General features: G+C 41.5%; 11 protein-coding genes across 11 annotated transcripts; 9 read left to right on the top strand and 2 right to left on the bottom strand.

Annotated features, from left to right (window-relative positions):
* Positions 1–7,995: 7,995 nt before the first annotated feature.
* On the top strand, positions 7,996–8,238 carry EAF02_001956 (uncharacterized protein; the record flags this gene model as incomplete). Its single annotated transcript, XM_038898004.1, has 1 exon — positions 7,996–8,238. The coding sequence occupies one exon, from the start codon at positions 7,996–7,998 to the stop codon at positions 8,236–8,238; it is 243 nt and encodes an 80-aa protein (XP_038761696.1).
* Positions 8,239–9,774: 1,536 nt separating this feature from the next.
* Positions 9,775–11,295, top strand: EAF02_001955 (uncharacterized protein; the record flags this gene model as incomplete). Its single annotated transcript, XM_038898003.1, has 2 exons — positions 9,775–10,038; positions 10,108–11,295. 2 exons carry the CDS (start codon positions 9,775–9,777, stop codon positions 11,293–11,295), a joined length of 1,452 nt encoding a protein of 483 aa, XP_038761695.1.
* A 443-nt stretch (positions 11,296–11,738) lies between these two features.
* On the bottom strand, positions 11,739–14,683 carry EAF02_001954 (uncharacterized protein; the record flags this gene model as incomplete). Its single annotated transcript, XM_038898002.1, has 5 exons — positions 14,061–14,683; positions 13,679–13,896; positions 13,016–13,552; positions 12,416–12,446; positions 11,739–12,340 (listed from the first exon to the last, which is right to left on the bottom strand). Exons 1-5 carry the CDS (start codon positions 14,518–14,520, stop codon positions 11,739–11,741), a joined length of 1,848 nt encoding a protein of 615 aa, XP_038761694.1. The 5' UTR covers positions 14,521–14,683.
* Positions 14,684–14,903: 220 nt separating this feature from the next.
* Positions 14,904–19,684, top strand: EAF02_001953 (uncharacterized protein; the record flags this gene model as incomplete). The annotated part of the gene is made up of 6 exons (XM_038898001.1): positions 14,904–14,947; positions 14,998–15,459; positions 15,513–17,490; positions 17,573–17,942; positions 17,993–18,621; positions 18,654–19,684. The coding sequence occupies exons 1-6, from the start codon at positions 14,933–14,935 to the stop codon at positions 19,682–19,684; spliced, it is 4,485 nt and encodes a 1,494-aa protein (XP_038761693.1). The 5' UTR covers positions 14,904–14,932.
* Positions 19,685–22,084: 2,400 nt separating this feature from the next.
* On the top strand, positions 22,085–23,059 carry EAF02_001952 (uncharacterized protein). The gene is made up of 3 exons (XM_038898000.1): positions 22,085–22,530; positions 22,621–22,716; positions 22,772–23,059. The coding sequence occupies exons 1-3, from the start codon at positions 22,445–22,447 to the stop codon at positions 23,013–23,015; spliced, it is 426 nt and encodes a 141-aa protein (XP_038761692.1). The 5' UTR covers positions 22,085–22,444; the 3' UTR covers positions 23,016–23,059.
* Positions 23,060–24,969: 1,910 nt separating this feature from the next.
* On the top strand, positions 24,970–26,745 carry EAF02_001951 (uncharacterized protein; the record flags this gene model as incomplete). Its single annotated transcript, XM_038897999.1, has 1 exon — positions 24,970–26,745. The coding sequence occupies one exon, from the start codon at positions 24,970–24,972 to the stop codon at positions 26,743–26,745; it is 1,776 nt and encodes a 591-aa protein (XP_038761691.1).
* An 806-nt stretch (positions 26,746–27,551) lies between these two features.
* On the bottom strand, positions 27,552–30,419 carry EAF02_001950 (uncharacterized protein; the record flags this gene model as incomplete). Its single annotated transcript, XM_038897998.1, has 3 exons — positions 27,552–29,508; positions 29,574–29,915; positions 30,226–30,419. The coding sequence occupies 3 exons, from the start codon at positions 30,417–30,419 to the stop codon at positions 27,552–27,554; spliced, it is 2,493 nt and encodes an 830-aa protein (XP_038761690.1).
* Positions 30,420–32,072: 1,653 nt separating this feature from the next.
* EAF02_001949 (uncharacterized protein) lies at positions 32,073–33,806 on the top strand (the record flags this gene model as incomplete). Its single annotated transcript, XM_038897997.1, has 1 exon — positions 32,073–33,806. One exon carries the CDS (start codon positions 32,073–32,075, stop codon positions 33,804–33,806), a length of 1,734 nt encoding a protein of 577 aa, XP_038761689.1.
* A 3,326-nt stretch (positions 33,807–37,132) lies between these two features.
* Positions 37,133–38,338, top strand: EAF02_001948 (uncharacterized protein; the record flags this gene model as incomplete). The annotated part of the gene is made up of 4 exons (XM_038897996.1): positions 37,133–37,206; positions 37,318–37,504; positions 37,666–37,804; positions 38,088–38,338. The coding sequence occupies 4 exons, from the start codon at positions 37,133–37,135 to the stop codon at positions 38,336–38,338; spliced, it is 651 nt and encodes a 216-aa protein (XP_038761688.1).
* Positions 38,339–39,327: 989 nt separating this feature from the next.
* Positions 39,328–39,921, top strand: EAF02_001947 (uncharacterized protein; the record flags this gene model as incomplete). The annotated part of the gene is made up of 1 exon (XM_038897995.1): positions 39,328–39,921. The coding sequence occupies one exon, from the start codon at positions 39,328–39,330 to the stop codon at positions 39,919–39,921; it is 594 nt and encodes a 197-aa protein (XP_038761687.1).
* A 1,058-nt stretch (positions 39,922–40,979) lies between these two features.
* Positions 40,980–42,322, top strand: EAF02_001946 (uncharacterized protein; the record flags this gene model as incomplete). The annotated part of the gene is made up of 4 exons (XM_038897994.1): positions 40,980–41,572; positions 41,675–41,937; positions 42,049–42,205; positions 42,286–42,322. 4 exons carry the CDS (start codon positions 40,980–40,982, stop codon positions 42,320–42,322), a joined length of 1,050 nt encoding a protein of 349 aa, XP_038761686.1.
* Positions 42,323–62,672: the final 20,350 nt, after the last annotated feature.

The following is a 62,672-nucleotide window of genomic DNA, read 5'->3' as shown; positions in this document are numbered from 1 at the left end:
ATTTGAGTAGTTGGTAAATTTTCTCGGTATCTTGCAAGCAATACGATTCCACGCGCGCCTCTTCGAGCTAGATCTTTCTGTCTAGTAGATATCAGCTCTCATAAAAAGAGGGATTTTTGATGTTTGAAGTGGAAGAAATGGAGAAATGGCTTGTAATCAGAAAAGTGACAATAAAATATGAGATGAGATGGGATGGAAGGGGAGTGCATGGTTATCAATGTCAACATTGTATAGAAAATTTCAATTAGGAATGCCAATTATGGTGCCGAAGGGATAATATTACAAAGACTAATAAGCTCTCCATTTTACAATTACACAATAGTGTGAGTCTTATGAGGTTGGTCAACCATGATCCTTCTTCCGCTCGGTGGATCATACTCCTGGCATTTGGGAGTATTCAAAATTGAGAGAACGGAGGTGATAGCACAGCACTTTATAGACCGTAACAAAAAGAACTGTCCTTCTTGGCTTCCACTAGGATCTACTTACTTCCAAACACTCTGCGGTATTGCTGTGGAGCATGTGAGTTCAACCACCTGATGGGACATATCTTTAAAAAAGAAGGTATGGCAATGGCTGAAGAACCTAGAGGTCTATTTATGCACTGGTTTGGTGATGCCGACATGGGTAGGGTTATGCCGCATGTAGTCGAAAACGAGGAGCGGAGTAGTTCTCGTGGTCCTGGGGATGAGGTTTCCTTCATTCACTACTCCCTAAATCACAATTATTCCACTACTCAGAAAGGAATTGCATAAACTGCTATATAAGCTGGTGATTCATCAAACTGTTTGAAGCCATTAAGCCCAACAAGTTCAACTGAAGAAGAGTTTTATGCAGACCATCGAACCAAGAAGTTGAAAACATTGTATTAAACTAGAAAGACCAAAGGTTTCGGCCAAAGGAATGAAAGACAACGGATTAAATGGTTCTATCGTGCCTCAATTTTTCTCAGATGATATCGGCATATTTGACAACAAAAGTAGGATAAAATGAGATGATGTTGATTGACTCAATCAGTTACCCCGGGCTACTCATGGATATTATGATCCTCAATACCTGCTGATAAGCCTCTTTTACCATTTCTTTTGAGTTGTGAAAGACACAACTTGATGTATGGACAGGCAATCATAGGCTTTGGAATCAGGTCGGATCTAAAGAGAGTTTGTTACCTTTTATGCCCCCTCACGCGTTGTCGACCACCTTTGCTGTTCGGTTATTTGGTGTATAATGCGGGGTACTCTTCATGACACTGTAAAATTATTTTTTGATCATTCACGACTTGATTAGTGGCGCCATACATGATTTAGTGGGGTTTCATGGAGAATAAGCGCGACAGTTTGATATATAAAGCTACTTCTCAGTCCATATGAAAAAAAGTTGTGTAGGCACTGAGGACGTCACCTAATTTTTCAGGCCCGGGGAGATGTGGCGTACAGGCCATATACTAGACTAGTAGCATATCTTACGTAACCCGCATAGCCGATACCCTTAAGTAGCATAGTCTTAGCTTCAATACAAATCAGCTTTACAACCCAATACATTGTGTCTATCATTACAGGCAATTTGCTAGAGATGGACTTATTATGGGTCCATGCGCGAGACCGGTGGCAGCATCTTGAATCTCAGAGTTAACCCTAGTTTGGCCACGTCTTCTGTGATTACGGAAGTGGAGATGACAAAAAAGAAAAGCGGCAGTGACGCTGACGGATGGCAATTGGCTATGCGATGCGAAGATAAGAGAGGATGGATGTAAGAGTTAAACCCCTTTCGATGTACCCCCCTGAGAAGTCTTTGTCGGATGAAGAAGTGAAACACAGAAATCCCATCTCATTATCTCTTCCCCAAAGATTATCTTTAGTCTGCGAGGACTTGAAGCGAGTTTTCGGTGTGCTTTATGCTCCTACCCTGCATCTCGAATGGGTATTATGGGCCATCAAGATATGGTAAGCGGGGCAGTGTTCATAGAAGAATGAAACTTCTCCGCTTTATTCACTATCAACTCAGATTAAGGCAACTGATCTGAAGCGAGTTGGAGAGAGTTAAAGGTCTTCGGTCTGACAGTTTGATAGGAACATATCATTCATTAACAGGAAGAAACATACTCGCATGGGCCTGGAATTATCAAATCTTTTCAATGCGGTCTTTTTTCTGGTATTCTGGACATATTGACCAACATGAACCTGTTGAATATAATTTGTGGGGCAATTCAAGCTAGAAGTGACAATAATGAGAGTAACAGCGATTAATGACAACAAAAGTGGGAGAAATTGGACAAAAATTGATGAGATGACATAAAAGAGTTCCTGGAAATCAATATCACGGCTCTCGCTTCTCAACCTTTGTATTCGCGCTCTAACTATTGAAGTGTAGTTGGGAGACCATGTAAGCGCTACATTCAAATCTAAATTTTGACTTGAGAGGTACCTGCGTAGAGCGTAAATCGGTAGCGCATAGCTTTGGGTGCATTGAGTAAAGAGCACATTGCGTTTGGACTGGGTGAAACAAATATAGGGAAGCCATTATCTCCACTGGACTAACAAAAAAATGCCTGAGATAATAGTTGGAGGGGTATTGGGTAATATTACAGCATTCACTTAGAACAATCCGATTCAACCATTTCTCATTGATTTACGAACCGTGAGCAATCTCTGTAATTCTCTTGTATCGAATTTCCCCTCGAATATCTCATGAATAGCAATCTCAATATGCTCTTCCAAGAATATGAGCACGTCATCTATCGAATTGTCACGCACACAGATATCTGAAACTTACAGACAATGAAGATTTTCGGGAATTAAATCATATAATTCCAGTCCATAGTCTCATAATCCAAGTTCAAGACAAGTCTGATGACCTGAAGCGAGCAGTGAACATTATCACTATCCAGAAAGTATCCATACTTCCCTCACGACTCGGAAAGATGAAAAGGCAAGATTGAAGCCTGTACGCCCAAATCTTGATTCCGTTAATCCAGATCAACCCATATCTATAAATGAATCACTAGCTCTTGATGCTTAGTGTATAATGATTCACCGCGAATCGAGCAAAGACCACTCGAAGACAGACGATCGTTTACGTCGGGGTGCATTGGTGCTAAACGGTAATGCAAGATCTAGGAAGAGCAGGTCACGGAATTTGAGATTGTGAATATGACACAGGGGCATTACTTAATGTTGAGACTGACAATTGGATGGAAATAAGGACCTTCTGATGAAATTATGAATGCACATGCGGCTTTATCAAAAGGGAGGTAGATAGCTTGAATGGCGTGATGAAATTTCAGGATTTGAACTAGCATGGTAGGTAGGATGGAGCATGAGAAAGAAGAAACGTAATTCAAACTTCGAGCTCCGACGGATGATATGGCACGAGAGGAGGATTAAAGAGTTCTGGACTCGCGTTGGTTACACAAGCATGAAGTTGAAACGTTGAAGTAGAAATATTAGGATAGAGATCAAACAGAGTCTTAGACAATATCTGTAGGTCTTTGAGACCGCCTATCATGCCTATTTCAAGCTTCATGCAGGCAACTCACTAGGGATAGTTTTTTACAAAAAGGGTTGTATCATTCATGGGCCTCTACCTCCTAAAACTAGAAATGTATACAGAAGTATCACCACATCGGAACCACGGGTGCCAGGAATAGAAATCGTGCCGAAATGCTGATCCGATAACGGAAGAGTAATGGGCAAGATAGCCCATTCAATTCGCTATCTCTTTTACCCTCAATTCTCTACACAATCTCTAATCTTGGAAAATAAAGATATTGACACGTGCGGGTCACACTACATGAGCCAAATGCGTGATATGCTTATCGTTTGTGACATTCGCGATTATCAGATGCCTAATTGTAACATAGGACGAAATCTCCGTTGCCTCGATCGGAATCGATTGCACCAAGTATACACATACAATACAATGCTGTTGTGTTTCAATGTCTATTATTGGTGATGATCATCAACTGAATGATTCAAAACGGCTAATAATATCACTACCGCTCGGTATATTGCAAGCCAGTATTGACGTTGAAGAAAAGCTGGAGAAAACAATGCAGATTATTAGATGTGTAATACGAAGATATGCGGACAAGGGGAATTCAATCAATACTTAAGTTGGTGGTACATCGAGAGGTTGTATTTCGCCAAGAATCTGTATTGTTTGGCGAATGCGAATTTGAGCGGGGGGAGAGGGGTCATATGTAAGTATGGCGTGAAATATACGACGATGATGTTCTCGCCAGCCTTCATAACTGTACCGTTATCTGGATTTGATCTGAGAGGATATGATAGATTGATCGGGAGGTCGGGAGATGGATACTATGCATATATAAAAACCGTCCCGTCTGCAAATACGACAACCTGACCGTTGGCTTCCGTGGCGCGGGATAATATTGATGACAACGGAGTTAGGATTGTGATTAGTGGTTGGTAGAGCTGATGCTGTAGCTTATGAAGGAGCTGACGGATGGTTCAAAAATCGATATAGATCTGCAGTAAATAATAGGGGGCACACATTCTCATCAATTAGGTGACATTTCTTAATTTGTGGAAGCGGAGGATGAATGACGGATAGGTAGGGTCAGGGGAAGGTATCTTGGTTGTAGATTTACGGTATCACTCCGCATTACTAATCAACAACCAATCGCTAGATAATGTCACACCACATATCAGCTACCTATGCTATGCAACTGTGATCTCTGTGTTGATTCCAATCTCATACTCTGTACCTGTACTTAAGAAAACTTGTTGGATTTGTTTGGGAATGAAAGGGGGAAAGTACCAATGTCGTTCAAATATGTGGATCTTCGAATTTTCAAGCGCCCACAGTGGAGCTCAGCGGCGCGGGTTTACCATGGTATCAGGGGCAGCCTATCGGTAATTGCCTTCTAGAAGTTTCATCCTTCCGGTTGGAGAGTATATCTCCGAATCTTACTCAGATGTAGGATCTGGAATTCACGAGTAACTGAATTATAGTACATGAGAGAGAAAAGAATTCATTCCATCAAACAAAGCCGAATATCTCGCTCTCGCAAAGGCAATGAACCGATTCTATTTTGTGTGGTGAAGCAAACACTGGACTGTACGATGAAAAGATCCGGTTCCCCGGATTTACCATTCTGTACATTGAACTGTAAATGGTATCGCGGGTCCCCGCATTGACACACGAGATCTTTTACCTAATATAATACTTTCGAGCTACAGAAGATATCAATGTGAGGCTTTCAAACGGCAAATGCCATGTGTTTGGCGTATCGCTACTGAATGTATCAATTTTGTTAAGTTTTGGTATAGTATAAAGTTCTCGCCTCATCCATCCGTGACCATTACAAGGGCCATGGCTGTGTGTTCCTTTGCTTTGCCAGCGTCAGGCATGGAAGCTGTAACCTGAGATATCATAGTCACTGTAGCGTTGAGTGTAAACGTATCATTGATTTGGTATGAAGATTGAGCTGGCGATTTCTATGACTCCTTTTGCTCACCTCATCCCGTACCCGAGATGAGCGGAAGGTAAGGCCCGTTCCTGTTTCTAATGGTTGGATGAGATGTTGGTATGAGTCGACGAATCTCTCAAAAAGCTGCAAACAAGAATAAAAAAGGTCTTTCCACTGAAACATACCATAATTTACGTACCGACGTCTTGTTTGCACGGTGTAATAGAATATTGGAGATGGATAGTTTGCAAGCAGGCCAAGTAACTTGGTAAGGCCAGGCCCGGAAGATTTTACGACAATAATTCCATCCTTGACGGCACATTCCAGTCTTGTCTCTCCCCATGTTTTCTGAATCAATCTGAGAGCATACTCCACATATAAGGCCGAATGCAGTAAGACTTCAATCATACCTTCATATCCCCTTCTTCAAATTTGACAAGTCACAACGTGGGGGTTTAGGTTGTGATAAATCTGGCAGCAGCCGTCGATGGCATTTCGATATCCAAGACAATCAAAAAAGCTAAAATCTACCTACTCACATAAGCCGAACCCAAATTCTGTTCTCATTAACACAAAATAGAAAGGCGACGAATGAAGAAACTAAATCAACTCATTTTTAGATTGCCAACATCATCGATCGTAACCTTTGGCTTTTTGTACAATGTTGCTTTCGCAGCTTCCCAGCTTCTGCCTAACGTAAACGCTGACGCTCTCCTTCTATATGATTCGGTCAAACATCAATCCACACCGCTATTCGAAAAAGATGAGATGAGAAAACTTTCGGAATCCATAGTGAAGCATATTAATGAACCATTCATATTATATGATAGCTGTCCTTGCACCGTACTGTATGATTACACACATCCCGGTTGGATTTATAGACGGAGATACAAATTGTACGAAGCATTTTGTATTACTACCGATAACACTTGGCGAGATGAAGGGGGTGAACGAAAGTAATCTTACCGAGGAAATTCAACCCGACGAGCCGACCTACAACTGCTGGGAATATGATGACTTCATATTAAAACAGACAACATGTTAAATCTTGGGGGGGGGGGCCGTGATCTGAATACACAATCATCATTTTCTAAAACAATGATATCAAGAGTAAAAAGCAATAAAATCTGAGCCAAGACATGGTACTTACGGGTTCGATGATCCGGAAGCAACGTTAATGAGTAGGATTAGAAAAAGAAAAAACGATCTAAACTCCACTTTCACACTTATCCGTCTTCTTCTCAGGGATCCTCCTCCAATATCCAGAAAATATGCCTGTTAACCCCACGAAATTCCATGCTTTCTCACATATGCAAGGATACAAAACTGTTACAGTAGTGAGGCTGGAAACAGCTCAGCAACACAACATAATCCGATATAGTACATATTCCAAGAAACTGGGGATTATGTTTTAGATTGGATGAGAATCAACGAGATGCAAAAACAACGAATGCAGTAGTATCTCTAGGAGCTTCCCTGTAACAGAGTGACAATTCAACAATTTAGGAGTGTCCGGGGCACTCGGGTTCGAAAGGCTATATGCTATGCTAGTAATACTAGTATGCTATTATTATGGTAGTACGCCGGAGATTTGCAATTTTTATTCTATTTCTTGTTGGTATAGTTGCAATTGTTTTTGCTTTATTGTTTATACTATTCAATTTCCTTGGATTTGTTGCAGAAACCATCGCATCGTAGGATGCCTCAGACCGGTCATTGATCAAAGCCAGTAACGCACGCACAGCATCACGACCGAAACGATCCATAACCCTGGTTTACTAAATTCGAACATTCTTAGATGAGACTGGGGTAAATACTAAATTGTGAGGCGGCTTCCCGAAGGGATGATTGTCTTGAATTATTTTCCTTTTCTTCTTCGGCTTTGCAATTAGCTGTTTCTTTGTCAACATATTTTTTTCATCTGTGCTATGTATTTGATAAGGGGGAATCATACCGGATATGATATGATTAATTTATCAAGGTTTCGTATGGTACTGTATAGCAGCAGTGGATGCAAGATAAATTCATTCGTTTGCCCCCCTCTCCGTCGTTTAGTTTTTGTTTAATTCTTCATCACAATATCGTCCTCTTCAAGATTTGTTGTTCACTCTCCCATCTCACTCAGCCTCATAATCATTACACTATTTTTGCCTCATACCTGCGAGTGCGCCTGAGCAAAGCATCTGTTCGTTGGAAAAGCGTCAAGTGTATCACCAAGTTACCAACAATCAATCCATCCTTCCAGAAGGATCGTAAGCGCTTATCAACCTTCCCCATTTCCCCATACAGAACCAACGCTTTCTGGTGCGTAGTAGCTATCTTCCCCCATTATCTCCAACCAACCCCGAACTGACCCCAAACTTGTTAGCCCACATACAATCTGGGGTAGCACTAGAAAATAATACATAAAGGTCCAAGGTCTCTCAACCTCCTCACCATATTCAAGCCGACCTTCATATCAACCTTTCGACCTTCACACACAAGCGTCCTATACATCAGACCATCATACACCAATACTTCCTCATTCGAATATTAATACAAGTTAATCACTCACATCATTAAACATGCCTTCTCAATCTTCAACCACTACAATGGCCGTACCTGTTCCCCGTCGCCGTCTATCTCCACTTCTTACCTCTTCCACCTTTGGCGAAGACGTCAGTTTCTATCTTGACACCGTCAAAGCGAACTCTAAGAACAAGACTCCATATATCTTCCACGAGAAAGAATATGCTCCACCTGCCCCACCTCCACCATCCCCAATCAACTTCCCCGCTGAAAGTTGGAGCCCCGCTTGTCGAAGATAGATCCTCTCTTCACTAGCAAATTTACATTGGTGGTTTCATCACAGGGGTGTACGTTAGCGCGCATGTAATCATGTGAGGAGGTAGATATATACATTCGATGTATCTTCTTCGTTCGTGATTACCCACCGCATTTTCATTTCGTCGTGTTTCGAATTTCGGCTTTGGTTTCATCATACATTAAGCAACATTTTCTTTAGGTTCATTCATGGAGAGAAGAATATCGCAGATGGCAGACAGTAGCCCGTTCATCAAAGGGAGTTGATTCATTCTTTTACGGTATTCTACACACCATCTCTATCTCGGCAACAACAACAACAACAACAATAGTTACAGCACTATGAATAGGACATCGCTCACGCGTGCATTGGGATTTTCATCAGGAGTTTTAAAAATGGGAGGTTATTATAATGATTCATTAAATTGATTCTTTGGATACTTCGACGGGATATGATATTTTTAGTTATTGGGCTTTGCTTCTCTGGGTTTGCTTTCTTGCTCCTGGCATGAGCGTCTGTACATTTGGAGGGGTAAGGGAATAGCATGGGATGGGATGGAATGGGATAGGATAGGATGGTATTTGGATCCATAGGGGGAAAGGGCAATGTATACTCTATAGAGGTTCTTTTTAGGCAGGCCATGAATGAAAGAGCTATCAAGTAACTCTTTTCCCCTTGACTCGTACTGTGAATGAATGGCCAATCATGATGAACAATCTCTGATCTTTCTCCTTTCTGTTTACCACATATAGAATCCTTACATAGCATATCTACATAGCTACATAAAAGCCCTCATTTACCCCAACCCATCCCGAAAATGTTCCCGTCAACAACTACCCCGAGTCTCACCCCACAAACTCACTATCTGCAAATCCGGGGAAGTAAGGAATACGAACCATGCATGCGAAGAATCCAAACTCAAATCTAGATTCCAAATCTTATTACGATACTTTTTCTGATAGTGGCTTGATAGTGGCTTGATGTTAATAATAAGTAAATATGCACGCTAGCATCATGAACCGAGAAAAGTTAAATGAGGTACCGAACCGGATTCGGCTCGGGAGAAAACTGACGAGAATGCGGATATTTCGGGTTCATTAGCTTTTTGAGAGGGGAAGTTGAGATTGTGTTCATCTAATTGTTTGAGATGAATGCGGAAGTTTCCGTTTTTAGCAAGCTTTTGACTTTGCTATCTCTTCGAGGACGATAGGGCGAAATGGTTATGTTTGTTGGAAACACGTGTTGCACTAGTACTAGCTTGGAGAGCTGGCCTTCACTCAACCTCACACATATTAGTATAGATTGTCAGCTACACAGTATCTAGGTTCTTGGTGTTAACCTCATATCGCGACTTGCTATCCTGGGCATGTACAACCTGTAGGCCCACCAATCCAGAAGGTGGGGGAGATAGTGATATGCACGTGATCGTACGTGATGGTGGGGGCACGGCATGGGAGTGTGACTCAACAAGCTTTTCACTTCTCAGTTTGTTGCTCTCCAGCATTTCAATCACTCTCTATTCACTCGGTGATATTTAATCATGACGGCTACAGATGAAATACCAGGTCAAGCAGGACTTCCATCTCCTAATCCCACCAAATCTTTCTGGCATAGTGAGCCTTCGAAGATCTTATTGGGTCATAGAACTACGGAAAATCTTCCCACGAAAGCTGATGTTGTTATTGTTGGGAGTGGTATTGCAGGGACTTCAGCTGCACATTGGTTAAGAGAGCATGACGATGGAAAGGATCTCAATGTGGTGATGTTAGAGGCGAGAGAAGCTTGTTGGGGAGCAACTGGTAGAGTGAGTTAAGCGTCGTCTCGAGTCTACAATCTATTAGTGTCTGATCACTAACGAGACTAAAAAATTCAGAATGGAGGTCATTGCCAGCCTCTTGTTTATGCTTCACCTCCAGAAGTCGGAGCTTTTGAAGTGAGAAATTATGAGGATATCAAATCTTTTGTGGCGCAAAATGATGTTCAATGTGATTGGAAATCATTATCCAGTTGTCACTCTTATATGTCAGAAGATCAGTTCGAGGCAGCCGTCAAAGCTGCGGAAGCCCTCAAAGATTTGGATCCAACACTAGGCAAATTAGTCACCATTATCACCAAAGATTCTACTAATCCCTCATTATCGGACCTTCGAATTCCCACAGCAGCTGGCGCAATTGCAACCTCCAAAGCAGCCTCGCTCTGGCCGTATAAATTGGTTGCATGGGTTCTAGAAGATTTGATCTCTAAGAACAAATCCTCAAGCCCCCCAAAATTCAATCTTCAAACTTCAACACCCGTAACTGGGCTTCAAAAGTCTTCCTCAGAATGGATAATTCACACTTCTCGCGGCCAACTTTCAGCTCCCAAAGTTTTGTTGGCAACGAATGCTTATACATCGCATCTTCTTCCCTCATTCTCTGATCTTATTACTCCTGTCCGCGGTGAAATGTCTTCTCTTCTCCCTCCATCTACCATGTCCCCGGCCATAGAATCATCAAATAAACCCTTAGAATACTCTTATAGTATTATGGGTCATTTCGATCAAAATATAAACCGAGATGATTATCTCGTTCAACGACCTTTTTCTTCCACATCCTCATCACAACAAGAGTCGGGAGGAGAATTGATGTTTGGCGGAGGTCGCCAATTTGCTGCACAAGCTGGTTTGGGCGTCTCCGATGATTCATCTATCGATCCTCCTGCCGCGAATTATCTCCGTCGAGAGCTACCACGTACACTCAACCTTCATAATAATGAAGAAGAACTTGAGGCTTCTTATGAATGGAGTGGGATTATGGGATTTAGTAGAGATAATTGGCCGTGGGTGGGAAATGTGAGTGAGAAATTGGGAGGGGGAGAAGGATTATATGTTTGTGCTGGCTTTACAGGACATGGAATGCCGACGGCGAGATTGAGTGCTAAGGCAGCTGTAGATTTGATGATGGGAGATAAGATGGAGACTATTGATTTGCCACAGAGGTATGTACTGAGTGAGGAGAGAGTTAGAAAGGCAAGAGAGCTGGATGTGGTTTGTGTTGCAGATGAGAAGGGGGAGTTTTGCTAGAGTGGTGGGTTTGTGGTTTTGGATGGGAGTACTTCATATGTGGGATTTAAGCCCAAAGTGTTGTCCCCTCACTTTCATTCATACGTTCTCTATTCTTTTTAATATGTATTTCCCTATTTTATCCTTTTGTTTAATAAATAAACATTTGAGCGCTCTAAGATTGTTTCTAAAGCCAGATACTTGTTTTCTTACAAATCATTTTCATAATTACCGCAGGGTACTTTTGGACATCATTATCATTGTGTTATTTAATAGTCACTACACCGTATCATACGGGAGATGGTAATTGCAATAAAGATCAACTCTTGCATTGACATTTGAGAAAAAAAACCTCAATCTCCACAACAAACAAGGCTTCTAGGGTTCTTAGTCCAACTTCCCTAGCTCAACATTCCGTTTTTATGAATACCTTGCCGAAGAACTCATCTTTGACGAACACCTCCTCAGAAGGGTTCCTCCTTGATGATCTCGTCCTCGACATCCTCTATCTTGACATTGTCATTGTTGATTACCACCTCTTCAATACTCTCTTCCTTGACGTCCTCCACATCGTTATCCTTCATCACACGCTTCAATTCATCATCTACCCAAACACTATATTCCCAATAGTGTCCCGTATCCTGCAACCTCTTCCGTTCCTTCTCCAACCAATCTCCATACCACAGCCCCGTTTTCCACTCGAGATAAATCAGTTTATCCCATGCAGCCTTCTTCCCTCGTTCCCAATGCTGACGTCGAATAACGCTATTAACCCGACTTCCTAAGTTATCTAGATACTCCTGCACTACCTCTTGATTATATCGCATAATCAAAGTACCGAGACTAGGAACCGCCATATCACACAAACACTCGCGCGTCTCGCAGTAAATCAACTTGCACCTGAAGTTATAAATGCATCGCGCGTTCATTTTGTCGGGGTTGCAGGCGAATTCTGGTTGTAGAGGTATCCAACGTCTGTGTCCACTGCTGTTGATAAACAGTTTCCAGGATCCGTGGGTGTAGAATTGTGAGCCATCGGGATTGAGGTAGTAGTAGTGACCGTTTTCTTAGAAATGGTCAGTTGTGGAATTTATTGGAGACAGCTAGTTGCGGAAAGTGCTAAAAAAAATGTAGAACAAACCGCCGAAATTGTAGTATTTGGCACCTGTGCGCTGCAAAGATGTTAGTCTTTAATGAGCAGTGCAGTGGAGGTGGTACTTTGGTAGCGAGTCTATGTGGAGGTATGTCCATGAAATAGGCTAGAGACATCGCGATATCAAATAGATATTGAATGTTGGTGAGTGATGTTCAGGTGACCGTCGCGAAAGTTCAGTGAGGATATTTTATGAGATTGAATCCTGCAAACTCTGATTCTAGTGGGATTAAATGCTTGAAATATTTTAATGTTTGATCTAATTGATTGTTCTTACAGCGAAAGTTCTACTTTGTTGAGTGGGTGATAGTGAATCTGATGAAAACATGGGCTGAAAGAAAAGAAGCTGTGAGGGTGTGTTTGCGAGGAAGATTTATGAAGAGAATTGGTTGCGATATTGAACCCATTGTGTGCACTTTCACATCTCTTTCAAGTTTCAAAATGCTGAATCTTTGAAATGAAATGAGACCATCAGATACATTCAAGGCTCGATTGGTTCATTATCGTATTTTGTTCTGGAAACCTGTAAGTATTTTCCACACACCACTACCCACATTTCTACAACGACTTATTAATCACTTCCTCTACTGAGATTGGCTGTTCTCCTACATTCGCCAACCTCCCCTTCAAGACACGTATCTTCTCCCGAGTCTCTTCAATTTCCTCTTCCTTACAATGCGCCTTCCCATCTCCTCTCCACCATTCTAAATTCCTCTCTTCCCACTCAATGTCATTCTCAAAATGTTTCTTCCACGCTTTAACCATTTCTGCCCTTTCTCCTTTCCAGTCTCCATGATCAGAAATAGCCCTTTTTAGCATTTCATTTAAATCATTGACTAATTTCATTTTCTTCTCAAGAATAGTGTTTAACATTATCACGTCTTCGGGCTCTTTGTCAGGATCACGATCCCACACCCCCATTCGCAAACGCCTAGAATGAGAATCTAGAGATTCTGTAGCGCTTTCCAGGTTGAGTTTTTGATTTATGATATCAGAGGCAGAGTCACACGCGTGGTTCTTTATGGTCGAAAACTCGCGCCAGCGGGAGTAGGTAGAGTCGAAGCTGGTGTGGTTGAAGTTATGGGGCCAGCCGTAGGTTCTGAAAAGGAGTCTTAGATCTTCGTACTGAATGATGTTAGAAAATAATACAGGTTAATAATTTTAAGATAGAAAGAAATAGTGAAAAGATTGCTATCGAAGTTGAGTACGTAACATTTGGGGTTGAGATAACTTTAGAAAAAAAGTGAATACATCTTCATCCCATTCTGATAACATTTTACGGTCCTCAGAGCTTGGAATCCATTGAAGTTTTAAAAGTCTGTTTGTAAAATCTTCGAAGACCTCTCTAGCGTGGCGGCTGGGAAGATGGTCATGGGAATTGCGATTACGACTTCGGAGACCCTCAGGGAAGTTATGTACACCGGGATCTTCGCTTTCACCAGAATCTTGACCTTCCATTGTTATGTGACCTGGTTTGAGTTAGTATAAATCAACGGATCTAGATTGATATTTAGGAGAGTGGAAGTGAAACATAGATGTAGGTATTCAGGTCAAGTCGAGAAAGGATCTGAGGGGTAGTACAACGAAAGTCTCAACGACGTGAGATATAATGATGACAATTTAAAGCTCTCACCATTTCTTATGTCAAGAAACATCATCGTTCCATGATTTCCACATGCATTGATACAGATTTCCCAAGGTCTCATATACTCCCCGTCTACATCATCAAATCCGCCTTCAGGACAAACAAATCCCGGATCTCGGCTCTGCGTTAACACTTCCAGATCCCTCATATCAGCAAAACTTCCACCAAGGATAAACTCATCTTCATTGTTATACCCCTCTATGTATGGCAGGGCTTGAAGAAGCTCAATGACTTGTTGTTCAAGATCAAAGCTCTTTGCGAGTTCCACGTTGATGGGAGGATCGTGGGGTGCATATTTGATGTAGGAGGCGGGAAAGTAACGCATTTTGGCGAGAAGTTCGTAGTATTGTGTTATAAGTGTTACAATCTCCTGTTGATCATAAACTCCATTCTTCTCGGGCTGACCAAGCAAGGTTATACCAGGGAGTGTTTGCATTTGATAAGACATGATATTCGAATTCGGAGGAAATTTTGGAGACGCGATTCATGAGATGAAAAGGAATGAGTAGGTAGGTATGTTATTAAATTGGTATCATAATAATGAATCAAACTAATGGGACTTTATTTATTTATATACTAGATGAACTATGGATATCACCTCGCGAAGCTTCCCCTTTTCAGGTGGCTGCCTACCACAAAAGGTGGAGCTGGTTGAAGATGAAGTTTTGTCACATGTAAAGTTAATCACATGATATAATCTCACCTCATCGAGAATTCTGCCAAATACACCGCCTAAATCTTCGACTCGAACATCAGCAAATTCAATACATGCAATTTGTTCAAACATAATTTCTTAATGATCTCACCGACTGATTGCCAAGAAGCAAAGCTTTGAGGTCATTGCTTGAATCACCTACTCAATGTTCAGGAGACTGGTTTGTAGAATTTCATTCCACATCTGATGTTCAATTATTGAAGTTTATAGAATCCCCACGGCCGGATACCCCAGCCACTCCGCCGCAATGAACTTCGTCTACCAAGACAGTGGAATAAACTTTTTTCTGAAAAGATAACTCAGTCTCCCACGAGTCATTGGTTATTTGATATTCCTTCAGAATTCAATTCACGAAGCGAACTTGGATTGCCTCTTCCGCATACAGCTGTCCTTTCAAAAGATACAATTGATTGGGACGCTATAGACAAAATCTTCATTCAACGCCCGGGATTAGCTAAAATTGTTATTGGACAAGGTGATTGTGGATTCAGTAAGGTTGTTTTACTTGCTCGTCTGGACGCGTCCATATTGAGTAAAGCACACTGTACCTTTGAGTATGGAATCCGGAGTTATTTTGCAGCGGATGGTCATAGAACCCTGTCTAAATGCAGCCTGACTTTCCAACTTCCTGGTGAAGCTCCTTTGAAATTCGTTGCGTTATCTACCAAAAAGGTAGGGTCAGTCCTTCAAGTAAATTGGAAAGCTTTACTAACCAACAGCTCTAGCGGTTAGCCAGAGGAGCTGCACTTTTGCAACTTTTCTCCATTCTTGAAGAAAAGCAACTATTGGATGACTTGTTGCTCCTCATCTCACCAAAATGGGTTGCCAAAACAGAACAGGAGAAACCCGGTCACAATGTTCAATCCAAAGATACTCAGCCAGCAGTGCCAATCGCAGCAACAGAGACAAAATCAATTCCGGATTCTCCGCTAACACCCAAAGAAGAACCACCAGGAGAACCGAAATCAAAGTCGGCAAAAAAGCCGAAGGAGCTCAGACCGAATCATCTTGTCACGCGTGAAGTGTTTAATTATGCAGCAAAATATCTACATGTCCCGGAATACACTGTCACTTCCCAGAAAGTTTCTAAAAAAGAACACCCGAGTAACCCCGTTACATCAAAAAAGCCTAAACCTCCAAAAAAAAGTTTTACTGTCACTATATCTTTGCCTGAACATAGTATTCATGCAACAGCAACCAGTTTAGATCTCCCACTCACCGAGGCTATGGCATGTACAGAGTTCAAAGTGCAAGCTGAGAAGTACCATATTGCAAATAGCATACCTTCAGATTCATCAGAAGGAGCAATCGTTTTAACCACTGCAAACGTGAGAAATTTTATGGATTTCTATAATGACTACAATGACAAATTAGTCATTCAGTTGGAACGCAAGGTCAACACTTTCAAAAGTCAAGCCTTTACCAGGGATCCTAACACTGCTGCTCTTGAAACACTTGGTCCGGCTATTGAGAGAAGCAGTTCTCGTGACCTTGAAACGTTGACTCTACTAGTTGCTGCAGTCACACTAGTCAAGCAAAGGCCTCAACTAATCTTGGATTATTCGAAAAAGCTGGATGTAAGAACTGGAAAGTACGTGGGCAAAGCTCTTCCTATGAAGCTTGAACTACACCAGACTAGTCTGGATTTAATGCAACGCACGGTAGATACCACCACAAAGCTAAAATTATCAGCACTACCTACTGGTGAATGTAAGGACCATGATGTCTCTCCCTTGGCGGATTATGACAAAATTCGCTTTGAGTATTCTTATGACTGGAAAGTTAAACAACGTTCTAGCGATTTATTCAAGTGGTTTTCTCAACGTCCGCACAAACAGAAATACTCAAAATTACTACCTTTAAACCGGAATTCGTCTGAAGTATTGAATCATATTGAAAACAATCAATTTTCTATTTTAATCGGGAAAACTGGGAGTGGAAAGACGACTCAGTTGTCTCAAATCATTCTGGATGAATACATTCGTACAAAACGTGGTGGAGAGTGCAGAGTCATTTGTACGCAACCGCGAAGGATAGCCGCAAAATCAGTGGCAGAACGTGTTGCTGAAGAACGTGGTCAAATGCTTGGTGATCAAGTCGGTTATAAGATAGGTTTTGATACTGAACTTTCCAATCCTCGCGGAAGCATCACGTATTGTACCACAGGAACCATCTTACAACAATTAATACACCATCCTGATGCTATACTTCACGAAACATCACATCTCATTATTGATGAAGTACATGAGAGAGATCTGGATATCGACTTTCTCTTAACAATGATTAAAAAGCTTGTGAAAGAGAGAATTGAAGCTGGAAAGCCTACGCCAAAAGTGTGCTTGATGAGTGCCACCGCCGACGCCGAGATGCTTCAGGAATATTTCGCTTTCAAAACTGAAACCCGGGAGATTTCCTGTCCAGTTCTGCATGTGGAGGGTCGAGCTTTCCCTGTCGAAAAATATTTTCTCGAAAATATAATGGATACTTTCAGAAAAACATATCCAGCAAATCATACTATCTGGGAAATCCTTGATTCTAACAAGAATAAAGCTTATTTAAAAAGTGAAGAACGAGTTAAGAAGACAGATTTGGTTATGGACGTTAAGAATGAACAGCCTAAATCGGTTATCAAATGGGACAGCCATGACGATGATCCCGATAGTCTACAGAAGCAGATAGCAATGGGACACTTTGGAGGGACAAGTGCCCGATGATCTGGCTGCTATTATGATTGCGCACATAGCGAGTACTACAGAAGATGGCGCAATACTACTTTTCCTGCCAGGCATACGAAGCATCAATACCATTGAAAAAAATCTCAAGACGCAAGATATTTTTAGTGTAAACTTCAATGACGAAAATAAGTTCAAGATCTTAAAATTACACTCCTCTACTGCAGATAAACATCAGGAGGTCTTCGAGCCAGTCTCTCCAGGTTGTCGAAAGATCATTTTAGCCACAAATGTTGCTGAAACCTCAATCACTATCGACGATGTTCAATATGTTGTAGATACTGGAAAACACAAGGAAGACAATTTTCATCAAATGTTACGAATTTGGTCATTGTCTTGTAAATGGGTTAGCAAGTCAAGTGTCAAGCAGAGATCAGGTCGAGCAGGCCGTGTTCAAAACGGCAGTTATTATGGTCTCTTTTCGTGAGTCATCCCTTCAACTCCCTTCGCTTTTTAATATTGACATGAGGCAGAAAACGTCGCTATGATTCCCTTAGAATGACTCCCCGCCCGGGAATGAGTCGCGTCGATTTGCAAAGCACCTGTCTCGCAGTCAAAATCCTGGGTTACAATGAACCTATTCAGGATTTCTTGGCGAGCGCTCCAGAGCCTCCATCACCGAAAGCAATACAGTCAAGTATTGAGGTTCTTCAAACACTTGGAGCACTCACCTTCACGGAAAAAATTACTCCTTTGGGCCGAATAATTGGAATGCTCCCGCTGAGGCCCACACTGGGCAAAATGGTAATTCTCGGAATCATTTTTCGTTGTCTAGATTCTATGATAATTTTAGCAGCCTTCGATAACATAATACTGCATGTGCGTCCACTGGATATGGAAGAAGAATCTGATGCGGCAATGAGAGGATTTGCAAGGACATCCAAAAGCGATCATGTCGCCATGCTCAATGCTTTCCGTGCGCTTCGCGATTTGGAAGAAGCTGATGGTCGCGAAGTCATGACGTCGTTTGCGTACCAGAAATTTCTTAGTGTGGCAAATTATGACACAGTGAAGCGAAACATTGGTTTAATCCAACAAGCGCTTCGAAGAAATGGTTTGGTGCCAACCAAGAGACGCAAGGCGTGGCCGGACTTGGTGAAAAGTATGGCGGAGAGATACTGAATGAGAACTCAGATCAGGATGAATTAATCAGAGCACTTCTTGTACAGGGCTTGCATCCACACGTCGGTACATGGAATAATCACGAAACCAAATATCAAATTGTCGCCAACGAAAAAGTACTCATTGACATACACCCTTCTTCTATCAATCATCCTAGGAAGCGACCTAGCTTGAAAGTTGAAGGAATTACATCGTCATCAAAAGGCAATGCCCAGTTGTTGTCTTTTGATAAGCTTACTCTCCTAAGCAATAAAAACCTTGTTATGCAACGTACAACTGCTGTAACACCTTTTATGGTATCTTTGTTTGGTGGGACGCTGAATCGAAGTGCAGATAATGCAGATCAAGTCGAGGTAGATAAGTGGCTTCTATTCGATGTGCGGAGCACAGACAAGCTGAGATGCGCAGAGGGCGTTGCGGGACAGACCCTCATGCGTTTCAACAAGGCATTGCGACAGCTAGAGAATATTTCTTTTGACGATTTGGCCAACGGTGAATACGTTGTAGACAACGACTTGTCAAATAATTTCGCAAAAGCTTTGAAGGGAATGTTAATTACGGAACAGGATATCGATAGACTTGCGGAAGAGAACGAACTCGACCTTGCTATAAACCTACGCAAGTTTTGGAATCGATCCGAATCGCCACTTGAGAAGATGCCACCAAAAGAACCCAAGGAGATCGTACCAAAGTTTTCACTACTCGAAGAAACACAATATGATGAAGATTCTCACGGGTCTTTTTTTGGATTAGTAGAAAGTGCTTTGGAAGGACCCGAAGTAGCATCTTCCTCCTCACAAGTCCAGTCACAGCGCTCCACGAAAAATGTGGTCACCAAAGAAAGTAATGGAGTTGAATCAGAGAATTCCGAAAATTCTATTCCTTCGAAGTACATGCCTGGATCCAAACTTCTGAACCAACGTCGAAATACTGGAAATGCGCCTCCGAAAGACCGGCTCGGTAGCCCGAAGCCCCCTCCTAAGAAGAAACCTAAAGAAAAAACGATCGATCGCTTATTGCACAACATATTTAAAGGATTGTGAAACTCATATCCGCGAAAGTGAAGAGACTTCCCACAATCGATTTCAATAACCCCGCTTTTAATCATCTCAAAAAGCACCTTTATCGAGAATGGAAGTCTAGAATGTTGCTCCCGGAGATCATGAACAGTACTTCTACGACTGCTTTTGATGCTACCAGACGCGGTCCATGCCGATATCGAAGAATTGAAGGATCATTTCCGAATAATCAAAGCAGTATTCGTACAGCCGCTCTCTATGTTTCTTATCACGATTGAAGTCGCCCCGAAGACCGAAAACATAGTAAGCAACTCTGAGTGTTTTCCCTTGGATGAACAATATCGCACAACATTTTTCAAAAAATATAGCCAGGAACTAGAGACGACGTTCATGAATTCCAGAGTCTCTCTGATAAATCATCACAAATACAATCCATCAATCTACAAAAAATATCTCCGTCTCTCTCCCACACCTTTCCACAAACCTAGCTGAAATCCCAGCTTCTCCCACAATCGAAGATTCGATTCCTTCAGGAAGACTACCAAATCTTCCCCAAGGATATATATAATCTCCACTCCTCTCGGATATCAATTCAGGAGAGAGTACTGCACATAGCTCAGTATAGATCCCGCAAATAGATGGGTACACTGTGAATTTATCCTGTGACCTTGGATATGGCCATGCGTGTAATCAGTTGCGTCCAGATGGGGGTAGCGTATGAAAATGATCATGGTGCTTTATTAGACATGTAATGTGATGATGGAAGTTGGGAGACTGGTTGGATGGAGAAGTACTTAGTGTAGATCTGATGGGGTAAAGATTGGGAATCACGCAGTGACTACTGCGATGGCAGTTGTAGTGTTTTTATTGCGAAAGATATCGTCGGGTTCAATACTGAAGCGTTAGGATATTATTGAAAACACTTGAACCTAGATACGGCTGTGTATGATATGAAGATGCGATCCACAATTGGATTGTGAAATGATTATAAATATCTGTTGTTGTAGAAAAGATAACGTGAGGTAGCTTGCTTGCAGGCTCTTACCAGTTGGAGCTTACGAGAACGCAATGAAGAAGTATGAATGTCAAAACTATCCATGGATCAGTTAATCAACAAAGGTACCGATAGATAGATAAACAACGTGATAAGTATATCATCAAATAAGATTACAACCAGCATACACAAATCCGCCGCGAACAAAAAACGAAGCGCGAAAACAAGTCACGGGATTCAAAAACCTATTAGCCAATCCGTCCATACCAGTCCAGTACACGATTTTCCAAACACCATCTCAAAAAACCCGGGAATAAAATCTGGAAAGTATTCTTATTCCCAGTTTCGTAAATGTGCCATCTATTTCAACGATTTGAGGATGGTGTCTTGATAATGGGTTGGATGTTAGGGACAAAAATTAGATGTGCAACAAAAGGATTTTATTTTGGGGGATGGGCACGTGGTTATGACTAAGATTACTTGGGTATGGTGTGACTAAGGTGGTAAGTTGGTGTATCGGTGGTGGGGTGATGTCATAGATGGGAAACGTGATGTGTGGTCAGGTGTGTTGTATGGAGTAATGGTAATTGTGGATGGGGAATGGGGAATGTTGAGAGATTGATAGAGAGATTGATAGGGAGAATTTTTTCTTTGGTAATTACTATATTCGAGTAGGTCCACGGGTATTCCAAACCTGGGTTGGTATTCTAATATCATAATTGAGGAATCTAGGAACATGTTCTCAGCAATCACGTGAGACTATTGAATTTGGAATTACATTAGAGTACCGGTACCTTTCCTATCGGATGAAACTTTACCGTACATTTACGGTATAACCTGCTCAAGTCAATGCAGACCCAAAAGCAAAAGCAAAAACAAAAGCTTAAGCTTAAACTCATTGCAACCCCATAAACATGTGATCGACATCAATCTAGCTATTTAACCCGGGGTACGGAAGTCCATCATGATGTCAGTGCTTTCTAATTGTATTGTGATTACCTAGGTAGGTATACAATGTGATTGTGGCTTAGAATCCTTCATCCAAGCGGTTTTCAGCTGTGCAAGAAAGGCGAAGCACCTGGGCATGTACGGAGTAGTAGGTACGAACACGCAATCAAGAAGTCTGGAGATGGATGCATGCACCAATGAGATGATGGATGGGGAAGCTTGTGGGTTGCTGCGCCGAGTTTGGAAGATGGATGTGAATCATGTGATGAATCCGAATATCCGTTTGGGAATTTGGTGGTAGGGATGTATTGTGTGTTGAGGGAGGAATGATGGGGAATCAACGGAATTGATGGAATTGATGAGAGCAAAATCACTGCGCCAAAATACTACGCGTCCATACCATATTGTCTACCTACCCAAGCACACATTGATGTAAAGACCCGCCTCCAAAGCTCCAAGCTCGTAATCAGGGAGGAGTGAAAGAGTGAAGTTTGAATAAAGAAAATACTAGGTCGGCTCGGCAGATTGTAGATCCACACACTATCCCACACTATTAACCAAGAAAAGGTTGGATGCCATGCTTTTTGCGCAGAGTGCCATGAAACTAAGGTACTGGGTTTGGAGAGAGGTACCAGTTGTTGGAGGATAAGAACCTTGGAAAAGTTGGATTTTGTTATTCACTTTTTGTGACTTCTTGAATTTCATTTGGATTGTTAAGATTGTTTTATGAGGATTTCTTTTGAGATTTGTAACGCATTACAATACAAGATAATACAACGACATTCGATTTCAATACTATTCAGTAACTTCAGAAAGAAAAGAAGCCAAGAGAGATCAACAATATGGGTGTTCTTCCAATTGATACACGTGAAGCTCTTCATTTGAATGAGCTCACTTCGAGAGCGAGATGTTATCGCAATGGTTATGGGTTCGTATTCTCTCATTGTTTACTCCTTCCTTTTGATTCATTCGAATCATCAAATTCATCATTTCAATCAAAAACTAACTCCGATCACAGTTATTACAGATGTAATTCCGCCTGGAGTCGCTTCGGTAGATGGATTCTCGCTGGTGTTTTGATCTTCGTCGGTCTCATATTACTTTTTGCCATCATGTAAGTATCAATCGTTCCCATTCCCATCTCTCCAACCCATACCTAACAACCCCAGGTGCATATCCAAACGTCGTCGTCGCCGCAACCAAATCAGCTCCACGAATCAACCCATGGCATACACTCAACCCGCTGCCACCTATGGTCAAGCACCCGCTAGCTACAATTATTCACAGCCGCAACAATCATATGCGCCGCCGGCGGGTGCACCACCGACGTATGGTGGTGCGCATGCGGGTGCGAATGCGGATTATTATGGGACGAGTGGCGTGACGCAGCCGGCGAATACTTATGCTAAGTAGAGGGTTGTGAAGGAGGATGGGGAGGGGGGAATACATGATACTGGAGAGTGGTGGGTGGGGAGATGTATTGCGGACGTATTGGTATGAGTGATACGATGATACAATTGCGATTGCGAATGCAAATGCTGGATAATGATTAATGGATAATATGTTGGCGTTAGCGCTGGTTTCTGGATGGTTGGATGGATGGATGGACGGGAGGGATATGGGTTTACAGAGGTTTCAATGATAATTCATTCATTTATTCATTCATTCTACTCATGTATTTGTGATGCTTATGGAACTCTATTACTGTGAAGATCTCTGTGGTATTGCGATGATATGGTACGCAATATATTCATATAGCTCCTTTCAGTCACTTTGGTCGTGTAACTTATGGGCTTTCATACTCTTCCAATCCAATTCCATCTCTTCTGTGATTGATATTACCTAGTATACTATCCTCTCCTGCACGATTGATTCATCATAAACCCGAATCAAATCACTAGGTTAGGTAGTACCTCAATATATCTCAAAATCTCCCACTTGAAAAAATGTGGCTTGATACTTCCTTGCGCCACCTGGGCTCCCAGACGCAGCCACAGCCACTTCGGGGATCTCCAGCTAGGTACTTACCTAGCGTTGAATTTGTAGCGTGAGAGTGACATCCTATCTGGGTGGGTACCCATCTAGCAGGTTAAGTAGGTATTCTTCCTCCTATGCGACGTTGAAAAGAAAAACAACACACACCGATAGGTAGGTCGCACAAGAAAAAGCGATATCAATAGCGGTGTCAATGGCGGCGTCAAACAGATCATCAATTGCGAGGTTGGTTACTGGGTTTGATATTTATTCTTTCTGTTAATCCCTTTCTAGTAAGTAAAATCAATCCCAGCTGGAGACCCAAAAGGAAGTTTAGTTTCTCAGAGAGTTCAGAGCAGATACCGATACGGCAAGGAATATCGTTACATCTGATCTCAAGATATTTACATTCCAGTAGCCCATGCGAATACTGACATCTTTCTGATGTTTCCTTTTTCTGTTGAGGTAGTATTATCAATATCTCCATATACAGATAATTCCACAGGACGACAGATCAGCAGTGTTATCATATTATGCCATTCCTTCAAGGAAAAGTAAATCGTTGCCTTGATATGTTTGAATATCGAAAGTACTCTTAGCTCGAATGCATTATATTTTATCTCACTGGGTCCGATTCCTATCACAATATTATCAATATCCGTTTGGCCCGCAGAATCAAAATTTTCAACGGCAGTCGGCAGTCCATTCTCAGAAGAAAGCCTGGAAAATGGCTTTGCGTACTAAGACTCTTCGACGGCACGGACGTGTAGGTTGTCGGGAAAGTATGAGTTTCTTTTGAGAGCGTTTGCAATGCGGGGATTTGAAAAGGACCTGTCATGGTCTTGGAAGTGCGTACCCGTTGATTTGGAAAAATCCCTCAGCCAGTGCCGATCATTAATATGTTGAGAAGAAGTCTGAGATATGTCAGTTGTCGTCAATTTCTACACCTATGCAAGGCATATTATGAGAATTATTCCTTTATATGTTGATGGTTGGTTAGTTGACCTATCAAGACTCTCTGTACATACCAATGGGGAAGCATTTTTTGTGGAGGCCTGTAAAAAGCATGGAATGAGAACCTGCAGTACACACCGACGGGAGTCATTGCACACCGGTAGTCTGGCAAAGCAAATCTCTTATGCGTTTGCTGTGGAAAGTATGTAGATATCCGAAGAGTGCAAAATATGCAAAGCATGTCTCATCACTCAGCCATACTCTCTATCAAATTGACAGGATTACAAACGGGGAAGTGTGAAAATTTCTACCTAGGACTATTGTTGGAATGCTACTTCTACTCTCAATTCTTTTCAGTATCTGAGCCTCACTCTCAAACTTCGCGATTCAGCATTCAAATTCTTACATCTTCTTCAATCTACTCGAAAATCTATGAATCATGTCGGCTTCATTTTATACTCCATTGAAAGAGAGCGAAATACGAGTTCTCGAGATATTACCATCCGAAGATTTCTCCGAGACCATCAACACTACCTGTCGCATTATCTTTCTGGCATCTGATACTTCTACTGAGGCCTATGTTGCATTGTCATATACATGGGGAGTGCCTAATAATACTTCCTACATCCGCGTCAATGGTTACGAACATAAAGTCACTCCCAATTTAGAGTCAGCTTTACGGCATCTAAGAGGCGACAAGAACAAGATTGTTATTTGGGTGGATGCTGTTTGCATCAATCAGAATGACATTCCCGAGGGAGATAGACAACTACAAATGATGGCGGACGTCTACAAGAAAGCTGAAATGGGGCTTTCGTGGTTAGGGGAGGAGTCTGATGATAGCTCTTTGGCGCTCAGAATGATCCAAATATGGGCCTCATTTTCGATGGATAAGCAGTTACTAGATTGCCGCCTACGCGAATTCTTCGAAAGCAAATTAGAAGATGAAATACTCATGCCAAAATCTATCACCGCTCTTAACAATCTACTACGCAGACCATATTGGAAGCGAGTCTGGATACAGCAAGAAGTTGCCCTACCTCCCATAGTTACGATGCAATGTGGGCATGAATGTCTATCATTTGATGTATTGAGTGATTTTACTTGCACAATATCAATAATTCGACTTATTTGCTGGATGTCTAGCTATAATTGGCTTAATCCTGACTTGATGCCTAAGGAGATGGATTTCGCACCATTGTTTAATTTGTACATTTGCCGAAAATCAAAATTGGTTGATTGTACGAGAGACAAAACTTCATCATTATTGATTAATCTTTCGTTATCTCCAATCCTCAAAAGCACTGATCCGAGGGATCACATTTACGCACTTCTTGGACTTCCTCGTCTCGAAAAGTATCGATCGCTTCTTAGCCCAAGCTATAACAAGTCAGTTTCACAGGTGTTTTCTGAAGCTGCCCGTATCATGATTGAGGAGGAGAACAGTCTGCAGCCTATAGCTATCGCTTGCAGCTTATACCGCCCGGACGTTTCACTGCCATCTTGGGTGCCTGACTGGGCAGCTCTTAGACACAGATCCGCTCGTAGCAGACTTGGGGGGGAAATTCTTGGCCCTGTAGCTAACTTATCTGATTTCGTCAGTTTTTCAGCGGATGGACAAATTCTATCAGTCACTGGTCTTTTACACGATGAAGTGTCTTTTTTGAAGGGATGTTTTACCACTACATCAATGATGAGTCACGGCGAGTGGAAAGTTTTATCTGATCTCAAAGATAATTCGTTACCAAATGGTCTCCCGGTCTTAGAGGCTGTATTTCGTATTTTCGTGGGAATAAATGCCAACGCTACCCTTGATTCTTATCGGAGAGAAAACAACTCAAAGTTTACCTTCGAAGCTACAACCTTTGCGGCGATAATGTGCGACGGAACAAATCTGATGAGTATGCTTCAGATCCTTCTCGGTCAAGATTTACCCAAACCCCCAGAAATTGATCAATTTAACGTAGCACCAGCCTTCGAGAAATTTTTACAGCTATCTGGCCGAATGTTTTTCGTGACAAAGAATGGGACACTAGGGGCCGGGCCTCCTGATTTGATTCCAGGGGACAAAATATTCCATTTGATCGGGTGGCCTGAAGATTTTATCCTACGAAAGGTCAACGAACATTATCGCCTGATCGGGGATACCCGGATTGCTCGGGCAGAACTTCCTCCATATTCTGATGGTGGTTATGAGACTGTTGAGATTCACTGACTTGCATTGCAAATTGGATGATACCGCCTGGGTAGTGGGTGAAATACTTGATCTCTATCCTGGAAGGTCCGATGGGAGGTTTCTGGTATCATTCGTTGTTTTCAAAAAGTATGCAGCGGCATCCCACCATTTTTTGCTCATGTAGGAAAGGAGTTATGATTTTGCAGAGACTCGTTTGGTTGGTTTCGGGACGAGAACACGTGATATGTGTCGGTCAAGCTGGGTTGGGTTATTGTCAGATCGAGGAGTTCATCTTGTTCCTGGGTTTTTTTTGTTTTGGATACCTACCTGCCATATTGCATGTATTGATGATTTTCTGTATATTAATGAGTGTACTCTGGTGATTATGGGTATCTTTTTGTTTTCTTGTTATTCAGGGGCTGGGTTGGGGGTTTTAGGGTAAGGGTATTGGCACCTGGTGTTTTGTTTTTGATACCTGCTATATGTATTGATGAGTACACGTTGGCGTTTTTCGAGCATCTCTGCATTTCTTATATACCTTTGTGCTGGGTGGGGATTTGTAGAGTAAGAGTATTGGTGTTGGGTGTTTGAGTTCATGGAATTTTATTGGTGGTATGATAGTGGATGGGTTGTTTATTGGCGTTGGAACTATGAGGTAAAATTTATGTATGAAATCATTTCGATTCTCAACACTTGAGGTTTTAAAATATAGTCAGTCTCGAAACAAGTGTCCTATGATTTATGATTGATATCAAAAGATTCACATCTCACTACTTATCAATCCCCTTCACTCATTTCTCCGTTTCTGCTTTCTCCATCCCCCTCCTCTGCTCTGCTCTCCCAACCTATCTAACCACAACCCCCACCCTCGCTCTCAAATCCTGCACACTAAACCCGACCGCAACCCCTATCTCCCCCTCCGGCACAACCCAATCCCCCAATTCCGTATCCCAAAAACTTACATCTCTCCTCTGCACCACAAACACCACTTCTTTCTCCTCTCCCCCGCTCATCTCCACCTTTTCAAACCCGCGCAGAACTTTCTTCGGGGTTCCTTCGGGTGTACTTTTTTCTGGGAGAGAAATATATAATTGGAGAATTGTAGCACCAGCTCGCGCTCCTGTGTTTTTAACGCTGGTGGTGAGGGTGAAGAGGGGGGTATACAGATCTGCGTTTCCGCCTGGGAGGATGGGGGAGAGGGGATTGGGACGCGCGGTGACGGATTGATTTGTGAGGTTTTGGATGGAGGGAGAGGAGGTGAGATTGAATGTCGTGTAGCTTAATCCGTATCCGAATTCGAAGAGGGGAGTTACATTTTTCATTTCGAAACCTCGGTAATCGATTGCGAGGCCTTCGGTGAAATCACTTTGCCAGGCGTTTTGTCCCTGGGCTTGGACTTCGGTGACGCTGAGATTCACGATGGGGATATGCATGTCTGTTTCGTGGAGGGGGATTGTGTAGGGGAGTTTTCCGGAGGGGTTGCTGTCCCCGAAGAGGATGTCGACGATGGAGTTTCCGGATTCTTCGCCGGGATAGTGCGCGAGGAGGATGGCGGAGATGTTGGGGTTTTGGGCAAAGGGGAGAGTGTTTATTCCGGAGGAATGGGTGATGACGATGGTGTTGCGGTGACAGAAAGATGCGACGTTGTTTACGGCGAGGGTGGAGTTCCAGTCTAGGGGGTAGGATTCACGGTCTACGCCTTCTGAAGAGAAGGTTTTGAGGAATACGAGACAGATTTCTGGGGTGGGGTAGATGCTGCCGAAAGAGGAGGTGGAGAGGAGTGCGTTGTTGGTGAGATATTGGATGCGTGCTCCGTATGTAGCGGCGCGGTTTCGGAGGGCGGTAAGGGGGGATATGAGGGTGGTGTGACGAGCGGAGCCGGATCCACCGCCGATATCGAGGGTGCCGATGTCGAAGCCGTTGTGGAGGTCTGATTCCGGCCAGGTAAGACCACCGATAGGATCTGGGGCGGAATTACCGAAGACGCCTACGTTTAGGGGTTTGGATAATGGGAGGATGTTGTTTGTATTTTTTAAGAGGACGGTTGCTGCAGAGCCGATTTGTCGGATTAGAGAGGAGTGATTAGCGCGGACGTCACGGGCGGGAATTTGGGCGCCGAAATCATAGCCGTACATGTTTGCCATGACGTATGTTTGGCTCGGGTCGGGAGTGGGATAATCGCTGTCTTGATTGAGGAGGAAATAAGATGTCATGATTCGGGTAGCCATATCGTCTAATCTATCTTCCGTCATATTACCTGCCTGGATAGCGGAGATGAGATGAGGACCGAAATATGTTTCGCTGGTGGGGATGGCGGCTTGAGAAACGTAGCCGGGCATATCTATATCGAGACCGGCGTTTGCGGCAGGATATCCGGAGTGTGTGGCGAAGAAATCCGAGACGACGTAGCCTTGGAATCCCAATTCGCCTTTCAGGATATCGTTGAGTAGATGCGGATTTTCACATGCGTAAGTTCCATTGATGCGGTTATAGCTACACATTATTGAAGTGGTACCAGCACGTACTGCATCTGCAAAAGGCCAGAGATATAATTCATGAAGGGTTCGATCATCGAAATTGGAAGAAATCGCATCGATGTTTGTTCCGTCTGGAAGTTGGGAGTTTGTTCGTTGGGTTTCCTGCTCATTGCCGATGAAATGTTTGGAAGAGGTTTGGACCCCAACGCTTTGCATGCCGGTTATGGAAGCGGTCATTAGATGACCGGTGAGATAGGGATCAGGGGAAAATCCTTCCCAATTGCGACCTCCCAAGGGATGACGAACGAGGGGTCCTGCTACTGGTCTTGGGGATTTTTAGTTATGGTCCAGACAATGATGTTTTCAAGATGGATCGGGAGAAAAGCATACCCTAAAGCAACATGCGCACCCTTCCCTCTAAATTCCTCTCCCAGTGCCCTGTGACTTTGGTATACCAAGTCACGATCCCATGTTGCAGCCAATGTGACACCAGAAGGAAAAACACTGATGAGATCCTGACGAGCAACAGCGGCGGGCCCATCGTTCAAACAGATTCCTGTGAAATTGAGACGCGGGATGGGACTGACGTTCCCGATACAATTCACGAGTTCACCTTCGAGAGTAGTAGCATGGTAGGTTCCTGTTACTATGTTTGATTTTTCGGTAATGTTTAGTTGACTGACGAAATTGCGGGCGAGCTCCTGGGCGTGGGTCCAGTTTGGGAGGGGGGTGCTGGGGATATGTTAGAAGTGTGAGGGACATAGGTTAGGGAAAGTGAAAGAGGAAGTGAAAGTGGATAGGAAGAGACGGAGATGGCGTATTTGGTAAAGTGTATCAAGCAAGGAAGCTTGGGAGGTGTGGAAAAGACACAACGCCTTGTCTATTTGTTCAAAATTCAACCATGCGAAGATTGATTCTCAAATGTTGAATTGGACAACATGAAACTTCTCTATATCCGAGTTGAACTAACTGGACAATAGGAGTATCTCCTATCCATACACCTTGAGACTCTGAAACCTCACACCTCGTACTTTCTTGCTACAAGAAGCCAAAATGAAACAACTCACAAGCAAAAGAATCACCCGAAGTAGCTGCAACTTCACTTCCCCCAGCCCAAAAATATATAACCGCGCACAAAGAAGGTAAAAGTCTCATCTTGATATAAGTTAAGAAATCGTACATGAGATGGAGGAAGAACTCTGTCTTTCGCTCTTCATGTATTATATTTATATCCATTGTGGGAAATTACGAGCCAGAGCTTAATTGAGGATTATGATATGTTGTCATTCTCCTATTCATTTCTGTATCGTAATTTGGATGAATAGAATGAAGGAATGGGGTCAATAGACAAGTTACTAATCGTAATAGCATTTCGTGTGGAGGAACGAACATCTTGGCGCTCGAATACGCGTATAGAAAGAGACTAAGCGCGTATAGAGAGACTAAACGCGTATAGAGAGGCAAACCGCGTATAAGAATGTATGAATGCCAATCATACTTTCAAGATTTAGAGATCTTCGACATCTTTGCCTCAAAATATGGAGAAGAACTCTGAAGAGTTCCGATGGTATATATAGCCAATTATAATACAAAATAAATCGTAGAAATATATAAACAGATGACCGGGACAAGCAGGAATAGCTTGGCGGTGAGAAAGATATATATACGCCACTCAACTTTAAGCAGATATTGACACATCGTATGTAATGCCTACAGTGACTGACCATCATGGGCGATGGTAGTAATGCAGACTCATGACTGTAGAGAAGAAGAGCATGACAAAAAGTCTAAGGATGTAGTTCAGACCCAAACTGATTGAACTATAAAGTCATAGTCATAGACTTATTCAATCAAATAAGACATAATTTGGATGTCAGGGACAAGTTTTTGAAGATTGAGAGAGGAGATACCTAGTAAGTTCAGACGTGATGGTAGAACTCGATGGAAATGTCACTTGACATTTAGTCACATGATGCAGAGCTTTGTCAGTCTAGTCCCAATTAAGTTTAGCGTTTGGAAACTGACGAAATACTTGGCGATTCTTCTCCCTTTTCCCTACTTTACGTCTTTGTGGCTCATGTTCTCTTCCATGTTATTTATCAACAGCGTAGAACCAATCAATTCGTTGCTGAACCAATTTTGAAACCTTGAATAACACACCGCACCTGCTACTTCTTGTCATAATATGACGGATGTCTTCACCCTAGATAGAAGGTACATCCCCACCTCATCTCCGCCCCCGGATCGATAGCTTTGGCTATCAGCTATAACTACCGAAAGCACCGATGTTTCCTATCCCGCCTTAAACCACTCAATATGCTAAACACATGCAGTCGCCATTAACCCTTTTCATCTCCACCTTGAATCAATTTGCTGATTCTTCCAATCATACACGCTGCTCAGCTTCCCAGCTCTATATTAATCGGGCTCGATTAATCTTCAATACGTACGCGTGGGGATGATTGTGGCGACGATGTTCTGTTGAACTCGGGGAGAATGCGGGGTTGGTGATTGGTTTGTGGGGCTCAAAACAATACAACTCAAGATGATGTTAGGGTTTCTTGTGGGGATTAAGGTGCCAGAATCGATAGGGAAAGAGGACTAAATTCAGTTTCGCAACACCATTCACTCAGAATTTCTTCATCCTCCTTAATTGGGTATGGAGAGAGAGGAACTAGAACTGAATATGGTTAGACCATAACCAGTTCGCTGAGGTTATACAGTAGCAAAACTCAGACCACATGCGGGTATTCGATTATGTCACAATCTCTTGACCAAGAGAACTCAGGAGTATAAGAACCGAGAATGACTCCAGTGATTCATCCTCATCTCATCTTTCTCTTCATCTTATTAACCACACACGGTTCGAGCTACTCGGTGGAGATCAATATGCGTTCTCTAAATCTTGCTACCGCCATTGCTTCTCTTCCGGCTTTGACGCAAGCTCTTACGCTGACCGATATCTGTACATCAACTTATCTCGCAGCCAACTTTCCAGCTGTCGATTTCTATGATGGGATAACTCTTGATCCAACATCCATCACAGCCAAAACGGTGACAAATGCCACAGCATCGAGTGTGTTTTATCCAAATGCTGTGATCGATTACTGTGCTGTTACTTTCAAGTACTCACACAACGGTCTAGATGACAGTGTGCTCTTAACATACTGGGTTCCTGCACCGGCAAATTTCCAAAATCGCTACCTTTCTACAGGTGGTGGTGGATATGCCATCAACTCAGGAGCTATGTCATTACCTGGAGGAGTTGCATATGGCGCAGTTGCTGGTGACACTGATGGTGGTTTTGGAATCTTCCAGAACAACGTCATTTCAGATTTCCTCCTTGCGAACGGAACACTTAATTGGCAAAATGTCTATATGTTTGGATATAATGCTATCCATGAAATGAGTGTCATTGGAAAGGAATTTACTACATCGATTTTTAATATGACAGCTAATAATGCTACGTTATATTCTTACTATCAGGGCTGTTCGGAAGGTGGTAGAGAAGTGTGGAGTCAAGTTCAAAGATTTGCGGATCAATTTGATGGAGCAACAATTGGTGCACCGGCTTTCAGATTTGCATTCCAGCAGGTTCAACATCTTTATTCCAATATTGTGGAGAAGACTCTGGACTATTATCCACCGCCTTGTGAATTGCAAAAGATTGTGAACGAGACAATTATTGCTTGCGATCCATATGATGGCAAAATAGACGGAGTCGTCTCACGAACAGATCTTTGCACAATGAACTTCAATATTTCAACACTTTTGGGTACACCATACTCTTGTCCAGCGTCAACAGGAAGTCTATTTTCCTCTCCTACACCCGCACAAAATGGTTCAATCTCGGCTAAGGGTTTGGCCGTTGCCCAGAAAATCCTCGACGGTCTCCACACCACTGACGGTAAACGCGCTTATTTCTCATACACTCCATCCTCTACTTTTACAGATGCGGCCACAGCATATAACGCCACCACGGGTGAATATGGACTTAGTATTACCTCTCTTGGTGGTTCATTCGTTGAAGTCCTTCTGGATCTCAAAAATGGTTCAAACCTCCAATCTCTCGAGGGAGTAACATACGATACTCTCCGCGACTGGATTCAAGATGGTTGGAACCGATACAATGATGTTCTCATGACAAACTGGCCAGACCTCACCCCTTACAAAAATGCCGGCGGAAAAATTATCCATTTCCATGGTGAATCTGATTACAGTATTCCGACCGCCTCATCCGTTCGCTACTTCGAATCCGTGCGAGAAATCATGAACCCAGGTCTTTCGTATAATGATTCTGTCGCTGCAACTAATGAATTCTATCGATTATTCCTTGTACCAGGCGGTTCACATTGTGCAGTTAATACAGCGGAACCTAATGGACCATGGCCACAAACGAACTTGCAGGTACTCATTGATTGGGTAGAGAATGGAGTGGCACCTGTCACTTTGAATGCGACAGTTTTGCAGGGGGCGAATAAGGGTACGAATCAACAGATCTGCGGATGGCCTCTGAGACCGTTCTGGACAAACAATGGAACTACGATGGAGTGTCAGTATGATCAGGAGAGTATTGATTCATGGATTTATGATTTGGATGCTTTTGACATGCCAGTTTATTAAAGTTAGTTGAAACGCTTGGTGAAAAAGTTTGGGGCATTAATTGATTGTTATTGATGGTTATGATTGAGAAATGAAAAATGGTGGATAGTTTTGGAATGTTGTAATATATCACTGTATTTATTGTGTATATATCAGATATATCACACCAAGTGATTAATACACATGGATATCCTTCACACATGTGTTTCGTGTCAACTATAAACGGAATCCAAATTCTAATCACAAATTATTGCTCTTGATTTGGTCAATTCCTGACATAGATCAAACATCTCATGCTAAAAATGAACCAAGTGAACATGGGACAAGGAATAGATGTAGAAATTCAGATCTATGCTTTCTTGACCCAGAAGCACGATCTTTATGCTTGTAGCAGTAGTCTGGAAACTAATGAGACGGGGTTAGAGATCAGTATATCCAGCTCGTCGCACTATATTCTCCAGATCATTCTTCTTGAAGAATGTTTTGACGAATTTGGCTTGTCTATCGAATATTCTCGTTTCCCGCGACGAGTCCACGAGATTCGTTTGCGCCATTATATCACTTCAATGCTTTGTCCCAATGCAATGAATCTTTTGACCGCGCTCTAAGTAGGACCCTAATTTGTTATCTAGGCTTTTTGATACAATTTCCATGATGAAGTTGGTAACTTGGTCAGCATTTGGGGCTAGAATTTTTCTGGGTGGTTTTAATAATTTCAATTCGTTACAGGCTGGTTTGGTCATGTGAGTGAGGCGAAGTGCCTATGAATGCACAAACAAATTGAATTGTGAATGTTCGAATTCCACAAGCCTGAAAATCGGGCAGAGGTGTCGTTATTGCTTCTCTTTCTCTCTTCTCAAGACCTCATTTTTCTCTTTATATCGCATATCGTATATCATCTTATAATGTTCAATGGTAACGTGGAATGCGAAGACTCAACACCTGTACACAGTGCATTCTATAAACCTCTAGCTCTCTCTTAAGAGTCTATAGAGCTAAGATTGAGTTGCAAATGGAATTGAAAGAATTGGAAAAAAAAAGATATCAGAAATATAGCGAAGGATTATATTGCGATTTTATAATAATAATATTTATAAAGAATTAAATATTAGCTTTAAATATAAATACAAAGATTATAGAAACCTCAATCAGATTCAATATCTACTATCGATTATTACTTTATAGAAGTAAGATATGTAATAGATTTCTTTTTTTTAAAAGAGTCTTTTCGATATAAAACTTGCTGCCGCTTTACTCATACTATAATCCCTTTTTTTATATTCTTTAGCTTTCAGTTATTTAAATATTATAATGATATAATACAAAAAATACTATCGTCTTCAAATTAATACTATACTTTGGGTATTAATATAATACAACGTTTTTCCTTTTAATTTTCGAATTTTCGAATTTTCCGAATTGATTTGTATATAGACTTAGGGCTTGGCTCTGCCCCATTATTGTTAATAGTTTCGATTATATATATTTAATAAAAGCTAAAGGATATTAAGCTTATGAAAATATACAAGGGATTAATTTAAAAGAGATAAAAACAAAGAAGAGTAATACCTTTTATTGCTATTTTATTAATAAGAGAACCCTTTATTATATTAAAGATAACTTGAAAGGGAATAACTCTTGCCTTTTATAGAAAGAGAGGAATAGCAAATTGGATTTAGGATTTTAAAAAAAGAGAAATTGGATATTAGAATACTTTAATTGGATTAGGGAAGGGGAAAAGTCAGGAAGGAAGTGTTTTAAAGGATAAAGATAATTATCTTTATTTGCACTCCGAATAGAGATTGGGCTTAGTTTTTTAGTATTCGTTTTTATTTCTCTAAATTGAATATATCTACTATAAATATCCAATAGTATTTGCTAGGCCCCTATAGCCTAGCCGTTCTAAATAGTTATGGACTGAAAAAGGATGTTAATAAAATCAATCAATCAATCAATCAATCAATTAATGGTAACGTCGCGAAATTGCTAAGTCGCATGGTTCTCTATTTACTTATGCTATCATTTTCCTTTTCGGCATGCTCTCAGAATAATCTGCATATCAAAGTTTTCAGGCTTTGTTTAAGAGACTTCCACCGTCAATCCGGACTGTTCTTTTGACCGGGTAGCTGTGTTCAAGTGAAACCATCGTATGGAAAATATCATACCAGGAAGTATAAATCCGGTATATATGTTGTGGGAGTTTAGTATATATTTGCATGTCAATTGGTTTTGCGATATATCAGGGTATCAAATTATGGTCGTATGGATCTGCCGTGATCATTTGAGGTATGGAATTTTTTGTTTCCTCCAAACGTTTCCCTTGGGAAATAATGCAGCTTTCCGTCGAATTTCTGATTCATGTCACAGATGGTAAGTGTCATCACGTTATCACTTCGATCCCTTCCTGCGCTCTTACCAATTGCAAAAATAGGGAAATGGTTTTATGTCAAACTTTCTGCCTTGTCTCGATTTTGCAATCTTGATCTTCAAGCATCAAAAATTCTCGATTAAATGTGGTTAAAAATTCGTATTTTGTTGGCCTTGGTGCCATCATTGGGGAACTCTGTGGCATCTACAGACACAATTCCAGGTGCAGATATGCTGCAATCGGGATAATTGGATAATAATAAAAGGCAGCCTTCGACATTGGGTCCTGCTATTTGGAATATTATGGAAAAACTAATACGGGAACAATAAGGAGGAATAGCATGCAAAACCGTTAGTATATACTCCGCCAGGCGGGTCACAGTTAGTCTTCATTGCATTAGAGATGAGTATCATACGTACTTTGGATGCTGTTAATGGGACTATGTTGAACTTACGAGTTATACAGCCACCTTTTCTAAAAATTGATCTTTGGTAACTTTAACTAGAGATGGATTGGACCACAGTCAATACAAATAGACGGATGTGCTGATGTCCCAGATTTCATTGACATTGTTGGAACTCCTACTATAGATCCAGCAAAAGATCTTCTATAATATTTCTCCAAGACATACAAAAATGAAGCTGTGACTGGGGGCGTCGCTAATCACAAGAAATTCTATGGTATGGAGAATTTGGCGCTGACAGGTAGATCGGGCTTTACAAATTATATGCTGTTGAAATCATTCCTCTTCAGGATATCACTAGCCTTACCAGGTGAATAGGGTCTTTTATCTCCAAGCTAATTATGCTCATATTGTTAGGTACTTTCCCGGCGGTACTATTCTTCAACGACCATCTGTCACCTTAATCAACGGCGTGGTGATTGGCGCATTTGGACGGCATTGTGAGCTTTTCATTATACTAGGATATCAGTTGAAGTTAGCGCAACTTCCGGAATTGACGTTACATCCATCTTCACCATGGAGTCAAGTCCAGGTGATCTGTTGGTCGTTGCAGATTTTAATACTCAAGAAGGTGAGAAAGCTGGAACATGGTAAGGGGGTATGGTCGTGGCGACAGGTGGAAATCGACTGTTTCTTGCTTCTGGACACTTTGAGTATTCTGTGGTATATGCAATTGTATATGCTAAACTTTGAAGGAATAGGGAGGAGCATGCAAATGAGGATATAACGACATCGGGAAGATCTCCACTTTCATTGGACGAAGTTGTGTTGAATATCGCCATTTCACCCGCTGGTAAAATCATTTTGTCAGATTATTTCGACCCGTACGAATACGTCCCTATGGGTGCTGGTGGTCGAGATCTAGGATCCGGTGGTGTTGCTCTATTGGTCCATACAGTGTTTATCGGTACTGGTTTTCATGCATCGTAGTTGTCATTGGAAAATTGGGAAAGCATAGTACAAAAAGTTCGGGAAGCCTTCCAGTGACATGCAATAGCTGACATTAAATTATTGTTTTGAATGTGAACAATCTTGATGGGTTCAACCAGGGGCCTGGAGGTATTTCTGTAGTCATCCTCATGGATGTAGCGGTTAACAGTCTTACAGGATCTGACAATATACTCCAACCAATCATTGCTCAGCGTTCGATATTTGCCGGCCCAGGTCCATGTCCTCTCGAAGGAGGTTGTATCTAGTGAGTACGCATACGATATATATTTCACGGAAAATAAACCAAGTTCTACTCTTGTTGATACGTGATTGATTGAATTTAGGTTCAAATAATATATATTCATGGCTTACACTATCTAGGCTTTTCAACAGTCTGTTACAAGCCGGGATATGACGATCAAAACGCGCTGCTTTTTGTTTTGTTCGGACGAAGCCCATCAAATTTCACAGGAGCTGTGGAAATGGGCAAAAAAACGGGACCTTAGTTCACTTTCGTATTGTATTGCTAAGGCTTCTCTAGGGATACCGACTACTACTACATATAAAAGCCAAGCTGGTACATGTTTTCTTTTTTGGATTTCCGACCCAAACGCTGGACTAAAAGCCTACAATGTTGTACCTGTAAATGGAATCTTGACTCCAATTCCAATTCCACCAACTGGAGGTCTCAATAAGTTTCAATGTCCAAATTTTGGAGATGTACGCTTGTATGTATTGGATATTAATGGCAGTGTCATGTGTTCAGAATCTCCGGTTGCTTTACCTCTTTAGTATACTCAGCCAGTCGACTTTGATTAAGTTGCTATTGGTTCCACCGGGACTCGAACTATTGATTGTACCGCCAAAATTGCCATCACTTCAGTAAACGGTTGCATCAAAATTCGCCGGTGTGGAGTATTGTCTGTATCTCGGACGAGGAGCACCTCTTGATCACAGCCGATTTTGACAGACACGGAAAGTTGGTGTGAAAATATTGCTCCAAAAGTAGCGAAATAGAATTTTCGTGTTTGATTTTACAAGTTGGAGATCTAATTCTTTCAAAGTAGTGACCTGTCCTTGAACAAATTTTCATTGAGTTGTCTTGGAGATATAACACAGGCATGCGGGGGAGATGGTACATTTGTATCAGTTTACTATCACAGGACCAAGTATGTGCCTGACCCGGATTGAATTCCTGATCTCTCGATTCTTCAAACAGCAGTAGTAGTTTAATCTCAACTTCTACCACATAGTCCTCTTCATCTTTTCTACCAGCGATTACTTCGTCCCAATATTCCACAGCCACCTCTTCTACCACTGCGTCCTCCACTACAAATTCTACTTCTACCGACTACCTCGGTCGTACCAGCCTCGACTTGACCTGTGATCATTCAATCTCTATCGGCTCAAACACCTTCGTAGGGTGCTATACCGAGGGTACCATCGGAAGAGCTCTAACTGGCAATACTGATGCAAATAATAGGATGATTATTGAAAGCTGTTATGCTTTTTGTTCCGCATTTATCTGATATGGCATTGGATATTGGAGGGAGTGTATGAAATTATCAAGCACCACCATATCTTTGCTTTCAAGCTGAATTTTCCATAGGCTATAGGGGAAATGTCATCAACGCAAGCAGTTTTGTGTCTACATCAGGGAGTACTTGGTCCTTGACTTGAATGGGGAATTCCTCGGAACAGGCAAGTCTAGTTTTTATGTGTACAACCGTTGGAGTTTACTCAATAGCATGACTCAGTGCGGTGGGTCACCTCGTTTACAGATGTATCACAACGGCACAGGCGCTAATTCAAGCTTGAGCTCCATTCCCTCAACCAATTCGGTCTCTTCCTCCGTTCAAAGTGGTGTGATTGCCTCTTCAATATCTTCATCGTGGTCCTCCAGTGCACTAGTTTCACTTACCTCCTCAACCAGCAACTCATCTACGATAGATACACGATCCAGTACCCCCTCAGCGATTTCTTCAGTGGCTCCTTTCCCATCGAATGATTATCCATCAATCAGAACATCTACCACTCCTTCGGTAGGCAACACTGCAACATTGGAATTTGCGTCGATAGGTTGTTTCAACGACCCTGCAGGAAAACCATATGAAGGACTCAATCTCCCCAAATTCTTCTCCAAAGATTCAATGAGCCCCAAACTTTGTATTTCTTCTGCCCTAGCTCAAGTCACTGCTCAAATCCCATCACCTACCTACAAATACATTGCACTAGAATATGGACGGGAATGTTACGCGGGATCGGTGCCGCCAACCCCTGAACCAAGTAGTCTAACGGGAGCGCACGCGTATACCATGACTTGCAAGGGTGATTTCAAGCAGAATTGCGGGGGTCCTAATATGTATGACTTTTAAGGCGGCTGGCGACAGCTGTGCTGGTGCGGTGAGCAAGGCTAGTGTTTGAGGAAGTCAAAAAGAAGCATTCTTAACGGAGGTGTGATTCGGTCGAATGAACGACGTGCATATAAGATGGGGACGATGCTAAGGATATGCTTTTTCTAAATGTTGGTCTTGCTGACATTTTGACAGAGAATTCGTTTCTTACATTGTTCTTCAAGTTCAGATAATAACACCATTTGCAGAAGTTGATTCACTTTGCTACTTAGTCGAAGCAAATGATTCATCCCTTGACTGTATTGTATGCATTTCAAATCGTTACATCGAAAAAATTCTCGAAACCTCATGATCGACATGTTAAATGCACATGGATAATTGCTTCCTTAAAGTTGTTGGCAGATTCACCCCACTTCGGCTTTTGTAAAGCCCGTTGTTATCACCAATAGACACGAGGGAACAAGGGATTTCCCTTGTAGAAAGTAAAACGCCCTGTATGGGGGATCATGATGGGAAGAAACTCCGAGAGCAAAATCCAATCATGAATGTGGAGAGGAATATGTAAGTTGCTTCATATAAGAGACTTTTGGATGTGGGACAAGCAGGCAGGAGTCAGGACTGATCTTTTTGAAAACATATCAGATTTTGAATTTTTTTTGCCGACCGCAATCCGCAATGGTTATCTTGTTCTCTTTGCTGTACGTGTCAGATTTCCGAATTGAAGTCATTCGGGATCATGATTGTCTAGGACCATGTCTGATCGATTAATAATTGTTTGTACATCAGCACCGAGGTTTTATTGGAGTAGCACTCTAATATAAGAGTTCCGTATGCCATTTTCCTTTCGGAGGGCTCTCTTTCTTCCTTTTGTGTTCTTTATATAGTTCTTTAGTTACGCAACCCTCGTACAAACTACGTCAGTAATTAATTTTTTGATACCCTATAGGGTTTATTGAGATCAACGTTTTGATCAATTGAATTGATACTTTGGAACGATATTTGATTTATTTCTTGTGTTTGAAACTATTGGTTCGTATAATAGTCATTTATCTATCGATACATTTGTCCTCTACACTGCAATGGCTTCGCCTCCACCCATAGGATCTGAACCGGCAACAGAAGCTCCAACACCAGCTCCCTTACCAGTAACGCTAGAAGCCGACGATCCGGAAGCTTTAATCGACGATGGCGATTCAGCCCTTGGATCCGAACCTGGAAGTTCCACAACCTCACTCGCATCGAGTATTACTAGATACCGCATAGAGAATGGACGTACATATCACGCTTATAAAGATGGAAAATATGCATATCCTAATGATGATATGGAACAAGAAAGATTAGATTTACAACATCATATATTTAGTCTCACCCTTGATGGCAAGCTTTTCACAGCACCAATCGAGGCAGATAAGATTGAGAGGGTTTTGGATGTAGGTTGTGGAACGGGAATTTGGACAACAGATTTTGCGGATGAGTATCCTCAAGCTACGGTTTTGGGAATTGATTTAAGTCCTATTCAACCAATGTTTACACCTCCGAATGCAATATTTCAAGTGGATGATTTGGAAGAGGAATGGACTTTTGAGGATAGTGATGCGTTTGATTTTATATATGCGAGAATGATGACGGGAAGTATTGGGAATTGGGATCGATTCTTTGATCAAGCTTGGAAGTGAGTTATCTCTCATATTTTCGTCTGTTGTCGATGTATTCCTAGTTATTCTTTTCCTCAAATTCACAGATTTTTCCACTGTTCTAACTTTATTTGAAACAGTAACCTGAAACCAGGTGGATACATTGAACTTCTAGATATTCGACTCCCCGTATCCTGCGCAGATGATACACTTAAGCCCGATTCAGCGCTTCTTAAATGGTCACAATTACTGTTAGAAGGGAGTATTATAGCAGGCAGAGATCTGGACAGTGCAATCACTTGTAAAGAGAAATTGGAGAAGAGAGGGTTTCAGGGCGTTAGTCAGACAATTTATAAGTGGCCAGGAAACAAGTGGCCGAAGGATGCTAAAGCTAAGGAGTTGGGTGAGTGATAAGTTTTCTAAATGAGGGAAAGGAGTTCCGAGGAAAGATTGGAGATGATTCCAAGAGATATAAAAGGGGTAAAGAGATATATGCTAATATGAATTGAAACAGGAATGTGGCATCAAGAAAATCTCACCTCCGGACTTATGGGACTGAGTGTAGCCATATTTACAAGGCTATTAGGATGGAGTGTAGATGAATTAGAATTATTTTTGGTGGATGTTAGGAGGGAAATGAAGGATACGTCAATTCATGCTTATTGGGAAATGTTAGTGTTCTATTGTCTTTCTTCCTTGGAGACTTTGTGGGAAGTGATGTTAGGATAGTCATGCTAATTGATTCTGACAGATATGCGCATTATGGGCAGAAGCCTTTAGATGCTTAATAGAGTACAGGAAAGAGAGGCTTGGGTTCAATGGCGTGTAGGGGGGAGTAGGTGATGTATAAAAATAGATGATAGAAGATATCAAGAGTGGTTGGGTTTGGCATCAATGGAACATATACACCTAGTGGTGGTGGCTGGAGAGTCTGTAATAGTTGGAGCAAATCTACCAGATACATTGCATGGAAGTCTAGGAAGTTACTTTACCCGAAAGTCCGAATGTCTATAATTGGGTTTTACCTAGTGGAATCAGTGTATACATGTTCACTATCACTGGATGGAATGGCTTTCTGTTTTCCTTTTTGATTATCATATGATTTATCTCTCATCATACTGATTTTCTTCCTACGAAGTATCCTGGGATAGTGTAGGCAATAGTATACTATAGTAAAACAGTAGCGCATATAAAGCTTTTAATATAGTAGTTAGTGCGTATTAGATAGTTAAAAACTCACTACTATAGATATCATTCAAAATTGATATCTACAAAGATATACAGAAAAATTGAAATATAAAAACCTAAAAATATATAAAAGATAATACTAAAAATCAAAACTAATTTTAATAAAGCTTAAATAATAAAAAAATACTATTTAAAAGAATAAGTTCTGTTTTTTATTAGTCCTACAAATAACAATCAGAGGAGTCCTCCCAGTCTGACGAACAACCCCGAATATAGTGATAATAAGGGACAGCGCTTTTCCACTAGCAGAAATAGCATTAGAACAAATAAAATGGAGAGCAGCTCTTCATATTCAAACTATTAATCCAAAACACTCTCTTTATCACTGAGGGATAAGAATCACCTATTCCTTTGGTAATAGGGAAAGCTAATTACAGCCAGCTAGAACAAAAGTCCAGATGATTAACCAGTATCTTTCCCAAATCAAGGAGATAACTTTAGCAAGGCCTCATTATATATTAGGATATCGAATAAATCCTATTAGAGGCTTTACAAAAGAGGTAGCAATAGAGTAGTTTCAGGAATAATGAAATAAATATATATACAATCAGATAACTATATTCTCTGATAGATTGGAATAAATCGATAAGGATAGTAGATGAATAGGATATGGATATATTATATATAGAAAATAGATAGTAGTATGTAAAGAAAACAATGAATTGCATTACAATTTTTATATATTCGATATAAAAGCAATCGGAACATATCGAGATCTCTAAGTAGTAATCAGAAATATTATTAGTATAAAACAAATGGAAATCTATATATACATTAATAGCATATCAGTGATATAGGAAATAAGAGATATAGCCTTTATTATATTACAATAGGCTTTCCTTAAATATTATAAATTAATATAAATACACTCAATTCAGATCAAATAGTCATTAGATTATATAGAAATCGAAAAGAATGAGTATATGGATATACTTATTGATAAAGAAATAAGAAAATCAGTTTCAGAGTATACAAATCGATTTATAACAAGTAATATTTGTTTTATAACAAAAACTATTATAGAATCGGTAATATAGATATAATAAATCAAATAAAAATCAATGCTCTTCAAATAATATCAGAAATGGAATTCAAGGAGTATAAATAAATACTTTAATAAATTAGAACTCTCACAAGCTATTCTCTATTATATATTAGCGATTCGCTTAGCACATAGTGATTTCGAAAGCTATTATTGATAATTTAAATATAAGGAAATAATGATTTATTATTTATATAGTATATATAAATCCCTTGAGCATATTATATATTATTGCAAAATCCTTATAATCTATGAAATCTGATTTCCAGATATTAGGCCCAAATACTCATCCCGCAATCGAGCGGCTCAAGAATAATTATTAAAACAGTTAATATATATATCAACCAAGTTCATTGAATTTATTATTATAATAGATTTTTACAAAAGCATATACCCTAAAACACTATCAGAAAAATAGAAAGAGAAAATAGAAATAGATCGATCAATCCGAGTGAATACAAATATAAAATAGGAAATGATTAATATAATAAGGCTATAAAAAACAAAATCGATATATGTAATATATTATACTATACTAAAATATATACAAAAGCTATCCTTATAGGATAAAGCAGCTTTTAATCAAAATATTATATAAAAGATTGGAAAGTGTATATGAAAGTGCTTAGAGGATTAGAGACAAAAGCATAAGTGTGCTAACTATCGCTTGAAAGGCTACTGAGGGTATTGAGACCCCACTCTTAGGAGAGGGGGATCATGTAAATTAGAGATTATCCCGCAGTTAGCCCAACCGTAATGCCCCCTGGGAGGTTCGCCTATACGGCCCGGTTGAAAATTACTAATAATAATAATAATAATAATAATTCTGTTTTTTATTTACTCAAATTCTCAAATTCTCAATTATCTTTTATTTATAAATCCAAATCTAATTATGATTTTAAGTATTCTATTTTTTCAATAGTTGCAATTTGAAGTTTATTTCGTTTTACAATGATAATAATCTTTGTTGAAGAAAATAAGTATTCGATAAAAGTAGATATATTAAGAATACTAAGCAAATCAAGTACTATTTGCTTAAATTAGGATATACTTATTATTATATAGAATCAAGTCATTATTGTGACGATCCTGTCATATTAGTGGATCGGCTAGGTCCTCACGTGATCCACAATCCTGTATATTACCACTTCCTTCCGAAGAGCTCTTCTAGCTCTTCACCTTAGTATTCTAAATGATGCAATCGTCACAATTATTTGTAAAGATCTTAAATATATTTAAGAAGGGGAGTAGTAAGATATTTTATATATTTATTTATTATATAATAAGATACTTTTTTAGTTTGTAGGTATGCAATTAGTATATTAAAGAAGATTTCTTCGAATATTAATTAAAATGAATCTTCGAAATCTGATTTATATTAATCTTTCCAAAATCTCTCAATATTATTCTTTTATCTTTTGATTTATAATAAATAAGATTCCTTTTAAGATTTTTCGAAATATAATTATTTTTGTACAGAATTTAGTACAATAATAATAATATAATATAGTGATTTATTAGTAAGAAAATAGTATTTTTCGAGTTTTGCCTATCCATTATTAATATAGGTAGATTTTCTAATGAGGTAAACAAAATCCATCAAATATCAAAATCACAAGTTCACGAGCTTATAACAACCATATCTACGGATATCCCGAAATCATATTATACAATATATACCAGCACAATCGCTGTAGCACTCCGAGCTGCTTGGTTCGAGAATGCTGTCGCAGCAGAATCAGAGAGGGTCGGCGAGCTAGCTGTCATTTACAGGGATAGTGGGCTCTCTAATCAATCTCGATAACTGCTCCTCAATCACCATTCTAAAAAAAACACGAATTAGTAATAAAAGTGCTAGTCCCTTTTCAAGTTTGTTCAAAAGCAGTTAGAACATTATTGAAACAATTATAAAAACAATTATTCAGAAAAAGATTGATATATAACGGAAGCGTATTGCAGATAAGGCTCTAGTACTCATTAGCTTCAAAACGATCCTTGTATAGTTCGCAGTGCAATTTGTGGAACAGGATTTGAGCCGATTGGTAGGAGAATTGGTATGTAGAGTATTAATAGTCATTATAGATAGTATAAAAGGAATCTTCAATTCGAAGCTAGTAATAGAAAGTGTAAAGCTAATTATATAAATGTATGTAGGGATACTTCAAACCCCCAAAACCATAATCACTATTCCCTTTGGCTCAATTATAAAAATAGGGGCTGCAAATAGATTCAAATAGATAATCAATAAAGCATCGAGATTAGAATGTATAAATGAAAGATTCTTTCTTCAATTTGATAAACAAATCAAAATGAAGTTATTCTTATAAAGAATCAGATAAATATTAATAAAAGCAATCCCAAAGATTACTATTCTAAGGACTAGAGCTATTATAGTAGTAATATTTATTTGAACTGGATAGGTAGTTACAGTTTCCCTAAAAGTCTATATAATCCTTTTTGCGAATAAATAATAGGCTATAGTAATTACTAAAGCTACAAATCTTGTAATTAATGAACTATAATATATATATATAATACTAAGGGTTTCGATAATCATTATCAATCTTCTAGGAATATTTATAAAGATTAAAGAAAAACAAATAAGGGAAGAAATCTGGTATCAAACGAAATTATATTTAGTATGGGTAGTGAGATCCAAGTTTGAAGCAAATAAGTAGAATCGGATTATCTAGATACTATTCTTTCAGAAATAGTTTATCTCATTATAACCTATTCAACAAAATCCGAATATTCCTAGCAAATAGAAAACAAGTCTTGGGAAGATATGATTCAGGATATTAATAATATTGTGAAAGCTGGAAATGCAAAAGAGAAGTGATATACAGAAAGTATATATACCTATTATCTATTTATAAGCCAATCGAGAATTATAATTACTCAATACAATATGCAGGATATTGTGAGTCCTTCCCAGTGGATTATGACAACTACCTTACCAAGCCTCAGCAAATGAACAACAAGATAATGCACCCGGATCGAAAGCAGATCTAGATTATCCGATGAGCAAGGGAAATCAGCATTACTATTGTCTCAGTATTAGTAGTAATAGTTCAAATATTAGTGATAATATAAGGAAGGAAAAGGAAATCTAGAATAAATACAATCTTTTGATATAAAGATAATAGTAATTCGGAAAGCGATATTGAAAAAGAACAAGCGAACAATATCTTAGGGAGTTCAATGAATGAAAAGCGGGATACATAAGATCAATATATTATCTATAATAGGATAATAAAGATCAATAAGAATCTCAACCTTAAAGCTCTAAGTAATTAGATTATAACTAAGGGATATAATATAATAATAAAAGATTTATATAAATAAATCAAATTCATTATCTATTATTTAGATAAACATATAGAAAAGCCTTACATTGCATATAGTAGTATTACAGCAAGTGTTTAAGGAAAAGATCGATATAATATATATACAAAAGCTCTAGATATTCAATACACACATTCAAATATATAATGAATATCAATGCCTATCCCTAATAACCTTCTGAAAAGGGAGCGGGATATATGAGGAAGAGTAGAGATGCTTATGAGTAATGACATATATCAGAACTGAAACTAAACTATAAGTACTATAATTAGCAGAAAAGGAGTATAGAAACTATATATAGCTTTCTATAAATAGAATTAAATTATTAAATCTATATAGAGAATCGAATACCTTAGGAGTTCTGGAGATAATCCTTGATCTAATATTAACTGGGGATACGATTATTGGGGGAGACTTTAATACTCACCACATACTATTCGAGCCAGATGTGAATACAGCGCATGGTGACAATCGGCTTGCAGAATGGTTCAGTGATAGAGGCCTTAAATTCACGAATATCCTGGGTCAAGTGATATACAGAGTAGGATACATAATCGATCTAGTCTTTTCTAATATTCCAGGAATATATATAGAAATAAGGGCTGATATGTATTGTGGATCCGATTATAATATCCTTCTTATTATTATACAAAGAATAAGCTCAGTATTAAGATTCCAATATGTGTATTATATCAGGGAGGAAGATCTATCTCTATTTTAAAGAATGATATCAGCTAATATAGTGAAAATCAAATAGAAAATACAAACAGTAATTACAAGTATAGCCCTGAATCAAACCATCGAAAATATATTTTTTATTTATTTATTTATTTATATTAATTAACGTCTGTTTTGGACCTCCCTAAGGGTATTTAGACGTGCTAAGATAAGGAACTATTTGAGCGGCGTGATCGTCGCGACCGAATTTAGCAATTTAACTTCAATGCCAGGGGCTATTCGCTCCTCTGCGGGTGCGATCCGCTTCTGTTTCCAGAAGGGAACGTCTGATCCGGGTTGTTGTTGAGGCAGAGCTTGGTTCCCGGGTGGATAGGCTCGTTGTGGGCTTCGATCCCTATGGTAGAGGAGAAGAAGCGAGAGTGGGTTGCTATTTAAATCATCGAAAATATATAGAAGATATTATAATAGATAATCAAAACAATAGGAAAACCAGATCAAAAAACAGGAAAATCGGCTCTCTGATGGATATCCGATTATATAATCGCTCGAGATATATATCTTTGGAGCTATATAATCAATAGCAATTACTTTATAGAATGCAGAGCATTCTTATTATATATACAATAAGCCAAAAAAGGATATTGGAGGAAATTTCTTAATGAAATAAAATCAGATCGAGATCTGTATAGAGTAATCGGATAGTACAATCTAAGCCCTATATACCGCTCTTTATCGATCATAATAGATGAATATACCGCTATATTAGATAAAGAAAAGACTAAGCTATTATACTTAGAGATTCTATAGCATTTCAAAGCCACCAACAATCTCCCAGACTCCAGATACAATCAAAGTAAGGAAAAACTACTCTAAAAGAAGTCTATCTCTATAGAGAAAGTGGAATATAACATTATAAAGGTTTCGAATATATCCCTAAGGACAAACCAGATTATAATGAGATTATTAAAAACTATCTGAATAGAAATAAGCCTAGTTCTATATATCATTTTCAATAAATATCTATAGCTCAATTATTTCCCTATAGTATAAAAGCAAGCAAAGGTAGTTATACTATTAAAAGTAGGGAAGACAGATTGAATATCCTTATGATTATAGTAGTCTATTACTCTCCTTTTCTATATTAAAAAGGATTTTAAAAGGATTATAGCAAAACGTTTAATATGGATAATCCTAATATAAGAAATACTCAATCCACAACATTACGGTGCCCTTTCGAAACGATCGGTTATGGACTTAGTAGTATTGTTTGTTTACAATACAAAAATAGCATTCAATAAAGGTTATGAGATTATAATGATTATGCTAGATATACAAGAAGCATTTAATACTCTATTTAAAAACAGACTTCTGAAACAAATAAAGAAACAGAGGTTTTTATAGAATCTGATTGCTCTAATCAACTCCTTTTTAATCTAAAGGCAACTTAGGGTTAGACTTAACAAAGCAATAACTAATTATAGTATAGTGGAATACAGTATCCTATAAGACTTACCCCTCTCACTAATCCTGTATATACTTTATCTCGCAGAGTTACTCCAGTAAAACCCTAAACTCCGATTTGGGTATGTAGACGATATCTGTTTATACCAATCATTGGTAAATGTTCAACAAAATATTGTAATGCTAATAAGAGATATGAAAAGTATATTCCGTTAAAAAGTTAGAAACAAAATAATCTTTGTATCCGAAAAAATAGAGATAATCCATATAATATAATATAAGCATTCCATCAACCCGATATACGAAATAAACCGCGATTGCATTATCTCTCCAATCGCATCAGGATCGGCTTTATGATGATTAGGCATGTGGTTTGATTGTAAGCTTATATTCAAATAGTATATCGAAATGCAAGTAGCTAAAGGCCGGAAATTGGCTTATTATATTTAAGGACTAGCCCGGATCACAAACGGACTTCCAGCAATATCCTTATGGAAAATAGTGATCATTTGTTTATACCCAGTTCTATTCTATAGGGCAAAGGTATGATATACAGGATAAACAAAAACCACTGGATAGTATCAAAACGGGATATTAGTAGTAGTGAGCGCCCGATTAGGAGAAGCGATTCTAACTATCAACAAGATCCTATGAATAGCAATCAGAGGAGTCCTTCTAGTCTAGCGAACAATTCTGAATATAGTGATAATAAGGAACAGCGCTTTTCCATCAGCAGAAGTAGCATTAGAACAAATAAAATGAAAAGCAGCCCTTTATACCCAAACTATTGATTCAAAATACTTTCTTTATTATCAAAAGATAAAAGCCACCTATTCCTCCAATAGTAGGGAAGGCCAATTATAGTTAGCTAAAACAAAAATCCAGATAATCAACCAATACTTTCCCTGAATCAAGAAGACGACTTTAATAAAGCCTTATTACACACCAGAATATCAAACAGATTCTATTAAAAGTCTTACAAAAGAGGTAGTAATAAAATAGTTTTAGGAATAATAGAACAAGTATATATACAATCAGATTACCATATTCTCTAATAGATTGGAATAAATTGATAAAGATAATAAGCGAGTAGGATATGGATATATTATATATAAAGGATAAATAATAATATATAAAGAAAATAATAGATTACATTACAATTCTTATAGGGATACGATGACTCTCACCTGTACGTGGTGTATCCTACGAACCTTCGATCGTGCGATCGGAGAGCTAAGTAGAGTCAGCTGGAGCCGGGTGGTGGTTGTACACTAATCGGAGGCCGTACTGGGAGCGAAGGTACGCGCAGCTGATCACCAGAGGGTGATCGCGAAGATGCTCGGAACAGAGGACTACCAGCAAAACGGAGATGAAAACCATTCGACGGTGGAAGGGAGATGAGAGCGGGATTGATGCGGAACCATGCCTTTACGAATCTGTGTGGGGAGCAGAGCCAGAGCATATCGCGGCAGAGCGTCTGCGAAGCGGAACTAGCCCTTGAAACAGCGGATAATGAAGCTTCTATAATATAGCTGAGTCTGACTGAAGCCTGTGTTGGGAGCAGGGCCGATATCCTTAACTTGACGAACGAAAATCGACAGAACACCTCTGGGGCGCTAGCGTGCAGAGTTTTCACAACCCAACAATACGTACGATCTGCGGGTATACCGGATCGGATATTTACAAATGGTGAGGGGAGTAGTAGGAAGTATACAAAGGCTAGGACAGTGTCTACTGGGGCCGGCGGGAGCATATATGGAGTAGGAGGAGGGACGTTTTTAGCACCTTACCTCCGAGTGCGCGGGAGCGGCATGGCGGCGAAGGAGCTCCGGTATAGGAAGGACGCTTTTAGCAAGCCACACTCGACAACGCTCGATCGGTATTACGGCGGCGGAGGATCTCAGGCAGAGGCCAATCCTACGATATACATGTGCAACGCGCTCCTAGCGCTCTACTTTCGACTACAAACTATACATTGGGGAGTGGATTTTACAAGCAGAGCTTTGGTTAGTGGGTTGGAAATACTATAGAAGGGCTGCCTGGCTAGGGGTCTGAAATAGCAAGCCTGCGAGACATAGTCGGCCTTGTTGTGCAGGAGAGATCCGGCAAGGTAACGCGAAACGGTTATTAGCCGCGAGGCGTAGCATATAATGACAGCGACAGCGACACTGTCTATATGGCTCGAGAGGACGGATGCGTGTGTCGGTCTATAATCGGATACTATAGGGCAGAGGGCATGATGGAGGTATCAGATAGGCTTAAGGAGCAAACAGGAATGGAGGCGTGAAGGAATGGTTTTGGTCCTGGCCGGAACTTCCGAAGGTAATCATACAATAGGTGGTTTAACGTAGTTAGAAGATTCTACAGAAGCCTAGTACTAGTGGCTTTATCACAAGTGAGCCGGGAAAGCGTCTGTAGGTGTAGCGAACCTACTTTGTGTTATAATATATTCTAGAAAGTAGTTATAATATAATTCATTTCTGCCAGAAGCAGGCCTCAAGGCCCCTCCTCTGGTGATCGAAGGCCAGGAGATCACTGATACCAGGGAAAAAGCCGAAGCACTCTTTACAACGGTACTCGACCGCTTCAAAGCATCGGACGATCTACAGCACGACCCTCTACAGGAACAGGGCTGCCAGACGACCTTACCATGGAAAAGAACGATCACCGCGGAGGAAGTGGAAAAACATGTAATAGGAGTCAGGAGCACGTCACCCGGAGTCGATCGGGCAACCGTTCGCCTCCTCAAGGCGTGCTGGCCTAGCACGAAGAGTGTAATACATGAGATTTTCGCGGCCTGCCTCAGGCTCAGCTACTACCCTAACGAGTGGAAACTCGCTGAAGTAGTCATGCTGCCCAAGGTTGGTAAGAAGGACAGGACGTCCCCGAGATCGTGGAGGCCGATTGCGTTGATATCGTGTATTGGAAAAGGACTAGAAAGGTACATCGCCAGTCAAATTGCATGGACGGCCATGAGATACAACGTTATCAGCCCTCAGCATTGCGGAGCGCTGCCGAAAAGAGCCGGTATTGATCTCACAGCTGCCTTCACTCATGATGCTGAGCTTGCTTTAGCAGCTGGCAAAGTGGTCACACTAGTAACAATGGATGTACAAGGCGCCTATGATGCACTCCTTAAAAGACGGCTCCTACAACGTATGAAGAAGCAGGGTTGGCCTATGGCGCTCTTGCGACTCGTTGATTCATTCCTGACTGGGAGACGTGTGCGTGTAAGGCTTGAGGGGATCACAACACAGGATTTCCCGGTCGCATGCGGTACCCCCCAGGGATCGCCACTCTCCCCTATCCTGTATACCCTCTATCTTGCTGAGCTTCTCAATCAAGATAGAGCACAGCGCTTCGGATATGCTGACGATATAGCTATATATCACACATCTAAGGACCTATCCACGAATACACGTATGCTCCGCCGAACCGTTCGACGCATCCTACGATGGGGAGATCAGAATAAGGTCTTTTTCGCTCCGGAAAAGTTTGAGCTACTTCACATATCGAGGAAGCATGAAATTGCAAACCCGGCTATGAGGATAAGTCGGGACCTAGTCATCACGCCGACCCCTCTAGGGCTCACCAACGGAGCACAACCGACCTTACGCTGGCTTGGCGTCTTTTTTGATCGGCGCCTAACGTTCCTACAGCATGTCAAAACGCGCACCGCGAAAGCTATGCGTGTTGCATCCCACATCCGATCAATAGCTCATACAGCCCACGGACCATCTGCAGCCTGCTTGCGAAAAGCGATCATTACCTGTGTACTCCCTGTCGCCCTCTTCGGCTCCGAAGTATGGTTCGATGGGCTATACAAACAACGCCCAAATGCAGGCCATGTTCCGGTCGGCACCGGGATCAAGAAACACGTCGACCTAGTCAGCAAGACGATTCACAGTGCGGCACGGGGAGCTTTACCCGTCTACAAGACGACCCCGACGACCGCACTCCTCGTAGAAGCTGGTCTCCCAGCTGGAATTGTTGCACTAGAGCAAGCCAGACTGAGGTTCGCGTTTCGGCTTCAGACAGTGGATGCACAACACCTACTTGTAAACCGATTGAAGCTGTGCATCAGGAAGAGAGGACGAGGCACAGGTACTCTGAAAGGTCCCCAATACAAAACTGCAAAGAATGGGACGGGCGATCCCTGCCACCGAGCGCCCCAGACTCTTACGGCCTCACTTCTCTCCCGAGTTGCCGCACCGATCCAACGAATGGTATGGACAAAGAGGACGCCGCGAAAGCATTCAAGGAATGGTGGGACTTAATCCCCCAAGAAGACTACTCTGTGTTTTCAGACGGGTCTGAACAATACGACGAACACGGTCACCGCGTGGGGTACGGCTTTGCAATCTACCGCGGCAAGCAACAGATCGATAGCGGCTACGGCCGTGTACGCGAACAGTCGCATGTTTTTTGACGCTGAGGCGATCGGCGCGTGGCGGGGACTAGAACGCCTCCTGAGCATCCTTGATCGCCCTACCAGGGACGATATGGTTATGCATTGATAGCACCTCCGTCATCTGGCGGAAATGCGCGGCAAAGCGCCGCTGCCTCCTCTCAATGGGCATCACCAGCAAGTGCCATCACAGCGAATTCAACACTAAAATATTGTAATCAAGTGGTCCCCTGGGCATACTGAGATTGAGGGCAAGCGAGGCAGCCGATCGCCTCGCTGATCAGGGCCGGCTGGGCCGCTTGACCCTGGCCCATCTGCCCTCCCCACAGTCAGCAGCTCCGCTCTGTCCTACGTTGCCAAATGTCGGCGCTCCGAGAGCAGATGGTGGAAGGAAAAAAAGGGGCCTGATCTCCGAAACGTACAATGCATGGAAACCGGTATATGATACCTCGGAGCCGGAAAGCCTCAAGCTCCCTCGCGGGGTACTACACAGACTCATAGCGATGCGGACCGGACACGGTGACTTTGCAGCCTATCACATCAGATTCAATCATGAAAATAGCACGAACACCTGTACATGCGGGATTGAGAAAAGCCCACTGCATTTCTTTCAATGTTCAATCAATAATCAGACGCGCGGCGACTGGCCGCTTGCACCAAATCGACTTCGATCCGAATGGGACGCGATAGCATATGTCAACCGCGTCCTGCGAACACAATATAGCTTTACTGACCTTCTCGCTAGATCCAGATTCTATACTAGGATATGCTCAAACTACGCGAAACTACGCGAATTCCAACCTGCTCCAATACCCCGAGGATGAGCTCTCCACCCCAATCAACCTAAGACCCGCACCGAACAGCCATAAGCGCTCCGAGCGCTCTCCCGATCGACAGCGATCGACCTGATCATCCGCCGACACCCGGATGGCATACGAAACAAGGCCCTCTGAAACAGGACCACAAACCCTTAGACAGAACAGCCGCAGGATCGCCATGAGCGGTACTGAGCGGGGGAATACCAGAGGCAACAAGCCCCTGATTAGCTAACATTACACTACTATGAGCGGCTGGAACGCTAGCGGCCCGTAGGCCCGCTCCTTAGTACGTCTAGAATACCCCTTGGGAGGTCAGATATTAGACGTTAATCACTATAAATAAATAAATTACAATTCTTATATATTCGATATAAAAGCGATTGGGGTATATCGAGATCTTCAAGTAGTGATTAGAAATATCATTGATATAAAACAAATGGAAATCTATATGTATATTGATAGTATATTAGTGATATAGGGAATGAAAAGTATAATCTCTATTATATTATAATAGGCTTTCCTCAAATATTACAAACTAATATAAATATACTCGATTTAGATCAAATGGTTATTAGATTATATAAAGATTAAAGAAAATAAGTGTATAAATATACTTATTGATAAAGAGATAAGAAAATCAATCTTAGGATATATGAATTGATTTATAGCAAGCAATATTTACTCTATAGCAAAAACTGCTATAGAATTAGTAGTATAAATATAATAGATCAAATAGAAACCAATGCTCTCCAAACAATACCAGAAATAGAATTCAAGGAATACAAACAAATACTTTAATGAATTAAAACTCTCACGAGCTATTCTTTATTGTATATTAGCGATTTACTCAGTATATAGCGATTTCGAAAGCTATTATTGATGATTTAAATATAAGGAAGTAATGATTTATTATTTATATAGTATATATAAATCTCCTGAGTATATTATATATTACTACAAAGTCCTTGCAACCTATAAAACCTGATTCTCAGATATTAGGTCCAAATACCTATTTTGTAATCAGGCAGTTCAAGAATAATTATTGAAACAGTTAATATACACACCAACTAAGTTCACTGAATTTATTGTTATAACAGATTTCTATAAGAGTATATATCTTAGAATACTACTAAAAGAATAAAAAGAGAAAATGGAAATGAATCGATCGATCTGAGTGAATATAATATAGAATAAGAGGCAATTGATATATTATTATTATTATTATTATTAGTAATTTTCAACCGGGCCGTATAGGCGAGCCTCCCAGGGGGCATTACGGTTGGGCTAACTGCTGGATAATCTCTAATTTACATGATCCCCCTCTCCTAAAAATGAGGTCTCAATACCCTCAGTAGCCTCCCAAGCGATAGCTAGCGCGCTTGCGCTTTTGTCTCCGATCCTCTGAGCGCCTCCGTGCGCGCTTTCCGATCTTTATATAATGTTTTGATTGAGAGCTGCTTTATCCTGTAAGGGTAGCTTTTGTATGTATTCTAGTGCAGCGCAGAGTATTGCATATATCGATTTTGTTCTTTATAGCCTTGCTATATCGATCGCCTCCTATTCTGTATTTGTGTTTACCTGGATCGGTCAATCCATTTCCATTCCTCTTCCTATTCTTCTGGTAGCGTTCTAGGGCATATGCTCCTGTAGAAGTCTGTTATAGCAATAAATTCAGCGAACTTGGCTGGTGTGTGCATTAGCTGTTTCAGTAGTCGTTCTTGAGCCGCCCGGTTGCGGGGTGGGTATTTGGGCCTGATATCTGGGGGCCAGGTTTCGTAGGTCGCAAGGACTTTGCGGCAGTGCACGATGTGCTCGGGGGATTTGTATGCGCCACATGAGCAATGGATCGTTGCTTCCTCGTGTTTAAATCGTCGGTGATAGCTTTCGAAATCGCCGTGTGCTGAGCGGATCGCTAGCATGCGGTGGAGAGTAGCTCGTGAGAGTTCTAGTTCATTAGGGCATTTGTTTGTGCTCCTTGGATTCCATTTCTGGTACTGTTTGGAGAGCATTGGTTTCTGTTTGATCCACCACGCCTGTGCTGCCGATTCCATAGCAGTTTTTGCTATAGAGCGGATACCGCTTGCTGTAGGTCGATTCGCATGCCCTGAGGCTGATTTTCTTGTCCCTTTATCAGCGAGTGCATCCGCACGCTCATTCCCTTCGATCCCTGTGTGGCCTGGCGACCATTTGATCTGGATCGAGTGCGTTTGCATCAGTTTGTGACATTTGAGGAAAGCCCACTGCGATGTGATAGAGGCTGTGCCTCTCATTCCCCATATCACCGATGTGCTATCGATGCACATACAGATTTCCATTTGTTTTATGCCGGTGATATTTCTGATCGCTGCTTGGAGGCCTCGGTATGCCCCGATCGCTTCCGCGTCGAATACATGAGAGTTGTGATGCAATCCACCGTTTCCTTCGCATACTACCGTCTGTCCTCTATATACGACATATCATATCCTACTCGCCTACCATCCTTGTCGGTCTGTTCCGATCCATCAGAGAATATGGTGATCTGATCGTGTGTGCGCTTGTTCCACCATTCCTGAAACTGCTCTGCCGCTACCTCTTTCGTAAGGCCTCTAGTGGGATCCGTTCGACACCCTGGTGTGTAGTGGGGCCCTACTAAAGTCGTCTCCTTGATTCGGGGAAGGCACTGGCTGATCACCTGGACCTTTGTTCTGGCTGGCTGCAATTGGCCTTCCCTGCTGCCGGAGGAGTAGGTGGCTCTTATCCCTCGGTGATAAAGAGGGTGTTTTGGATCAATAGTTTGGGCACGGAGGGCTGCTCTCCATTTTATTTGTTCTAGTGCTACTTCTGCTGGTGGGAGAGCGCTGTCCCTCATTATCACTGTATTCGGGGTCGTTCGCCAGACTGGGAGGACTCCTCTGATCGCTATTCGTAGGACCTTGTTGATAGCTAGAATCGCTCCTCCTAATCGGGCGCTCACTACTACTGGTGTCCCGTCTCGGTGCTGTCCAGTGGTTTTTGTTTGTCCTGCGTACCATACCTCTGCCCCATAGAATAGGGCTGGGTATAAGCAAGTGATCACTGCTTTCCGTAAGGATGCTGCTGGGGGTCCGTTTGTGATCCGGGCTAGCCCTTGGATGTGATGAGCCAATTTCCGGCCTTTGGCTGCTCGCGTTTCGATATGCTGTTTGAATGTGAGCTTGCGATCAAACCACACGCCTAGCCATCGTAGAGCCGATCCTGGTGCGATCGGAGAGATGGTGCAATCGCGGTTTATTTCGCATGCCGGGTTGATGGAATGCTTGTGCCGTGTTATGTGGATCATCTCCATCTTTTCGGGTGCGAAGATTATTTTGTTCCTAGCTCCCCAGCGGAATATGCTTTTCACATCTCTTGCTAGCATTGCGACGTTTTGTTGAACGCTTGCCGATGATCGGTATAGACAGATGTCGTCTGCATACCCGAATCGGAGTTTAGGGTCTTGCTGGAGTAGCTCTGCGAGATAAAGCATGTACAGGACTGGCGAGAGGGGTGAGCCTTGTGGGGTACCGCATTCCACTGTGCTGTAGCCAGTTATTGCTTCGTTAAGTCTAACCCTGAGTTTGCCTTTGGGTTAAGAAGGAGTCGATCAGAGCGATCAGGTTCTGTGGGAACCCCTGTCCCCTCATTCGTCTCAGGAGTCTGTTTTTAAGTAGAGCATCGAACGCTCCTTGTACATCTAGCGTAACCATTGTGATCTCGTGGCCTTTGTTGAGCGCTACTTCTGCATCGTGAACGAACGACGCTACTAAGTCTATAGCCGATCGTTTCGGAAGGGCACCGCAGTGTTGTGGGCTGAGTATTTCTTGTGTTAGGGCTATCCACGCTAGACGTCTTGCTATGATCCTTTCAAGGCCCTTCCCAATACAGGAGAGGAGGGCGATAGGCCGCCATGATCGTGGGGACGTTCGGTCTGTCTTCCCCACTTTTGGTAGCATAACTACCTCTGCTTGCTTCCATGCTGTAGGGAAGTGATTGAGCTGTAGACACTTGTTGAAAATGGTATGTAGAACTGGGCCTATTTCCGTCCAGATAACCTTCAGTAGTCTCACTGTGATCCGGTCTGTCCCCGGGGATGTACTCGAGACCCCTATAGTGTTACGTTCCACTTCCTCTATGGAGATAGGCTCCCCCCAGGGTAGTTTTTCCCCACTTTGATCGTGTCCGGAGTCCGGGAGATCGTCGGTGGCTTTGAAGCGCTGCAGAATCTCCGAGCGTAGCAGCTCGGCCTTTTCTTCATCCGACGTAGCGGTGCGTTCGCCTACTATGATCGGTGGAGAGCGGTATGTGGGGCTCAGGTCGTGCCATCCGATCACTCTATATAGGTCTCGATCTGATTTCATCTCATTAAGGAATTTCCTCCAGTACCCTCTTTTGGCCTGTCGTATGCACGATAAGAATGCTCTGCATTCTGTAGAGTAATCGCTATTGGTTGTGCGGCTCCGGAGGTATACATCTCGAGCGATCGTGCAGTCGGGTGTCCACCAGGGGGCCGATTTTCCTGTCTTCCGATCCGGTCTTCCTGTCGTTCTGATTGCCTGTTGTAGTACCTTCTGCATGTTTTCGACGGCTCGATCCAGGGCTATGCTTGTGACTGCTGTCTGTGCCTCCCGTTTGATTCCTACTATGTTAGCTGATACCATTCTTTGAAACAGAGGTAGGTCTTCCTCCCTGATGCGATACGCGTATTGGGATCTCGGTGCTGAGCTCGCTCTTTGTATAATGGTGAGGAGGGTATTGTGATCGGATCCGCAATGCATATCAGCCCTTACTTCTGTATATGTTCCTGGGATATTGGAAAAGACTAGATCGATCACGTGTCCTGCTCTGTGTGTCGCTTGACCCGGGATGTTCGTGAACTTGAGGCCTCTGTCGCTGGACCATTCCGCGAGCCGATTGCCACCATGCGCTGTATTCACACCTGGCTCGAATAGTGTGTGGTGAGCATTGAAGTCTCCCCCAATGATCGTGTCCCCAGTTGGTATTAGGTCAAGGATCATCTCCAGGACTCCTGAGGTATTCGGTTCCCTATATAGGTTTAGTAGTTTAATTCCGTTTATAGAAAGCCACATATAGTCTCTATGCTCCTCTCCTGCTAATTGTAGCACTTGTAGTCTAGTCTCAGTTCTGATATATGTCATTACTCGTGGGCGTCCCTGCCCTTCCTCGCACGTCCCGCTCCCCCTCCAGGAGGTCACTGGGGACAGGCATTGGTATCCGTTATGTGTTTGAGTGTGTGTATTGGATACCCAGGGCTCTTGTATACATATTACATCGATCTTTTCCTCAAACGCTCGCTGCAATGCTGCTGCATGCGGTGCGAGGCTTTTCCGCGTGTTTATCCAGGCAATAGATAGCGGATTCGATCTATTCATATAGATCTTCCATTGTTGTATCATGTCCCCCAGTCATAGCCTGATTACTCAGAGCTTCAAGGTTGAGATTCTTGTTGATCTTTGCTGCCCTACTACGGGTGATACGTTGACCTTGCGCATCCCGCTCCTCATCCGTTGAGCTCCCCGAGATATCGTTCGCTTGCTCTCTTCCAGTATCGCTTTCCGAGTTGCTGCCATCTTCGTGTCGGGAGACTGCATCCATTCTAGATTTCCTTTTCCTTCCTTGCACTATCACCGGTATTTGAACTGTTACTGCTGGTGCTGAGGCGATAGTAGTGCTGATCTCCCCTGCTCGTCGGATGATCTGGATCTGCTTTCGATCCGGGCGCACTGTCTTGCCATTCACCCGCTGGGGCTTGATAGGGCAGTTGTCATGGTCCGCTGGGAAGGGCCCGCGGCATCCTGCGCATTGTGTTGGGTGATTACAATCCCCGGTTGGCTCATGAGTAGATAGCGGGTGTGCGCACTTTCTGCATACCGCTTCTCTTTTGCATTTCCAGCTTTCACAGTATTGCTGACACCCTGGGTCGTGTCTTCCCAAGGCTCGTCTTCTACTTGCTGGGAACATTCGGATCTCGTTGAATAGGTTACAACGAGGTGGCTGCTCCTGGAAGGATAGTATCCAGGTGATCCGATTCTGCTCATCTGCTCCGAGCTTGGATCTCGCTACCCGTACTGGACGTAGTCCCGTCTGATACCAGATTTCTTCCCTCATTTGTTTTTCCCCAATCTCTGTGGGCATTCCCAGGAGATCGGTAATGATCATCGGGACCCCTGGTGCTATATATGTATACCATGGCTCACTGATCGCAAGATCTGTAGCTTTAGTAGCTGCTATAGCCTGTTGCTTGTTCGCAAGAAGGACTATACGGGCTTCTGGGGAAGCTGTGACTGCCCACCCAGTTCGGGTGGATGTTACTGCCGCAATAGCTCTAGCCCCTAGAGTAGCAATCTCTGGGACCGCCTTTACTAGCGCCTGTCTGATCCCCCATGAGGACGACTCCATCTTGGTTCGTTCGTCGAGTCGGAGGAAGAGTCTTTCGTCTGTGCGTTCTAATCTCGGTGCTCCACTGATCCCCCGCTTGGGCCCGTTTGCAGCCCCTGCTTCCACAGTTGCACCGGAGGGAGTAGCGGTCGCGGTTTTGGGGGTTCGAAGCATCCCCGCATACGTTTGCGTAGTTGGCTTCACGCTTTCTATTGCTAGCTTCGAGTTGAAGGTCCCTTTTGTACCGTCTGTGATGGCTGTTAATGCTCTGCGTACCAGTTCTCCTGCCAGTCGGCTCAGATCCTGTTCCGCAAATTGCGCTGCGAACTGTACGAGGATCGTCTCGAAGCTGGTGAGTACTAGAGCCTCGTCTGCAGTGCGCTTCCGTTGTGTATCGATCTTCTTCTGAATAGCTGTCTTCACAGCTGTTTCAATGGTGTTCTGGCCGCTCTCGAACGAGCTTGAGAGGGGACCAGCGCTTTTGTTGCTAATCCGCGCTCTCTTCGGAGCGGTGGTTGAGGAGCGGTCATCGAGATCGATCGGGGAGCCCGCTGTCCCTGTAGGTGACGGCTGGCTCGCCGGCCCTCTCTGATTCTGCTGCGACAGCATTCTCGAGCCAAGCAGCTCGGAGCGCTACAGCGATCGCGCTGGTATGTATTGTATAATATGATTTCGGGATATCCGTAGATATGGTTGTTATAAGCTCGTGTGTGAATATAAATCTGAGGCAATTGATATAGTAAGGCTATAAAGAACAAAATCGATATATGTAATATACTGTATTGCATTAGAATATATATAAAAGCTACTCTTACAGGATAAAGTAGCTTTTAATTAAAATATTATATAAAAGATTGGAAAGCGTGTACAGAGGCGCTTAGAAGATTGGAAACAAAAGTGCAAGTGTGCTAGCTATCGCTTGGAAGGCTATTGAGGGTATTGAGACCTTATTTTTAGAAAAGGGGGATTATATAAATTAGAGATTATCCCGTAGTTAGCCCAACTGTAATGCCCCCTGGGAGGTTCGTCTATACGGCCCGGTTGAAAATTACTAATAATAATAATAATAATAATTATTAATATAGGAATCTAAAAATAAATTATTTATATAAATAATCTAAATAAGATTAAATATAAATAGAATAAGCAAATAAAGAGATATAAAATAAATGTGACGGAAACAGTGTTGTATCCCACGTGGATCAGATCATGTGATGATCAGAGATTCATTATATAGAATACTCCGGAGCGGAACAACGATAACCGGATCGGCCGCAGAACTGATCACCGCTCCCGTGACCGGAACCCGAGGATTACCCAGTATATAATCCTATCTCTTCTCTACGAGAAGAGATCAGTTCTAACTGTAGAGGAGGAGATATACACATTCTTGTACTTATACCATTATTGTTCAATCATTCCCCTTCATCGTGATTTGCTATTGTCCTGTACGATAATAAAGAATATATAAACAAAGAATATACAAATAAAGAATATAGATTATACCTTTCCACTTTCAAAATGCTATAACAAAAACTCTATTATAAAAAGAACTTTCTCAAGAATTATATTATTATTCTCTATAAACTTTATTACATTTTTTAAAATACCTAAAAAATAATGAATATCTTGTAATTAATCAAAATCATTATGTCACGGGTTCACTAGCGTAGTATATTAGCGTAGTGGATGCTTAGTCATCTTTGCCATTATATAGCAAAGTTATATCGTATCATTTTCAACCT

Source organism: Botrytis sinoallii (genome assembly GCF_014898435.1).
Source record: "Botrytis sinoallii strain Bc 23 chromosome Unknown BSIN_003, whole genome shotgun sequence".
Taxonomy (NCBI): Eukaryota; Fungi; Ascomycota; class Leotiomycetes; order Helotiales; family Sclerotiniaceae; genus Botrytis; species Botrytis sinoallii.
This window is presented reverse-complemented; position numbering and strand designations above follow the sequence as displayed.

Coding starts and splice junctions, on each gene's coding strand:
- EAF02_001952 (XM_038898000.1), top strand. CDS start 22,445: ATGGGTGTTCTTCCAATTGATACACGTGAAGCTCTTCATTTGAATGAG. Junction 22,531..22,620: donor TGTTATCGCAATGGTTATGG/GTTCGTATTCTC, acceptor CTCCGATCACAG/TTATTACAGATGTAATTCCG. Junction 22,717..22,771: donor ATATTACTTTTTGCCATCAT/GTAAGTATCAAT, acceptor TAACAACCCCAG/GTGCATATCCAAACGTCGTC.